Raw genomic sequence first — 71592 nt, 5'->3', positions numbered from 1 at the left:
ACAAAACAAAAACTTCATCTCCAGGCAGAGAAAATATGGGTCATACTTCAGTAATTTATGCCACAGAACTCTGTGATTTGACATTGGTGGCAAGCCACATGGCATTTTTTAATGCCACTTATCCTAAAACTAGATAACCTTCACTGAAAACTTGGCCACTTACTGGCTGTGTGTGCTTGGGCCATGAGGGCTAATGATAGGACACACCCAGGTTGTTGTGACATTAAATAAGCTATTATTTGTCAAGCACTAAGAACAGTGCCTGGCACTTAGCAACTGTTTTGTGTTTATTAAATAAATAAATAAATATATATGTGTATATATATTTTTTATGTGGCATTTCATCTTTTGTCAGCTTTATTGAGGCATAATTGACAAAATATATTTTTAAAAAGTCATTTTCTGTGGGTGCCTTATAAACTCTAAATTTTGAATTTAGAATAAAGGTGAACATATTTGATATGACAAATGGCCAGCTTTTTGCTAGGTTACCACAGAATATATAGTAAATAAGATTATCCATTGGAGAGTTTCATTAATAGCATGAAATAAAATAAAAATGCCTGGAAGGAAGATATAGAGCCCCATTTTTTTAACACCAATTTCTGGAAAGGGGAGTTAGGTTATTGTTGTAGAACCTACAAGAAGAATATGTGGCAGAATTGTGGATAGTGACCTGAACCATACTGAGAACTCCACAGTCCATGCAACACAGAGTGAGGTCTTAGAAAAACGTCTGTTAAAAAAAGCCTTAAAACTGATTTAGACAGATTCCTGGTGGTGATGGGCAGCATATTTTGTATTACTAATGCTAGGTCTTTATTTAATGCTAACATTCAACAATGACATCATGAACAAATTTTAACATGGAAAATATTGTCTTGTGTTCTTAATTCTCAATAGTCTATTCAAATGGACAAAAATAATTATACTTGTTTTTTGAAACTGCCAACAATTTTTAAAAAAATTCTTATTTGGGACGTATCAAATTGCCACCTAATTTTATGCAATTGAGATGATCCCTGAAGAGTTAAAATACAAATCAGTGTTTAATAATTTAATCAGAGTTTAAAGCTATCAGAAAGTCCACCATATATAGCATAGTGGTATTCTCTCTATATAATAAATAACTTCTTATGAATACAAAGAGCTGCTAATTATCTGCTTTAAATCCATTTAGACTCTGCTAGGTTTTTAAGAGCAGAGCATAATTATGAGAAAGGTTTAAATATTTTTCCCAAAATAGATACAGGTTTTAGACAGTACATTCCATTAAAGAGAAAATATATGTTCATTTTAAAATAATGTAATTAAGAAAAATATAAAGAAGAAACTGAATATTATCCCCAATTACTCTTAGATTTTGTTGCATAATGTTTTAGATAATTTTTAGGCATAAACATGCAGAATACATTTTTCCTCACAAAATAGTTGAATATTTTACAGCTTATTTATTTGTAACTTAAATATATGACAAGACAATTGCATCATGTTTCCTAGTAGGTTTATAATCTTCAACTATTTTTAACTACTTATGGCATTTCTTTTATATTTATATTGCTTACATTATGTACTATTTGACTTTTTTTTCTTATTTATACCTCATCTCCCTAAATACATTATAACCTCTTTGAAGCAAGAGCCCTCTTTTTTTTTCTTTAAATTTTTTTTATTGTTAATCACCATACATTACATCATTAGTTTTTGATGTAGTGTTCCATGATTCATTGTTTGTACATAACACCCAGTGCTCCACACGAAACGTGCCCTCTTTAATACCCATCACCAGGCTAACCCATCCCCCCCACCCCCCTCCCCTCTAGAACCCTCAGTTTGTTTTTCAGAGTCCATCATCTCTCATGGTTCGTCTCCCCCTCCGATTTCCCCCCATCATTCTTCCCCTCCTGCTATCGTCTTCTTTTTTTTTTCTTAACATATGTTGCATTATTTGTTTCTGATCTGTGATTCAACAGTCTTGCACAATTCACAGTGCTCACCAGAGCACATACCCTCCCCAATGTCTATCACCCAGCCACCCCATCCCTCCCACCTCACCCCCACTCCAGCAACCCTCAGTTTGTTTCCTGAGATTAAGAATTCCTCATATCAGTGAGGTCATATGATACATGTCTTTCTCTGATTGACTTATTTCACTCAGCATAACACCCTCCAGTTCCATCCACGTCGTTGCAAATGGCAAGATCTCATTCCTTTGGATGGCTGCATAATATTCCATTGTGTATATATACCACTTCTTCTTTATCCATTCATCTCTCGATGGACATCTTGGCTCTTTCCACAGTTTGGCTATTATGGACATTGCTGCTATAAACATCGGGGTGCACGTACCCCTTTGGATTCCTACATTTGTATCTTTGGGGTAAATGCTCAGTAGTGCAATTGCTTGGTCATATGGTAGCTCTAATTTCAACTTTTTGAGGAACCTCCATACTGTTTTCCAGAGTGGTTGCACCAGCTTGCATTCCCACCAACAGAGTAGGAGGGTTCCCCTTTCTCCGCATCCCCGCCAACATCTGTCGTTTCCTGACTTGTTAATTTTAGCCATTCTGACGGGTGTGAGGTGGTATCTCATTGAGGTTTTGATTTGGATTTCCCTGATGCCGAGCGATGTTGAGCACTTTTTCATGTGCCTGTTGGCCATTTGGATGTCTTCTTTGGAAAAATGTCTGTTCACGTCTTCTGCCCATTTCTTGATTGGATCATTTGTTCTCTGGGTGTTGAGTTTGACAAGTTCTTTATAGAGTTTGAATACTAGCCCTTTATCTGATATGTCATTTGCAAATATCTTCTCCCATTCTGTTGGTTGTCTTTTGGTTTTGTGGACTGTTTCTTTTGCTGTGCAAAAGCTTTTTATCTTGATGAAGTCCCAATAGTTCATTTTTCCTTTGCTTCCGTTGCCTTTGGCAATGTTTCTAGGAAGAAGTTGCTGCGGCTGAGGTCGAAGAGGTTGTTGCCTGTGTTCTCCTTTAGGATTTTGATGGACTCCTGTCTCACGTTTAGGTCTTTCAACCATTTGGAGTCTACTTTTGTGTGTGGTGTAAGGAAATGGTCCAGTTTCATTCTTCTGCATGTGCCTGTCCAATTTTCCCAACACCATTTGTTGAAGAGACTGTCTTTGCCAATGGACATTCTTTCCTGCTTTGTCAAAGATTAGTTGACCATAGAGTTGAGGGTCCATTTCTGGGCTCTCAATTCTGTTCCATTGATCTATGTGTCTGTTTTTGTGCCAGTACCATCCTGTCTTGATGATGACAGCTTTGTAATAGAGCTGGAAGTCTGGAATGGTGATGCCGCCAGCTTTGCTTTTCTTTTCAACATTCCTCTTGCTATTCGGGGTCTCTTCTGCTTCCATACAAATTTTAGGATTATTTGTTCCATTTCTTTGAAAAAAGTGGATGGTATTTTGATGGGGATGGCATTGAATGTGTAGATTGCTCTAGGTAGCATTGACATCTTCACAATATTTGTTCTTCCAATCCATGAGCATGGAACGTTTTTCCATTTCTTTCTGTCATCTTCAATTTCTTTCATGAGTATTTTATAGTTTTCCTAGTACAGATCCTTTGCCTCTTTGGTTAGATTTATTCCTAGATATCTTATGGTTTTGGGTGCAGTTGTAAATGGGATCGACTCCTTAGGTTCTCTCTCTTCTGTCTTGTTGGTGGTGTATAGGAATGCCACTGATTTCTGTGCATTGATTTTGTATCCTGCCACTTTACTGAATTCCTGTATGAGTTCTAGCAGTTTTGGGGTGGAGTCTTTGGGTTTTCCACATAAAGTATCATATCATCTGCAAAGAGTGAGAGTTTGACTTCTCTTTGCTGATTTGGATGCCTTTGATTTCTTTTTGTTGTCTGATTCCTGTGGCTAGGACTTCTAGTACTATGTTGAATAGCAGTGGTGATAGTGGACATCCCTGCCACGTTCCTGACCTCAGGGGGAAAGCTCTCAGTTTTTCCCCATTGAGAATGATATTTGCTGTAGGTTTTTTCATAGATGGCTTTTATGATATTGAGGTATGTACCCTCTATCCCTCTACTCTGAAGAGTTTTGATCAAGAAAGAATGCTGTACTTTGTCAAATGCTTTTTCTGCCTCTATTGAGAGGATCATATGATTCTTGTTCTTTCTTTTGTTAATGTATTGTATCACAAGAGCCCTCTTATTTGTTCATATTTCCTCAGGGTGGTCAACTCAGTGTCTTACTCATAGTAATAGTAGATGTTCAACAAACAATGTGTAGACTGACAGTGATTAATTTGCTTAGAAAATGCCATTATTGCCCAATTCCTGAGCACAAGGATTGGCAGCCCTTGAGAACCAGTGTCAATTCAGTACCCACAAGAGTTGACACTGTGAATAACATTCAAAATTACTACCAGATCTATAACACATAGAAAGGAATTAGCCAAAGCCACAGTTATTCTTGGCCACTAAAGACCAAAGAGTTCCTCTGGGCAGAAGAACATGTCTCCTACCATACTGAGAGGAAGTATTTGACTTAAGGGCTTAATGTCAGGGGGCTTACGGTCTCCTGGGTCTTTTCTGAACATCAGTGATTTTAATTATATTAGTAAGAAACTTATTTAATCTTTCATTACTCATTGCTCTTCAGCTTCACAAACGTGTTTGGCCAGATGTTGCCTAAGGTTCTTTCCACCTCTAACATACGGGATTTTCTAAGCTATGCTAACAGGTGTCAGGTCAGTGAATGAACCCTCATCCCAGGGATGTAAGTATCAGCCTAGATGCAGCCTCCTTACTGGCTGTTGTTAAAGGACATTTCTCAGATGTTTGAGACGTCTGGATTGTTAGCACATCTGACTCTGTATGTGTGATGAAGATTTAGCCGTGCCCACCTTTCTCACTTGGTTACTGTGCCTTATAAATTCCCCTTACAAGAATAATAAGGAAACTACCCAGACTTAGGGTATTTTAGAGAACAGTTGGAGAGGATTTTTCTGCATCTTGCTTTGAATGTCTCCCGACAAAACAGACAGAACCTGCTGAAAGAAAGTATCACAAAGACCATGATTTCTATGTTGGAAATACTAAGTTTATTAGAAGACAGAAGACGTGATTGAGGAGTTAGACAGGGGTCCTGAGAGGACAGGGTACTCTTCATCAGTAGTCAGTCTGAAAAGGGGGCTCCAGTGCCTATTCTGAGCTAGACTGAAGAGATGTGAAACGGGCTTCTCAGAAAAGGCATGCCGTTCTGTCATGAAGAGCAGGATGGACGGACGCCACCATTTACTGGGGACCATCAGTGATAATGTACTTCTCAGCAGCAGGGGGAGGTCCTGCAGGTGGTGCGGCAGGGGGCAGGCTGGCAGCAGGGGGGACGGCAGCAGGGCGCCTGCACAGAGATGGGCTGGCAGCAGGTGGAGGCCCAGCAGCAGGGGCGGCAGACCACGGCCGTGCAGGACGTGGGGCAGCAGCTGATGGGGCGGCAGCAGCCCTCCTGCAGGCAGCAGGGGTCACAGCAGACAGGGCGGCGGCAGGGCTCACAGATGGGGCGCGTGCAGCGGCAGGTGCAGGTCACGGGGCGGCACACCGTGGTCTGGCAGGACACGGGGCGGCAGCAGCAGGGGTCACGGCAGCAGCAGGGTTGGCAGCAGCCTCCCCCACAGCCCGGGGAGGAGCAGGTGGAGCCGCAGCAGGAGCCGGTCATGGTGATGTCTGGGGTTGGTTTGGGTTGGACTGGTGAGAGGATTTGGGTGTTGTCAGGTGTGAATGTCTTTGTCAGGCTCTGGGGCCTTTATATACCCTGGGCAGCTGCTGATGACCCCCAGGACACAAGTCATTTCCTTGTTTGTGTTTATTCTTTCTGAAATGGCACTGATACGTTAGCAAGTTCCCTAGACTTCTTTTTTTTTTTTTTTTAGATGCTCAGGTACTCATGAAAGACCATTTGCTTTCCTTATTTAATGAAGACCCATTATATTTTGCTATTTATGGTTCAAATATGAACTTAATGACCTTAACTTCAAAGTTTCCAATTATCTTTATAATTCAGTGATGTTTTTGCCAGTTGATGTTTTGATAGCACAGTGTAGCTGTCATGCTTCCTGGACAAAACAAGTTCAGGAAAATAGTAAGGGACTATTTTAAAAGTCATGGTCTGTCAGTAAAAGAAGTTTTACTGTGTACTTTTTGGAGCTACAGGAATGCATCTTATCATTTTATTATCAGTGGGGTTTTCTCCCCCAATTTTTTTATTTTGGTAAACTATCTTAACCATTTTTAAGTGTACAATTTAGTGGTATGATGTACATTCATATTGTTGTGAACCATCAGCATCATCCATCTCTAGAACTCTTTTTTAAAAAAAATATTTAGAGAGAGGGTGTGGGTGGGCGGGCAGAGGGAAAGAGAGAATCCCAAGCCAACTTCGTGCTGAATGCAGAGCCTGATGTGGGGCTCGATCTCCTGACCCTGAGATCGTGACTGAGCTGAAATCAAGATGCTCAACTGACTGAGACACACAGGTGCCCATAGAACTCTTTTCATCTTGCAAAACTGAAATTCTATACCCATTAAACACTAACTCCACATTGAACCCCTCTCCCCAGCCCCTGGCAACCACTACTGCACCTTTTTTTTTCTTAATTATCTCCTCCCCCCGCGCCCCCATCCCACAAGTATTGGCTCCAACACTTGGGTGTCATGGGTGTATGACTTCAGGCAAGTCACTGATCTGGTTCCTTATGTATAGAATGTAGAATATAAACTCAGCCTCTGGTAACCTCTCTTCTACTCTTTGTTACTGTGAGGTTTTTTTTTTTTTTTTTTTTTGTCTTAGGTATGTGCTCATTATTTTCCATAGTTGTAGTTTTCCAAACCATGGCGAATTTCATTTTTTAATCTTCATGAAGCAAATATCATTTAATTCTAACAACTATATTCTAAATATTGTGCTAAAAGAAATAAATGTATTAATTTATTCTCATAAAATCCCATGAGGAGGTATTGTATTCCTCATTTTACACATAAGGAACCAGAGAAGTGACTTGCCTAAGGTCATACACCTACTAGGTTGGAGCCAGGACTTATTGCAAAAACATCTGTGGGAACTTTATTTGTAAGCCCAAGGAGCTGAAGAATGAAATGGTTACCATATTCCCTGTCATTAAGGAATGTTTGTTTTTTGTAGGAATTTTAACAGTGAATTTATTTTTAAAATAAATATTTTAAAAAAATATTTTTAAAATAAAATGAAATGGCTAATTTTTAGAGTTATTTGAAAGGACACTATGTCTTTCCAAAATCCTCAGGAATTCAAAGAATTATCTCCTACATAGCTTTCTAAAAATTCCAAAACATACCCTAAGGAGATAGGATCAAAGTTGGACATAAATAAGTGGTTATGGGGCACTATGAACAAAGCCACTTTTGAGAAGGAAGAATTTACCCTTTAAAGTCCTTCTAGCTGGACTAAGAAACAAATTGACATGAGAGAGATTAACTGGAGAAAATAAAATTTAATAGCATACTTATGGGGAATCCACAGGGCCATGGAAATTCCAAAGACAGTGAGGCAACATGATACTTATATGAGCTAAGGCGAGGGATAGGGGCCTGAGGATACAAAGGGGAGAAAGACCATTAGCAGGAAGGTGAGAGGAGATGTTTGGAAAACATAGGTTGCCCTATTATGCAGATAAGTGTCTTAGATAAAGAGGAATCTTGTTAATAGGTTTCTTCCTGGTAGATGCAGGTAGTTGAGGGGTAGGTAAAGAGCATTTCCTGAATCTGCTGGGTTTTGATTGCTTTTAACTCAGAAAAATGTTCATGCCAAAGTGGCCCATTTTGGAGCAGCCTGCCCTTAGCCCCTATACCACCATCTACATGAAGGTTGCAGTCTGCCAGCATAACAGAGCCCCCAGGTGGTGATCCCAGCCAAAGGTGGTCTCCAGGCTTGCTTTGTCATACCCTGTGTCTTGTTCCAATGTCTCCCCATGCACTACGCTTGAGCATATTCCTGCTTACAGAGCCAATTGTGATTATCAATTGTTTGGGACTGTAGGAAAATCATTTCACTCAGTCATTTTGTAGACTCTGCCTTTGGATTTTCTTGGTTTTGACCTTTTGCTTTACAGCTAAGTCTGTTCTAGATCTGTGGTTGAAAGCTGTGGTGCAAGCCTCCTTTTTGATCATTCTGCTTGCATAGTCTCTTGCAGGCTTACCGAGATCCACACCAACCACTGTGGTTGGCCATGGCATGGAGTTACTGTGGAAACAAACACAATCCAATAATAATGATAAGCTTGGGAGTACACAAAGAATTCTGCATCTGAGAAAATACTGTAAGACAAGGAATTCTCTAGAAGGCTAACAAGGAAAACCCTGAGAGGGGAAAATCGTGTAGTTAGAGAATTTTTTAAATGGTGTTCAAGAACGTGTAAAAGTAACTGGACTTGTGAGCCTATCTACCAGTAAACCATTAAACCCTTACTAAAGAGAAAACACCATTGTGCATGTAAATGTTTTGACTGTAATGGACTTCTTGTTGAAAAGTTTTTACCATATTTCAAGAAAAATACTTTCCTTCATGAGGTGGCTTATTTATTTTATTGTAGGAATGCACATGTCCAGCATGAGGAGAGAATCTGTGAGGGATGGAGGTGTTTTTCTCTCTTCTAACCCTGTAGAACTTACCCATTCCCTCATTCAACAAATTATTATATCCTATGTGCCAAATATGGTGCAGATCAGTGGGAATCCAGCAATGAACAAAGTCTGTCAAGGTCCAGCCCTTCACAAATCTTACCTGGCCTGCCTCCTCTCTCTGGGCCAGTAGATATGCCCAAGCAGACAAGCAACACATTCAGAAAAACTCTTTTAGATCATATGTTGGAAACTCAGTGCATATTTCTCGGGAAAACAATAGTGGTTGGTTTCCTGACCAGCCTAAAAGTGTTTCACAACAACAAAAGCATATCCAGTGTGGATTAATGTTTTACTATTTCAACTACCTTGACATTGTTTTAATGGTAAAATCCTTTTGAGGTCTAAATCAGAATGGTTCCAGCCGCATATCTCCTTTTCCCAGCAGCAGTCACTCTATTAGAATCAGAATTGGCCATAGAGGTGCTGGAGGGGAGCCACGGGAAAGATGGAATAGTGATTCTTCCAGCCTAGGCCTTCAGTGGTTCAGGATTCCCAGGTACCAATTATATTAATCACTGCACAGTTTTCTAAATCAGGGTATAAATGCAGCTCTAACTTAGGCTTCCTCCCCCTTATCACATGTGTGGGGATGATTCATGGGTCAAGTTCACAATTAGAGAAACCTGCTGTAGTCTCTCCATTTCTTCAGCATCACCACGAAGCCTGTGGCGTGAACTCTGAAGGTGCCTCACATGAGATGTTCTACATTATTTGAGTTGCTATTAAAATTACAGACTTGGCACCTGAATTGTTCCGAACACTTAAAAGGCCCTTGAAAAATCCTTCTTTCTTTGTTTTTTTCTGATTCTGCATACCATACCATAAGCTAAAAATAAGCTTTTGAAGATTAATAAACAATAGAAACACACTTGCTTCCCAGAAATAAAATTTTTATTATTTTACCATGTGAAACCCCATCGTAAATATAATGATATCCTGGAAAAATACCCTGTCTTGTAATAGTAGAGAAGTGATGATGAATCAGTGTGATAGACCTCCATTGAAGAGGAACTTTGATCTTTGTTCACTCATTTTTTCAAGCCAGGAATTCAAATGATGAAAGTTGGGATGTTTCTAAAGATTGTCAAAGAGGGCCGGGATTAACTGGGTAATTATGTGGGCAAATGAATAGACAGCTACTGTTGAGTTAGTTGTTGAAGAGCATGTAGGTTGCAAAGGAGATATCTCTCATCAGATCCCTTGGGGTGGGAAGAGTTTTTGCATGTTTCTGAACACCTGGAATATTTCTCAATGAGCTGTTCAGCAGCAGGGGGAGGTCCTGCAGGTGGTGCGGCAGGGGGCAGGCTGGCAGCAGGGGGGGCGGCAGCAGGGCGCCTGCACAGAGATGGGCTGGCAGCAGGTGGAGGCCCAGCAGCAGGGGCGGCAGACCACGGCCGTGCAGGACGTGGGGCAGCAGCTGATGGGGCGGCAGCAGCCCTCCTGCAGGCAGCAGGGGTCACAGCAGACAGGGCGGCGGCAGGGCTCACAGATGGGGCGCGTGCAGCGGCAGGTGCAGGTCACGGGGCGGCACACCGTGGTCTGGCAGGACACGGGGCGGCAGCAGCAGGGGTCACGGCAGCAGCAGGGCTGGCAGCAGCCTCCCCCACAGCCCGGGGAGGAGCAGGTGGAGCCGCAGCAGGAGCCGGTCATGGTGATGTCTGGAGTTGGTTTGGGTTGGACTGGTGAGAGGATTTGGGTGTTGTCAGGTGTGAATGTCTTTGTCGGGCTCTGGGGCCTTTATATACCCTGGCCAGCTGCTGATGACCCCCAGGTCACAGGTCATTTCCTGGAGTGGTGGCTGCCTATCGACCTCTAGATTGGTGGATTCAGTTACTGAGGCAGTGATTCCAACATCATGGGAAGATGCTTTCCTTTCTGCCTGTTTTCTTCCTCATTGAAATGAATACTTGATGATTTATATTATCCAAAAAATTACTCCTGGAATAACCAATCCTTCCAGACCATGTCACATGACAAGTTGAAAGTTTGAAGAATCCAGTGTTGCCACCATCATACTTTCCTCTTGTTCATCTTATTCACCACCCATGATTAAGTGTGAGACTGTAAGTTTCATGAGGTCACAGGCCTGGTTTCTGATTGACATTGAGATGAAGCAAGAATTTCTGAAAAACCAGAATGACTCATGGAAGGAGACATGGACTGATTCTGCTATGGGAAGAATGGCCCAGTGCTTCTGGAAAACAGAATAGTGCTTTACCTCATTTTTAAGGAAGTAATCACCAGAAGCACTGGAGTGACTCCAGTTGGCCTATAAATCAGAGATGCTTCTGAGACTCTTACTGTGTGAACAGCACCATGCTATTTGGGAGTGGAGAGGGAAAGGAAGAAAAGGAAGTTCTAAGTAGTTTCTTATCACACAATAATTACACATGTTGGGATGGCAAGACAAAGGCAGATAAAGCAATGAAAGGAGAAGACTTTTCATGGGACAACAAGGTCAAACTAAGTGAGGACTTTATTCATATTATGCATTTTGAATGACCCTTCCTGAGTACGGTCTTAGAAATAGAATTGAAATTGGGACTGCTCTTTCTTTCCAGGTGTGACCATAAGCACTTGTATTGAGTTCTTCAAAACATATTGAAAATATTTATAAAGGAACCAATTATCTTTCTGTTGTAGATGCTTTGGTCCATTGGCCAAGGGTTTGGTTCCTTATGAAGTGTGAAATTGGCTTTGGGAAAAACAAGGGGAACCACATGTACTGACGACTGATAAAATAGCTTTGTCTTTTTCAGCCACAGCTAAGGAAAGTGGGAGTATAGAAAATAAATTTATAGTTGGAAGGTAGGTTAAGGATGACATTGTCCAAGGCTTGCTGATGACTCTCAGACCAAATTTGTCTCCATAAAGTGTTTCATTTGATAGATCATGTTTTATACATTTGTTGGTCTGCCATAATCCTGGTCCTTGAAGGCCTTTGAGTTTGTGACCCATCATAGTCCTTCACAGTTTTTGAGTGTCCTGGTTTGTAAAATGATTTCTCTAAAGTCATGCAGATAAAAGGATGGCAAAGTGTTGACAACACTGTGGTCTTTTGTTGGCTCTAAACACCGATGAATGACCCCTAGTCTTCTCCAGACTAGTGGAGCCCCTTACCACCTAGTTAGCAAAACTTCTATCCCATCTAGTGAAGTAAAATGGGAACTTGCTTGATTTATGGTTTAGTGTATTGTTTATTTGTCCTAGAATATATACAGCAATTCAAATAGTAAGAATAGAAAGATGTCTGTAAACTCACTGCATTTGTTAAGTAACAAAAGGGACAGAACACTAAGAAATTCTGTGTCCTTAAATCATAGTCTGTCAGAAACTTTGCTGTTTTAAGACACATTGGTAAGAATGGAAGATCCCACTATTTCTGGGACAGGATCTTAGTCATCTTAACACACAGAAGCAGCCTCAATACCCAACCCAAAGGCAAAGTTTGAGGTTTTTAGGTACAACATTCCTCATTTATCTTAATTCTGTAGTTTTCAAGATAGAGGACCTAAGTCCTGTCACAGCCCAGTCCTGATGTTAATTCTTTTGCACAAACCTGTTTTGCTTTGAGCCCATTAAGACACCATTTCGTGTAATTTTACGTAAACTCTACCATTCTTCAAAATTCTATAAAAAAACCTCCGTTGGGTGGGGTGCCCCTGGTCCTAAGCTGTGTAGTCTCCTTTGCTGTAGCACATAAATAAACCTAAGCTTGTTGGACAAGAGCTTGTCTCCAATCTTTACCACGTGGGCTTTTTTAGTCCTATTATTTGAATTCCAGATGTTCTGCAAGAACATAATTACCGGAGTGGGAACAAGTAAATGTTAACCATGGTGGTGATAAATTGTGGGATTTTTGTGGTTGGACTGAAAAAGTATGCAATGCTGGTGACTTTTTCTGTTGGTGAACCATGCCCTCTCCTTCATAGTTTCATGAGTTGTGTTTTGTTAGGAACTGGCCACTGGATGTTCGGAAGGTTTTTAAATTCTGAAAACAGAATATGCATTCCCTGTTCTCCAAAATGATCTTTGAAATACCCTTCAATCATAAGAGTCAGAGATGGAGAAGGGAAAGAGTGAGGGAGAAAGGGCAGGAACAGGGTAGGGATGACAAAGAGGGATTCAGATTCTTCCTCCGTCACCTAGCAGTTGTGTGGCTTAGAGCTGATACCTGTCCTTCTGCCAGCATGTTTCCTCAGCTGTAGAAGGGGAAGAGTCATCTGTCTCTGCTGTTCTTCATAGGCCAGGTTTATCATGAAATCTGTACAACGTGGAAGACAAAAGAAATGGATATCATTCATTGAAAAGAGAATGTTTTAGATGGGAAAAATTCCAGGTGATCAGGGAGTGGGTGGGATTTTTTTTCTGGAATTTAACAAATATCTTTTCTGCCTAGGGGCACCTGGGTGGCTCAGTTAAGTGACTTGATCTCAGGGTCATGAGTTCAAGCCCCGTGTTGGGCTCCATGCTGGGTGTGGAGCTTACTTAAAAAAAAATTTGTTTTCAGCCTAAGAAATACCATTTGCCTAAAGCCAGGGAAGACTAACCCAAGTAATCTTTCAGAGTTTCTTACAGTCTGAGTTGTTTAATTCCTTTGGGTGGTTCAGGGTAGAAGGAAAAGTCCATCAGATGCATGTATTATCCCCAGCTTTCCTTGCTCCTGATGCTAAACCCTTATTCTTAAAGCTTGTAATCTAGGGCTCTTTCCTATGGATTAGCCGATCAACTTTTAAAGAGCACTTTCATTCTGAGACAGCCTCAATCTGATGATGAATTTTTTTTTTTTTGCCCTGTTTTCTTATACTTAGGAAATCTTAGGAATATGCTTTGTTACTTTAGGAAATCTGTTTCTGCCAGTGGATGTGAACTATCTTGAAAAAAACAAAAATCCTTTTCCTCAATCTTCTCCCACTCTCAGTGACATAATATGTAATAAATAGCACATCTTTTGAGCCCATTTGATACAGTGATGTTCAAATGTGCAACAAGGAATATCAGTGGATGGTACTGTGTGAATACTGGGTGAATACTGTGTGCCAGGCACTTTACATACATAAGGTCATTTAACTTTCCTAGCAACTTACATTTATGAGATTAACTTTCCCATTTGGCCCATGAGGAAACCTGAGGGTCAGAGAAGTTAAGTTATACTGACGCTGAAGATTCTGCTTAAAGTAGAATATCTACCTTTTAGAATTCTTGTCATGAAGACAATTACCTTCTCATTTTGTTTGATTCAACAAATAGAAATCAAGTGCCAACCATATTCTAAACATTGAGCTCAGTACTGAAAGCCAGAATAAATAAATTGTGGCCCCTTCATTGGAGACAGAGAAATAGATCATCTCAATATTATGGCACATGGGGAAGGAAGTAAGCATAGAATACTATTGGCACATGTTAGGGGCACCTAACCTGACCTCTGTGTGTGTGTGTGCATGCAATGTACACACGTCCGTGTGTGTGCACATGTGTGTGGGTGTGTTTATGTGTTGGAGGGGTTAGGCCAGGATTATTACAGAAGGCTGAGCTGAATCTTTGAAATGACTCAGTGTTAGGTAGGTGAAGAAAGTGGAGGGAAGGGGTAGGTGGAAAAAAATATTCCAGACAAATGAAAGAATGTGACAGAAGCAAAGACATATGGAACTGCATGGCATGTGCCATTACTGTGAGTTTAGTGTTACTTGCAGTGAAACTTAGGGGTGTTGAGACATGAACCTGGACATGTGGGCAAAGAACAGACCCTGGAGGACCCCATGTGCACAGATTTCCTACCCACATAAGCAGTCTGAGGACTAGCCTGGCCTTCCTGTACCACCTTCTAAGATTCATATCAGGATTCCTAGCACCTCTCCCTTTCCTCTCCTGTCTTCCTCACCTTCTCTGTCTTGTCTTTCTTCTTCCTATTCCTTGTCTGATCATCTGTGTACACTAATAAACATGCACTACTGAATGAATCAGAGAGCAGGGAAGTTTACAGGAAAAATGAGTTTATTGAAAACAAGTGAGCAGCACATTACAAAAGATGGCAGGGAGGGTTTGAGCAGCCCTCAGAGTTCAGGATGAGTTTGCGAAGTCCATTTTGAGGACCTTTGAAGAGAGATTTACCATCCATGGTGTCTTCTGCTGATGGAGATGTAGGAATTTGGCTGAGGGTGGTGATGGACATCTGCTTGTGTATCCAAATGGTAGGATGTAAAAATGACTATTGTCACCTTATGAAAAATATCTATTTTTCTTTCTACTTTCTTAAAATGCAGAATAGGTGCTTAGGCTCCAGTGTGTTGCTCTGTGGGGGTGGTGGGGTCTCAGCAGCAGGGGGAGGTCCTGCAGGTGGTGCGGCAGGGGGCAGGCTGGCAGCAGGGGGGGCGGCAGCAGGGCGCCTGCACAGAGATGGGCTGGCAGCAGGTGGAGGCCCAGCAGCAGGGGCGGCAGACCACGGCCGTGCAGGACGTGGGGCAGCAGCTGATGGGGCGGCAGCAGCCCTCCTGCAGGCAGCAGGGGTCACAGCAGACAGGGCGGCGGCAGGGCTCACAGATGGGGCGCGTGCAGCGGCAGGTGCAGGTCACGGGGCGGCACACCGTGGTCTGGCAGGACACGGGGCGGCAGCAGCAGGGGTCACGGCAGCAGCAGGGCTGGCAGCAGCCTCCCCCACAGCCCGGGGAGGAGCAGGTGGAGCCGCAGCAGGAGCCGGTCATGGTGATGTCTGGAGTTGGTTTGGGTTGGACTGGTGAGAGGATTTGGGTGTTGTCAGGTGTGAATGTCTTTGTCGGGCTCTGGGGCCTTTATATACCCTGGCCAGCTGCTGATGACCCCCAGGACACATGATCATTTCTTAATCTTCTGGCCAATTAAGTGAGGATTTAGCATTGAGTAAATGATGTTTTTTGAATCTTCACCTTATACACATCCATGCATACAACCACAAACATTCCTTTGTTTTTCATATTGTTTATTCTTACCAAATGTAGACATTGGATTCAATTCTGATGATTTTTCCTGGAAATATTCCTAACTCATACAAGAGAAAAGAGTATGTTTTCTAAACTAGGATAGTTATCTAATCATTCTGCTCTTTAGCCTTAAAGTCAGCATTTTATTGCTGGACTTCAAAGACTCACATAATTACCACCCAAACAGTGGTAATTTGGCAATTTACACCCGTGCCCCTAACAGTAACAAGTTAATAGCAACACTCTTGTGCTGGCCAGTAGACATCTATCTGCTTCCTAGATGTCTCCTTCCATGACTCACTGAGAGGCAGGTCTGTGGTTTTCAGATGAGGAGGGACCACATGGTATCCTGGACCCCTGCCATCCTGGTTTAGTCACTCTTCCCCAGTAGGTCCTAGGCTCTCTGCCCCATTTGCCTGGAATGTCCTCCTCTTCCTGACCAAACTCAACTTCTACCTTGACTGTAAAATTTTCATCAAGGATCTGTTGCAGTTTTTATCTTTGTAATTTATTCAGGATTAATCATTGCATGTGTAGATTCTGGGAAGGGACTGTAGAGAACATATAGGCCTATCCCCTCATCTTACAAGAGAGGTCATGTGGGTTCACCACAGTCACACAGTGGGGTCTGGGTCTCCTCGGTCCTCAGTGAGCAGCCTCTACTATGAGTTTTATGTTTATGTTTATTCGGTAGAACATAGTCTTCAGACAGGAGAGAGAACATTGCAAGTATTCCCCCCATTTTTATCTTAAGTCTTAAAGTAAGCAAGCATCATTAAAAGTGATAATGAAAAAGTTAGGGAAGTGTCTTGTCCCAGTGAGAGATAATCCAAAAGGGCCCCAGGACTTGTTTGCTGGGTCAGATCTGTGCACCAGTGCAGAGGTTTCTCTGTGAGAAGCAATCAACAGATCTTGGCTTATTGGTGGGTGGGTGTGTGGGGATTGCTTGTTCCGGGATGTTCAAAGTGCAGTCTGATTCCCTCTGGTAACACATGGTGGCACTGAGATAATGCGCATATCTAATTCCTTTTACTGTTTTTTAATTATGCTTCACCCCATACCTTACCCTTTGTGATGAGTTCCATAAATTTACTTCTTTTTTTTCATTTTCTTTAAATTTCCTTATTGTTGTGTTAATCACCATACATTACATCATTAGTTTATTTTAATAATTTTTTATTGTTATGTTAATACCCATACATTACATCATTAGTTTTTGATGTAGTGTTCCATGATTCATTGTTTGTGCATAACACCCAGTGCTCCATGCAGAACGTGCCCTCTTTAATACCCATCACCAGGCTAACCCATCCCCCCACCCCCCTCCCCTCTAGAACCCTCAGTTTGTTTTTCAGAGTCCATTGTCTCTCATGGTTCATCTCCCCCTCCGATTTCCCCCTTCATTCTTCCCCTCCTGCTATCTACTTTTTTTTTTCTTATATTGCATTATTTGATTCAGAGGTACAGGTCTGTGATTCAACAGTCTTGCACAATTCACAGCGCTCACCTTAGCACATACCCTCTGCAATGTCTATCACCCAGCCACCCCATCCCTCCCACCCCACCTCCACTCCAGCAACCCTCAGTTTGTTTCCTGAGATTAACAATTCCTCATATCAGTGAGGTCATATGATACATGTCTTTCTCTGATTGACTTATTTCACTCAGCATAACACCCTCCAGTTCCATCCACGTCGTTGCAAATGGCAAGACTCATTCCTTTAGATGGCTGCATTATATTCCATCGTGTGTGTGTGTGTGTGTGTGTGTGTGTGTGTGTGTATACACACCACATCTTTTTTTTTTTAATATTGTATTTATTCGACAGAGAGAGAGACATCGAGAGAGGGAACAAAGCAGGGGGAGAGGGAGAGGGAGAAGCAGGCTTCCCGCCGAGCAGGGAGCCCAATGTGGGGCTCGATCCCAGGACCCTGGGATCATGACCTGAGCCAAGGCAGATGCTTAACCCACTGAGCCACCTGGGGGCCCCTATACCACATCTTCTTTATCCATTCATCTGTCGATGGACATCTTGGCTCTTTCCACACTTTGGCTATTGTGGGCATTGCTGCTATAAACATCGGGGTGCACATACCCCTTCGGATCCCTACATTTGTATCCTTGGGGTAAATACCAGTAGTGCAATTGCTGGGTCGTATGGTAGCTCTAGTTTCAACTTTTTGAGGAAACGCCATACTGTTTTCCAGAGTGGATGCACCAGCTTGCATTCCCACCAACAGTGTAGGAGGGTTCCCCTTTCTCCGCATCCCTGCCAACATCTGTCGTTTCCTGACTTGTTAATTTTAGCCATTCTGACTGGTGTGAGGTGGTATCTCATTGAGGTTTTGATATGGATTTCCCAATGCCGAGCGATATTGAGCACTTTTTCATGTGTCTGTGGGCCATTTGGATGTCTTCTTTGGAAAAATGTCTATTCACGTCGTTTGCCCATTTCTTGATTGGATCATTTGTTCTTTGGGTGTTGAGTTTGAGAAGTTCTTTATAGAGTTTGGATACTAGCCCTTTATCTGATATGTCATTTGCAAATATCTTCTCCCATTCTGTCGGTTGTCTTTTGGTTTTGTGGACTGTTTCTTTTGCTGTGCAAAAGCTTTTAATCTTGATGAAGTCCCAATAGTTCATTTTTGTCCTTGCTTCCCTTGCCTTTGGCGATGTTTCTAGGAAGAAGTTGCTGCGGCTGAGGTTGAAGAGTTTGCTGCCTGTGTTCTCCTTTCGGATTTTGATGGACTCCTGTCTCACGTTTAGGTCTTTCAACCATTTGGAGTCTATTTCTAGGAAGAAGTTGCTGCGGCTGAGGTCGAAGAGTTTGCTGCCTGTGTTCTCCTTTCGGATTTTGATGGACTCCTGTCTCACGTTCAGGTCTTTCAACCATTTGGAGTCTATTTTTGTGTGTGGTGTAAGGAAATGGTCCATTTTCATTCTTCTGCATGTGGCTGTCCAATTTTCCCAGCACCATTTGTTGAAGAGACTGTCTTTTTTCCATTGGACATTCTTTCCTTCTTTGTCAAAGATGAGTTGACCATAGAGTTGAGGGTCCATTTCTGGGCTCTCAATTCTGTTCCATTGATCTATGTGTTTGTTTTTGTGCCAGTACCATCCTGTCTTGATGATGACAGCTTTGTAATAGAGCTGGAAGTCTGGAATGGTGATGCCGCCAGCTTTGTTTTTCTTTTTCAACATTCCTCTGGCTATTTGGGGTCTCTTCTGGATCCATACAAATTTTAGGATTATTTGTTCCATTTCTTTGAAAAAAGTGGATAGTATTTTGATGGGGATTGCATTGAATGTGTAGATTGCTCTAGGTAACATTGACATCTTCACAGTATTTGTTCTTCCAATCCATGAGCATGGAACATTTTTCCATTTCTTTGTGTCTTCCTCAATTTCTTTCATGAGTATTTTATAGTTTTCTGAGTACAGATCCTTTGCCTCTTTGGTTAGATTTATTCCTAGGTATCTTATGGTTTTGGGTGCAATTGTAAATGGGATCGACTCCTTATGTTCTCTCTCTTCTGTCTTGTTGTTGGTGTATAGGAATGCCACTGATTTCTGTGCATTGATTTTATATCCTGCCACCTTACTGAATTCCTGTATGAGTTCTAGCAGTTTTGGGGGGGAGTCCTTTGGCTTTCCACATAAGGTATCATATCATCTGCAAAGAGTGAGAGTTTGACTTCTTCTTTGCCGATTTGGATGCCTTTGATTTCTTTTCGTTGTCTGATTGCTGTGGCTAGGACTTCTAATACTATGTTGAATAGTAGTGGTGAGAGTGGACATCCCTGCCACATTCCTGACCTCAGGGGAAAGCTCTCAGTTTTTCCCCATTGAGAATGATATTCACTGTAGGTTTTTCATAGATGAGTTTTATGATATTGAGGTATGTACCCTCTATCCCTATACTCTGAAGAGTTTTGATCAAGAAAGGATGCTGTACTTCGTCAAATGCTTTTTCTGCATCTATTCAGAGGATCATATGATTCTTGATCTTTCTTTTGTTAATATATTATATCACATTGATTGATTTGCGGATGTTGAACCAACCTTGCAGCCCAGGGATCAATCCCACTTAGTCATGGTGAATAATCCTTTTAATGTACTGTTGGATCCTATTGGCCAGTATTTTGAAGAGAATTTTTGCATCCACATTCATCAAGGATATTGGTCTGTAATTCTCCTTTTTGATGGGGTCTTTGTCTGGTTTGGGGATCAAGGTAATGCTGGCCTCATAAAATGAGTTTGGAAGTTTTCTATTTTTTGTAACAGTTTCAGCAGAATAAGTATTAATTCTTCCTTAAATGTTTGGTAGAATTCCCTTGGGAAGCCATCTGGCCTTGGGCTTTTCTTTTTTGGGAGATTTTTGATGACTGCTTCAATTTCCTTAGTGGTTATAGGTCTGTTTAGGTTTTCTATTTCTTCCTGGTTCAATTTTGGTAGTTGGTACATCTCTAGGAATGCATCCATTTCTTCCAGGTTATCTAATTTGCTGGCATAGAGTTGCTCCTAATATGTTCTTATAATTGTTTCTATTTCTTTGGTGTTGGTTGTGATCTCTCCTCTTTCATTCATGATTTTGTTGATTTGGGTCATTTCTCTTTTCTTTTTGATAAGTCTGGCCAGGGGTTTATCAATCTTGTTCATTCTTTCAAAGAACCAGCTGCTAGTTTCATTGATTCGTTCTACTGTTCTTTTGGTTTCTATTTCATTGATTTCTGCTCAGATCTTTTATTTCTCTTCTCCTGCTGGGTTTAGGCTTTATTTGCTGTTTTTTTCTCTAGCTCCTTTAGGTGTAGGTTTAGGATCTGTACTCAGTTGTGTATTTGAGATCGTTCTTGTTTCTTGATAAAGGCTTGTATTGCTATATACATTCCTCTTAGGACTGCCTTTGCTGTATCCCAAAGATTTTGAACAATTGTGTTTTCATTTTCACTGGTTTCCATGAATTTTTTAATTCTTTAATTTCCTGGTTGACCCATTTATTCTTTAGTAGGATACTCTTTAGCCTCCATGTATTTGAGTTCTTTCCAACTTTCCTCTTGTGATTGAGTTCTAGTTTCAAAGCATTGTGGTCTGAAAATATGCAGGGAATAATCCCAATCTTTGGTACCAGTTGAGACCTGATTTATACCTAGGATGTGATCAATTCTGGAGAATGTTCCATGGGCACTAGAGAAGAATGTGTATTCCGTTGCTTTGGGATGGAATGTTCTGAATATGTCTGTGAAGTCCATTTGGTCCAGTGTGTCATTTAAAGTCTTTATTTCCTTGTTGATCTTTTGCTTAGATTATCTGTCCTTTTTAGTCAGGGGGGTGTTAATGTCCCCCACTCTTATTGTATTGTTGTCGATGTGTTTCTTTGCTTTTGTTATTAATTGCCTTATATAATTGGCTGCCCCCATGTTAGGGGCATAGATATTTACAATTGTTAGATCTTCTTGTTGGATAGACCCTTTAACTAGGACTTAGCATCCTTACTCATCTTTTATTACAGTCTTTGGTTTAAAATCTAATTTGTCTGATATAAGGATCGCCACCCCAGCTTTCTTTTGGTGTCCATTGGCATGGCAAACGGTTTTCCACCCCCTCACTTTCAATCTGGGGGTGTCTTTGGATCTAAAATGAGTCTCTTGCAGACAGCATATTGATGGGTCTTGGTTTTTAATCCAATCTGATAGCCTGTGTCTTTTGACTGGGGCATTGAGCCCATTTACATTCAGGGTAACTATTGAAAGGTATGAATTTAGTGCCATTGTATTGCCTGTAAGGTGACTGTTGCTGTATATTGTCTGTGTTCCTTTCTGGTCTATGCTGCTTTTAGGCTCTCTATTTGCTTAGAGGACCCCTTTCAGTATTTCTTGTAGGGCTGGTTTCGTGTTTGCAAATTCCTTTAGTTTTTGTTTGTCCTGGAAGCTTTTTATCTCTCCTTCTATTTTCAATGTCATTGAAAAATATACTGGATATAGTATTCTTGGCTGCATATTTTTCTCGTTTAGTGCTCTGAATATATCATGCTAGTCCTTTCTGGCCTGCCAGGTCTCTGTGGATAGGTCTGTTGCCAATCTAATGTTTCTACCATTATAGGTTACATATCTCTTCTCCCGAGCTGCTCTCAAGATTTTTTGTTTGTCTCTGAGACTCGTAAGTTTTACTATTAGATTTCGGGGTGCTGACCTATTATTATTGATTTTGAGAGGGGTTCTCTGTGCCTCCTGGATTTTGATGCCTGTTTCCTTCCCCACATTAGGGAAGTTCTCTGCTATTATTTGCTCCAGTATACTTTCTGACCCTCTCTCTCTTTCTTCTTCTTCTGGGATCCCAATTTTTCTAATGTTGTTTCTTCTTATGGTATTGCTTATCTCCCTAATTCTGCCCTCGTGATCCAGTAGTTGTTTATCTCTCTTTTCTCAGCTTCTTTATTTTCCATCATTTGGTCTTCTGTATCACCGATTCTCTCTTCTGCCTCATTTATCCTAGTGGTTAGTGCCCCCATTTTTGATAGCACCTCATTAATAGCCTTTTTGATTTCGACTTGGTTAGATTTTATTCTTTTATTTCTCCAGAAAGCGTTTCTCTAATAACTTCCATGCTTTTTTCAAGCCCAGCTAGTATCTTTAAAGTCATGATTCTGAACTCTAGGTCCGACATTGTACTAACGTCTGTACTGAGTAGGTCCCTGGCTGACGGTATTACCTCTTGTTCTTTTTGTTGAGGTAATTTTTTGTCTTGTCATTTTGTCCAGAGGAGAATAGATGAATGAGAGAACAAAATGCTAACAGGGTAACAAAGTCCTCAGAAAATATACTCTAAACAAATCAGAAAAGACCTGAAACCAGGGGAAAAGAAAGGGAAAGAAAGAAAAAAGAAAGAGGAAAAAAAAAAAAAGAAAAAGAAAAAGATAAAAACAAACAAAAACAGATCAAAACAAAAAAAACAGAATATGATCAAATAAGATCAGGCTAGTGCATAATCAGTGCCACACACTAGATTTTGGGTGTATTTTGGTCTGTTAGAAGAAAGTGCCTCGCAACTCTCACTCTTTGCAGATGATATGATACTGTATGTGGAAAACCCAAAAGACTCCACCCGAAAACTGCTAGAACTCATGCAGGAATTCAGTAAAGTAGTAGGATATAAAATCAATGCACAGAAATCAGTGGCATTCCTATACACCAACAACAAGACAGAAGAGAGACAAATCAAGAAGTCGATCCCATTCACAATTGCACCCAAAACCATATGATACCTAGGAATAAACTAAACGAAAGAGGTAAAGGATCTGTACTCAGAAAACTATAAAATACTCATGAAAGAAATTGAAGAAGACACAAAGAAATGGAAAAACGTTCCACGCTCATGGATTGGAAGAACCAACATTGTGAAGATGTCAATGCTACCTAGAGCAATCTACACATTCAATGCAATCCCTATCAAAACACCATCCACTTTTTTCAAAGAAATGGAACAAATAATCCTAAAATTTGTATGGAACCAGAAGAGACCCAGAATAGCCAGAGGAATATAGAAAAAGAAAAGCAAAGCTGGCGGCATCACCATTCCGGACTTCCAGCTCTATTACAATGCTGTCATCATCAAGACAGGATGGTACTGGCACAAAAACAGACACATAGATCAATGGAACAGAATTGAGAGCCCAGAAATGGACCCTCATCTCTATGGTCAACTCATCTTTGACAAAGCAGGAAAGAATGTCCAATGGAAAAAAGACATTCTCTTCAACAAATGGTGTTGGGAAAATTGGACAGCCACATGCAGAAGAATGAAACTGGACCATTTCCTTACACCACACACAAATATAGACTCCAAATGGTTGAAAGACCTAAACGTGAGACAGGAGTCCATCAAAATCCTAAAGCAGAACACAGGCAGCAACCTCTTCGACCTCAGCCACAGCAACTTCTTCCTAGAAACACGCCAAAGTCAAGGGAAGCCAGGGCAAAAATGAACTATTGAGATTTCATCAAGATAAAAAGCTTTTTCTCAGCAAAAGAAACAGTCCGCAAAACCAAAAGACAACCGACAGAATGGGAGAAGATATTTGCAAATGACATATCAGATAAAGGGCTAGTATCCAAAATCTATAAAGAACTTATCAAACTCAACACCCAAAGAACAAATAATCCAATCAAGAAATGGGCAGAAGACATGAACAGACATTTTTCCAAGGAAGACATCCAAATGGCCAACAGACACCTGAAAAAGTGCTCAACATCGCTCGGCATCAGGGAAATCCAAATCAAAACCTCAATGAGATAACACCTCACACCAGTCAGAATGGCTAAAATTAATAAGTCAGGAAACGACAGATGTTGGTGGGGATGCGGAGAAAGGGGAACCCTCCTACACTGTTGGTGGGAATGCAAGCTGGTGCAACCGCTCTGGAAAACAGTATGGAGGTTCCTCAAACAGTTGAAAATAGAGCTACCATCCGATCCAGCAATTGCACTACTGGGTTTTTACCCCAAAGATACAAATGTAGGGATCCGAAGGGGTACGTGCACCCCAATGTTTATAGCAGCAATGTCCACAATAGCCAAACTGTGGAAACAGCCAAGATGTCCATCGACAGATGAATGGATAAAGAAGAGGTGGTATATATACAGAACGGAATATTATGCAGCCATTCAAAGGAATGAGATCTTGCCATTTTCAACGACGTGGTTGGAACTGGAGGGTGTTTTGTTGAGTGAAATAAGTCAATCAGAGAGAGACATGTATCATATGACCTCAGTGATAAGAGGAATTCTTAATCTCAGGAAACAAACTGAGGGTTGCTGGCGTGGTGGGGGGTGGGAGGGATTGGGTGGCTGGGTGATAGACATTGGTGAGGGTATGTGCTATGGTGAGCACTGTGAATTGTACAAGACTGATGAGTCACGGTGCTGTACTTCTGAAAGAAATAATGCAATATATGTTAAGAAAAGAAAAAGATGATGATAGCAGGAGGGGTAGAATGAGGTGGAGTAAGTTGGAGGGGGAGATGAACCATTAGAGACAATGGACTCTGAAAAACAAACTGAGGGTTCTAGAGGGGAGGGGGGTGGGGGAATGGATTAGCCTGGTGATGGGTATTAAAGAGGGCACATTCTGGGTGGAGCACTGGGTGTTATGCACAAACAATGAATCGTGGAACACATTAAACACTAATGATGTAATGTATGGTGATTAACATAACATAAATTATTAAAAAAGAATAAAATATATTTTAAGCAGAAAAAAAAAGAAAAAGAAGAAGATAGCAGGAGGCCAAGAATGAAGGGGAGTAAGTTGGAGGGGGAAACGAACCATGAGAGACGATGGACTCTGAAAAACAAACAGGGTTCTAGAGGGGAGGAGGGTGGGGGGATGGGTTAGCCTAGTGATGGGTATTAAAGAGGGCACATTCTGCGTGGAGCACTGGTTTTTATGCACAAACAATGCATCATGGAACACTACATCAAAACTAATGATGTAATGTATGGTGATTAACGTAATTAAAAAAACAAGAAGAAAGTGCCTCCCAAAATTTGAAAGAAAGACTTATATATGTACAAAAGAAGGGTTGATACGATGAAGGGATGTAATATGACTGTAAAGATGAAAATTATAAAAATTTTATAACAGGAATTGATAAGAAGTTTGAAAAAAAGAAGAGGATTTAAAAAAAAAAAGAAAATAAAATGTGATGAAGCAGGAGACTAGAACAAAGCCATACCCTGGAGATTTAGGGTATATTTTGATATGTTAGAAGAAACTGTATCTCAAAATTTTAAATAGAGATCATATATATATGCCAAAAATAAGGGCAACTACTATGAAGGGATAGAATATGACTCTAAAAATGAAAAATAAAAATGTTTTTTAAAAGGATTGATAAGATGGTTGAAAAAGGGAAAAAGAAAAATTAGAAAAAAAAGTTAAAAAAATTTAACTTTGTAAGACTAAAGAATCATGGTAAAAAAGCCATGGATTCTATGTGCAGTATTCCCCTCGCTCTGGAGTTCTCCCGTTCTCATCGATCGGTAAACTTGGTCTTGGCTTGCTGGCTGTTCGTGCTGATCTTCTGGGGGAGGGGCCTGTTCCCGTGGTTCCCAAATGTCTTTGCTGGAGGCGGAATTGCCCCGCCCTTGTCGGTCCGGGCTAAGTAATCTGCTTGGGTTTGCTCTCGGGAGCTTTTGTTCCCTGCAAGCTATGGGTACGGCTTTGGAGGAGGAGAGTGAAAATGGCGGCCTCCCAATCTCCGCCCGGAGGAGCCGAGAACTCAGGGCCCCACTCCTCAGTGCGCCCCCAGAGAAAAGCAGTGAATCACTCATGTCTCCCCAGTCTCTGGCCGCACTCCGTGCTCACCCGGCCTGTGACTGAGTGTTTCTATCGCTGGCACCTGAGTCATTGTGTAGTCTCCAAACCCAGCAGTTCCCTGCGGTGCGCTCCCCTGCTGCTCATCCCCGGGGAGGAAGGGGAGTCTCCCCGGCTCTGCCGCTTGTTGGGTCCCTTCCATTAAGTGGTCGCTTTTCTGTTCAGAGAGTTGTTGCTATTCTTTTCCTTGATCTCCTGTTGAGTTTGTAGGTGTTCAGAATGGTTTGATCCCTATTCAGCTGAATTCCTGAGACCAGACGAAATCCAGGTGTCCTAGTCCTGTGCCATCTTGCTCCACCCAAAAAAACCCATAAAATTACTTCTTATTTATGAAGTAGTGATGTACTTTTCCTTTGGATTTGAGGGGGGGAGAAACAAAGAATCCTGTTCCATCAACCCCACTTACTTTCTGTGAGCACTAAATGAAAGAAAGGACCAGGAGCTTGCAAACCACCAATCAAATGTCCTAAAATTACTACCTTGAGCTTAAGGGGAGAGGCTTTTTATTGTTTTCAAAAGGGGATTAGTTTATTTTTGCTTCAGTGATATCATGGAAGATATCATAGATGTGAATTATATTAAATTCATTCTCTAAATCTCTTCACCCCAAGCTTCTCTCTTGGCTCCTAACAATATTAGTTGATTTTTAGTGTGCAGGTGCAGACTAAGTAATTCTCTGAGATGATGTGGCTAGAATTATATGCAAGCTAGTTTCTTGTTGCCACCGTGGTTGATTTAGTCAGCTGTAATGCATAACAAGCAACCACAAACTCTCAGAATATAGAATAACAAGTATTTATTTCTTGGTCACATGTCTGCAGGTTAGTTGGTTTTGGCTGATTAAGGCTGGTCTTGGCTTCTGGCAGTAGGTTGGTTTGGGACTTCCTTCTGAATTAGACTTGCCAGATTTAGCAAGTAAATATACAGGTGCCAAGTTAAAATTTGATTTCAGATAAACAAATAAATCCTTAGTATAAGTTTGTCTGAGTATGCATGGGGCATACTTACATTAAAAATTTGTTATTTATCTGAAATTAAAATTAATGAGGTGTCCTGTATTTTAATTGGCAACCCTGGTTCTGATGGTATAAGCACACGGGAGCAATGCAGTCATGCGGACATATTTCAAGTCTTTGGGTGGATCATGTCTTCTAACATCCCACTGGCTAAAGCAAGTCACATGGTGAAGTCCAAGTCACAGGGTGGGAGACTGGGAGAGGATACTTCTACTAAAGGGAGTAATGTTAGGTAGAAAACATTAAGAAGAATAATCTAATCTACCAGAGCTATGAGTCAATTATTTTAGGAATCTTTGTTGTGAAGCTTAGTCAAAGACTTTTAGAAAGTCATATTGATGTTCACTGCATTTTCATTTATTTGGGTAACTTTTATTCTCTTCCTCCTTCTCAGTGGTCAACCAGGAAATGTCATTGATTTAAAAAGGGACTTCCTGATCTACACATTTAGAGCAATCTTTATCAAAATACCAACAGCATTTTTTACAGAACTATAACAAACAATCCTAAAATTTGTATGGAACCACAAAAGACCCCAAATAGCCAAAGCAATCTTGAAAAAGAAAAGCAAAGCTGGAGGCGTCACAATTCCAGACTTCAAATTATAGTGCAAAGCTATAGTCATCAAAACACTATGGTACTGGCACAAAATAGACACATAGGTCAGTGGAACAGACCAGAAAATACAGAAATGAACCCACAACTGTATGGTTGATTAATATTCAATTAATATTCAACAGAGGAGGAAAGAATATCCAATGGGAGAAGGACAGGCTCTACAACAAATGGTGTTGGGAAAATTGGACAGTCACATGCAGAAGAATGAAACTAGGTCACTTTCTTACACCATACACAAAAATAAATTCAAAATGGATGAGAGACCTAAAACCATAAAAATCCTAGAAGACAGCACAGGCAGTAATGTCTGATATTTGCCAGAGCAAATTTTTTCTAGATATGTCTCCTGAGGCAAGGGCAATAAAGCAAAAATAATCTATCAGGACTACATCAAAATAAAAAAGTGTCTGCACAGCCAAGAAAACGGTGGACAAAACTAAAAGGCAGCTTACAGGATTGGAGAAGATATATGTCTGATAGGGAAAAGTCCCTTCTACTTACCTTTTCAGCATTTCTTTGGCTAATCTTGGACCTTTTCTTTTCTATATGCATTTAAAAGCAGTTAATCATACTCTATTAAAAATCTCCTTAGAATTTTGATCAGAATAGCATTAAATTTATTGATTCAACTAGGAAGAAATGACATTTGTGATATTAAATCTTCCCAGTAATAAACCTGACATTAACTGTTCATTTACATACAGATTTCCAAAGAATATTTTGAAATTTTCTTCATAAACATTGCAGTTTTTTTTGCACAGTTTTGTTTTAGACTTATTTTGAAGCAGTTTATAATATTTGTAGCTATTGTGAATGAAATCTTATTAAATTAGAATTACTAATTGACTTCTGCAAGTTATAAGAATGTTATTGTTTTGTTTTGTTTTTGTCAGTATTCTATATAGTGATTTCTCTAAACTCTCTTTTTAGCACAAGTTTGTGGGTTTTCTTGGATTTCCTATGTTGACAACAGTATTGTCTACAAATATCAGCTTTTTTTTTGATAACTTTTTTCTTATCAGATTGCATTGGTGAGGATCTCAAATACAACAATGAATGATGAGTGATATGCGTTATCCTTGCCTTATTCTAAACTTTAGTAGGAATACTTCTTATTTGTTAACTATTATGTTTGCTATGAAGTCTTGATAAATAGCATTCATTAGGATAAAAATGTCCTCTTTTAGCCCTATTTTAGAGTGTTTAAATAGTAAATGGCTGTTGTGATGGCCAATTTTATGTGTCAACTTGACTGGGACATAGGATGCCCAGACATTTGGACAAACATTATTCTGGGTATGTCCATGAAAGTGTTTCTGAGTAAGATTAACATTCAGATCAGTAGACTGAATGAAGCAGATTGCCCTCCTCTCCAATGTGGGTAGACCTCATCCAAACAACTGAAGGTCTGAATAGAACAAAATGGCTAATGTCCCCTCACTTTGACTAAAAAAGGAGCTCATGTCTGACTCCCTTGTTATCAGTCTTTTCCTGAAACATTGACTCTTCTTGGGTCTTGAGCCTGCTGGCTTTTGATTTGGAATTTACACCATCAGATCTTCTGGGTCTCCAGATTATTGAATGCAGACCTTAGGATTTCTCAAATTCTGTAATCACATAAACCAATTCCTTAAAATAAATCTATCTCTCTCTATATATATATGATTCTGTATATGTGTGTGTGTGTGTGTGTGTGTGTGTGTTTATGTATATGAATGTGCATCTGTATCTGTCACCTATTGGTTCTGTTTCTCTGGAGAACCCTAATACATTTATATATTATTGAATTATTTTCCCACAGCTATTGATATAATCCTGAAGTTTTTCCCCTTTAATATAGTAGTATCAACAAGCCTATTTAAATATTTTCTAATTTTGAAGCATTCCTGAATGTCTAGGGTAAACTCTATTTGGTTATGAGTGTTATTCCTTTTATATATTGCTAAATTTCACGTGTATTTATGGGAATTTTGCATCTATAATCTTCAATAATATAGGCCTATAATTTTCCTTTATCACATTGTTCTTGTATATTTTTAATATTGTTTTACTAAAAATGAATTGGGAAGATTTTACTTTCTTCTGTTCTTTTTCTTAGTTGGAGTGGGAGAGAACTTTAAGGTTTAGTAAACTTACTTATAAATCAACATGGGTCTGGCTTTTTAGTATCAATATATGTAGAGGATGGAGTTTGGATCATAGGTATAGTTTCTTTAATGGTTATTGGCTTATTTATGTTTTGTATATCTTCTAGAATTTTACTAATTTATATTTTTCTAGACATAATCAATTCAATCGTAATTTTCAAACATATTGGTATAAACCTATATGTAATGGTCTGATATGTTTTTTAAAAGTTTCTACTCTTTTGGGAGCTGATTATTCCCCTTTTCAAACATAATGTTATTTGTCATTCTTTTAGTCATCTTCTTTCTCCCTTTCTCTCTCTTTGATCAGTTTTACCAGACTTTTTCTATTTCATTAGTTTTTTTATCTTTGTTTATATCATTAATTTTATTAAACTTTTCATTTGTTATTGTATTTATGTAATTTTACTAAGCTTTTCATTTAAAAATATGTTATTAATGCTTAAATTTGTCATTATAACTTTCTTTCTACATTGGGTTTACTGATTGAAGGGGATGTAATAGAAGGGGGGATATCCCAACATGTGATTGCAAAGCATGGCTTCAAGAAGGAGAACCCTGTGCATTGTTGATGGGGATATAAATTGGTGCAGCCACTCTGGAAAACAATATGGAGGTTCCTTAAAAAATTAAAAATAGTACTGCCATATGATCCAGCAATTCCACTCCTGGGTATTCATCCAAAGAAAATGAAAATATTAATTCAAAAAGATATATGCATCCCTATGTTCATTGTAGCATTATTTACAATAGCCAAGCTAGAGAAACAACCTAGTGTGCATCAATGGATGAATGGATAAAGAAGATGTGGTGTAGATGTACAATGAAATTTTACTCACCCATAAAGAAGAAGGAAATCTTGCCATTTGCAACAACATGGATGGATCTTTAAGATATTATGCTAAGTTAAGTAAATCAAAGACTAATACTATATGATTTCAATAAGTAAATGGACAAACGAACAAACAAAAGAAAACTCACAGATACAGAGAACAGATTGGTGGTTGCCAGAGAGGAGTGGGGTTGGGGGTGGGCAAACTGGGTGAAGGTGGTCAAGAGGTGTACACTTCCAGTTGTAAAATAAATAAGTCATGGGGATGTAATGTTAGCATGGTGACTATAGTCAATATTGTATCACATACCTGAAAGTTGCTAAAAGAATATATCTTAAAAGTTCTCATTACAAGGAAAAGAATTTTTGTAACTTTGTATGGTGACAAATAGTAACTGGATTTATTGTGGTAATCATTTCTAGGAGTATACAAATATCAAATTATTATGGTATATACCTGAAATATATGTTATATGTCAATTATATCTCAATAAAAACTTAAAATTTAAAAATAAGAGCTAAAGACATGAATTAAATCTGTCCCAATTTAGGGTATTAAGACATATATATGTGCACATACACATGTGCTGCTTTTGTTCCAAAATCTTAAATTATCTATATTTGATATAGCACTTATTCTCGAAGTGGTTTCAGCATGAGTGTCCTTCCTGTATCATCATGTAAAATATAGTTGCCTAGTTACTGAGTAAAATGATCATGAAAACAGAGAACAATGCTAATGAATTTTTATGTGTAGAAAAGTTTATTAGAAAGCAGAGAAGCAACAAAACATAAGATATTCACTCTTTTAGAAACTACATAACTGGACCCCCAGGTCTAAGGGTATGACTGAATCCCAGGTCAAAGGGTATCAAATCAGTACTGCACAGGGGTTACAGATAATATTCACTTTGTTAGGAAGGATAATCTAGAGCCCCTAAGTGATAAGGAGGAAAGAGAAATTTAGAGGAGTGGGATAATTGTTTAGCTGATGGATTAAAAATTAATATCCATATTTGGCACCAATATTGAAAGAAAAAGATGATAATGGAAGGAGCTTAACATGAACTAGAATGTGCTCACAGACTCAGTGGGATGGGTTCATTGGAATCATGAGGCTCAACCTGTTGAATGAGGTCAACCAGCCTTCATATGTCCTAATGCTGAGCACGAAAGGAGGGTCTACATCTGTAGGGCAGAGGTAAACAGAGATGGTAGTCACATGGCAGGGGGCTCAGCAGCAAGAGGAGTCACAGCACATGGGACGAGGGCAGGTGGAGATGACACAGGTGGGGCGATAACAAGTGGTGTGGCAGGAGACCTGACCACAGACTGGGCGCAGGCAGCAGGAGGGGCAGCAGCAGGAGGGGCAGCAGCAGCTGGGGCCACAGCAGGAGGGGCAGCAGCAGCTAGAAATGCAGCAGGAGGGGCAGCAGCAGCTGGAGCCACAGCAGGAGGGGCGGCAGCAGCTGGACCCGCAGCAGCTAGGGCGGCAGCAGGTGGTCCGGCAGCAGGTGGTCTGGCAGCAGCTGGGGCGGCAGCAGTTGGATCCACAGCAGGAGGGGCAGCAGCAGGTCTCCTGGCAGAGGCCGTGGCCGCAGCCCTGGTCAGAGCAGACAGAGCCACAAGAGGAACTAACCATTGTGTCAGAGGGTGGAAGTTGTGGGTGTGTTTCCAAGAGAGTGAGGGTCTTGAGTTGGGAAGTCTCCTTGCCACATGGCCCCTTTTATACCCTGCTGAGGGACTTCTGTGATTATGAAAAGACTATTTCCTTCTTTTTGTTTATATTGACTACAAATGTGATTAGTAAATTAGGTCATTATATTTTTCTAGTAAAAACTCCCAATGTATAGGAAATAGTTATTTCCCTTTTCTCAAGTTCCCCAGGGTTCTCATGTGAATCACTTCTTATTTCTTTGTTTGCAGTGTCACAAGACTTTAATCTCTGGGTATCATGTGACACAGGTGGGTCCCTGTCTCTTCTCTGTGTCTCACCTTGACATGATTTTGGGAGAGCTTCTGATGGAGAAGGATCTCTAGTGGAAAATTTATATTTCAATAGATGGAATGCTGGTAGGAGAAAAGGAAGTAAGCTCCTTTTTGAGTGTAAGAAGTGAGGAGACTTATGATTAATGGTGTATACTGTGGTGGTCTTTGGGTTAATGAAATTCCTACAGCATTCCACGCTGTGTTATTTCTCATCACTCTGATGTACTTTGAAACAGCAGCAACTCAGGGTTTTTAAATAGCAGAGTCATCTGGGATTGATCGGTGTTGATCTTCAGAAATGTCTTCTGGGCTGGGCTAGAGTAATTGGGCTGATAATTTTTGATCTGTCTTTTGAACTGTCAATATATGCCATGATTATACTTTATGGCCATTTTTATTAAAATTTTTTCCAATATTTTAACCTAAAATGTCTGTCAGTTTTTGTGGTATCATATATCTTTAAGATTTTCTTGGGAACATTAAGGGAAATATAAATGGTATTTATGATCTTACATATACTTTCATAGTAATGACACCCATAAAAGGTTTATAATCAAGGCCAGATCTGGTTATGTGCCTAAGTAAGAGGTATTCTTCAATGCCACCGGTATTCAGGGAAAAAAATATTCAAGGAAAGAGCAAGTTACATTCACGATAGTCCCTCTTCCTGCAAAGTCTTTTGTGAGCTCAGCGTTCTCCTAGTTACCTTTTCCCATTGAGTTCAAACGCCACCTTCCTTCTATATCTTCCTTGGCATGGCACAAAAGTAAAGTCTTTCCTCGATTGCACTTCCGTTGTGCTTTATACATGCATGGGTTCCGTCATATCATTTTCTACCAGAAATGCATTTGTGTATCTGGCTCCCTCTAGAATATAAAGTCCATTAGGGCAAGGAATATGCTTTACCCATCTTTGTATCCCCAGGGCTGAAATAGAGTGATTTTTGATAAAGGAGTTCTCTGTTTAATGACTGTAGATGTTGTCTCAGCCATCAGAGAAGACACACTGACCTTTTGTTGTTCAAGAGAAAGGACAACAGTTGAGATTGGGCATAACTCTGGCCTGTGATGATGAAAGGGAAATGTATGGAGGGTTAATTTAAGAAGTAGTGAGAGAGAAATTGAGATTGCTAGAATGAGGGAGAGATTGTGTGTAGCCTTAAATTTCAGGAGAAATGGTGGGATCTCTTAAAAGCCATTAGGCAGGAATGTAATATATACATGCCATATATAATTGACTTTGGTTTTTTGATTTGCCTTTAGAAATGCCAAAATACACTTGGCTTTCTGGGGGAGAGACACTGTTTAAAGGTTGAAGTGGAGCAAGGTGAGATGTGTGCTCATAGCCTCAGGTGATGGTAATGAGCATAACAGAGTTACTTCAAAGAAAGAATCAGCCAAGGCTTGAGCCAAATTGAACGTAGAGGTATAAGGACGGTTTTTTATAAAATTTATGAAACATACCCCATCTGTTTTTTATGTATTTTATAACTCACCATGCATATAATGTATGCCCTTTCCTCCTAAAAGCCAGTAATTTAAAGTTTTATGGGATAAACAAATCAGAAAGCATTTATGTGCTAAAAAACGAACTGAAGCCATTTAGAGATAAGGAAGAGATATTCGACATGATTATGCACTAAATATGCCTGTTCTTTTCAGGAGCCTACGCAAAATGAAAACGCAATGGATTATGGAATTCCTGTCCTTCTCTCCTTCCTTCTGAAGGCTCTGAGTGCTGCCTGCTCAGCACTTTGCTGGACGCTGCAGTAACACAACCACCAGCACATTATGCAGTTGTTCCGGTGCTTTCCACAGATTAGCACATTTGCCAGTCCCAACAACCCAATGCAGCGAGTTTCACTAAATCTCCCCTTTACAGATGAGGAAACTGAGGCAAAGGGAGAATTAAAACCAATAAATGGGAAGCAGTGATTTGTTTCCAGCCAACTGAGCACTGGAGTCGACATTTTTAAGCACTATATACCCTGCCTCTCTGCAAAGTCAGATGAGAAAGAAATTGTCTTTACCCTCATGTTGCTCTGCATTATTAACATATAAGTAAGCATGAAACTTACATAGAGTCTTTAGAAACCCCACTGTCAGCAAATGTCTATGGACGTGTATTCTGGGGGATTTCAAATTCATTTTCATGGGCTCAAGGGCCCCCTGATGTTCACTATTCATAAAGTATTTTTCTATTTCTTTTTTTTTTTTTTAAGACTTTATTCATTTGACAGAGGGAGACAGAGTGAGAGGGAATACAAGCAGGGGCAGTGGGAGAGGGAGAAGCAGGCTTCCTGTGGAGCGGGGAGTCCGATGCAGGGCTCAAACCCAGGACCCTGGGATCCTGACCTGAGCCGAAGGCAGATGCTTAACGACAGAGCCACCCAGGTGCCCCTCTATTTCTTTTTGGAATTAGCTGTGACCATTGTGTATTTTTCTTAAATAATTCAAACTAAAATCTGTAGTCCCTTCCAGATGATGTTATTTATATTGTAATAAAGGAGAACATGTAATACTTAAACAATTCCCTTGGAATTTACCTCTATACCCCAAACATGCTTGCTGATTATGTAATTCTTCTCTTAGAAAGTAGAGAAAGTGCATACCCACTAAAGCTGCCTCAAATGAGGTAACTGAATTATGATGTGATGCCACTGTGGTGCCTACCATTTTCCCCATCCCCAAGTTTTCCCACTGTTTGAATCAGTCCTCTGGCCATAACCACTGAGCTGGGCTGTGGGTTGCAGCTCTGCGTCCACCCCTCTATCCATGTGAGCTTTGGCAAGACCAGCATTGCTAAGACGTGAAAAGAAAACAATCTCCTTTAGAAGGAGTGTAGGAATAGATTAAATATTGCTTAGCATTGTCTCGGATAGGGAAGAAGTGGAGGGTAAAAACAAAACAAAAAACTAGTCTCTGGTGAAATGTTTTTGTATTTTGCATCTTTTATATTTTAAAATTTAATTTAAACATTTTGAATATCATTTTTTCACATGTATTCCTCCCACCTTTCTTAACAGTCACCTAGGCTCCCCCCTCGAAGGCAGCCGGAGCTTCCAGGTTTTTGTTACTCATTCCGAAGATATTTAACACATAAGAAACGAATAAGAATATTTATTCATTTCTTTCATTTAAACAAATGGTAGTACATCAGTCATGGTCCTCCTGCTTTGCTTTTTCACATGAAGCACTCAGATAGTATGTATATATAGACCACTTTGCCATTCTTTTTCTTTTATAGTAGCATTGTATTCCATTTATGAAGATACCATAATTTATCGAACCAGTCTTCGGCTGTTGGATATTTTAGTTTGCTTTTAGTCTTTTGAGATTACATACAATGCTGCAATGAATAAGCCTGTTCATACATAACTTCACATGTGTATTTTCTGTAGAATAAATTCCTATGGAAATAGAATAGCTGGATCAAGGAGTATACATTTGTTTGTAATATTTATTAGATAATGCCAGCTTCACCTTCCACAGAGATTGTACCAATTTACACATCTATCAGCAATGTGTGAATGTTTTGTCTTTCCCCATTTGTATTAATGCAATGATACACAGGATGCACAAATACATAGATACTTATATAGACATATGTATTTATGTATGTAGACACCTGTCTGTCATTAATCTTGGTCAATATGATAGGTGAAAAAGTTTAGGTGACTTTTTTTCTTTTTGAAATTTTTATTTAAATTCTAGTTAGTTAATATATAGTGTAATATTTGTTTCAGGAGTAGAATTTAGTGATTCATCACTTAATATAACACCCAGTGCTCATCAAAAGTGCCCTCCTAGGGCACCTGGGTGGTTCAGGTGGTTGGGCGTCTGCCTTTGGCTCAGGTCATGATCCCAGGATCCTGGGATCGAGCCCCACATCGGGCTCCCTGCTGGGCAGGGAGCCTGCATCTCCCTCTCCCTCAGCCTCTCTCTCTCTCTCTGACTCTCATGAATAAATAAATAAAATATTTTTAAAAAGTGCCCTCCTAAATACCCATCACCTATTTAGACCATCCCCCACCACCTCCCCTCTCTGTGTGATTTTAATTTGCATTTTCCTTATTTTAAGTGAGATTGAACAGCTCTTCAGGTGTTTCAGGCTATGAGTATATCCTTTGTTATAAGAAAAAATTATAGAAATCATTTGGAAGAAATTATAGAAAATTTTCTATATTGCCTGTAATTTATGTTTTTATGTTTTCTACTGTGTTCAGACTTTATACATTGCTTTTTGCAGGAACTGTTTATATTAAGCATAAAAGGCTAAAATTAGCCTTTTTATAGAATATGAATTTCAAATATCTTTCCTAGTTTGTCTTTCTTCTTTGACTTTTTAAAAAAATTTTTTATGTTAATCAACATACATTACATCATTAGTTTTTAATGTAGTGTTCCATGATTCACTGTTTGTGCATAACACCCAGTGCTCCATGCAGCACGTGCCCTCTTTAATACCCATCACCAGGCCAACCCATCCCCCCACCCCCCTCCCCTCTAGAACCCTCAGTTTGTTTTTGAGAGTCCATCATCTCTCATGGTTCGTCTCCCCCTCCGATTTACCCCCTTCATTCTTCCCCTCCTGCTATCTCATTTTTTTTTAACATATATTGCATTATTTGTTTCAGAGGTACAGATCTGTGATTCAACACTCTTGCACAATACACAGCGCTCACCATAGCACATACCCTCCCCAATATCTATCACCCAGCCACCTCCTCCCTCCCAACCCCCACCACGCCAGCAACACTCAGTTTGTTTCCTGAGATTAAGAAGTCCTCATATCAGTGAGGTCATATGATACATGTCTTTCTCTGATTGACTCATTTCACTCAGCATAACACCATCCAGTTCCATCCACATCGTTGCAAATGGTAAGATCTCATTCCTTTTGATGGCTGCATAATATTCTATTGTGTATATATACCACTTCTTCTTTATCCATTCATCTGTCGATGGACATCTTGGCTGTTTCCACAGTTTGGCTAATGTGGACATTGCTGCTATAAACATTGGGGTGCACGTACCCCTTCGGATCCCTACATTTGTATCTTTGGGGTAAATACCCAGTACTCCAATTGCTGGGCCGTATGGTAACTCTATTTTCAACTTTTTGAGGAACCTCCATACTGTTTTCCAGAGGGGTTGCACCAGCTTGCATTCCCACCAACAGTGTAGGAGGTTTACCCCTTCTCCGCATCCCCGCCAACATCTGTCGTTTCCTGAGTTGTTAATTTTAGCCATTCTGACTGGTGTGAGGTGGTATCTCACTGAGGTTTTGACTTGGATTTCCCTGATGCCGAGCAATGTTGAGCAGTTTTTCATGTGTCTGTTGGCCATTTGGATGTCTTCTTTGGAAAATGTCTGTTCATGTCTTCTGCCCATTTCTTGATTGGTTTTTTTGATCTTTGGCTGTTGAGTTTGATAAGTTCTTTATAGATTTTGGATACTAGCCCTTTATGTGATATGTCATTTGCAAATATCTTCTCCCATTCTGTCGGTTGTCTTTTGGTTTTGTGGACTGTTTCTTTTGCTGTGCAAAAGCTTTTTATCTTGATGAAATCCGAAGAGTTCATTTTTGCCCTTGCTTCCCTTGCCTTTGGCGATGTTTCTAGGAAGAAGTTGCTGCGGCTGATGTCGAAGAGGTTGTTGCTTGTGTTCTCCTTTAGGATTTTGATGGACTCTTGTCTCACATCTAGGTCTTTCAACCATTTGGAGTCTATTTTTGTGTGTGGTGTAAGGAAATGGTCCAGTTTCATTCTTTTGCATGTGGCTGTCCAATTTTCCCAGCACCATTTGTTGAAGAGACTGTCTTTTTGCCATTGGACATTCCTTCCCGCTTTGTCAAGAATTAGTTGACCATAGAGTTGAGGGTCCATTTCTGGGCTCTCTATTCTGTTCCATTGATCTATGTGTCTGTTTTTGTGCCAGTACTATCCTGTCTTGATGATGACAGCTTTGTAATAGAGCTAGACGTCTGGAATTGTGATGCCACCATCCTTGCTTTTCCTTTCAACATTCCTCTGGCTATTCGGGGTCTTTTCTGGATCCATACAAATTTTAGGATTATTTGTTTCATTTCTTTGAAAAAAGTGGTTGGTATTTTGATGGGGATTGCATGAATGTGTAGATTGCTCTAGGTAGCATTGACATCTTCACAATGTTGGTTCTTCCAACCATGAGCATGGAACATTTTTCCATTTTTTTGTGTCTTCCTCAATTACTTTCATGAGTATTTTAAGTTTTCTGGGTACAGATCCTTTGCCTCTTTGGTTAGATTTATTCCTAGGTATCTTATGGTTTTGGGTGCAATTGTAAATGGGATCGACTCCTTGAATTGTCTCTCTTCTGTCTTGTTGTTGGTGTATAGGAATGCCACTGATTTCTGTGCATTGATTTTACATCCTGCCACTTTACTGAATTCCTGTATGAGTTCTAGCAGTTTTGGGGTGGAGTCTTTTGGATTTTCCAAATAAAGTATCATATCATCTGCAAAGAGTGAGAGTTTGACTTCCTCCTTGCTGATTTGGATGCCTTTGATTTCTTTTTGTTGTCTGATTGCTGTGGCTAGGACTTCTAATACTATGTTGAATAGCAGTGGTGACAGTGGACATCCCTGCCACGTTCCTGTCCTTAGGGGGGAAAGCTTTGTTTTTCCCATTGAGAATGATATTCGCTGTAGGTTTTTCATAGATGGCTTTTATGATATTGAGGTATGTACCCTCTATCCCTATACTCTGAAGAGTTTTGATCAAGAAAGGATGTTGTACATTGTCAAATGCTTTCTCTGCATTTATTGAGAGGATCATATGATTCTTGTTCTTTCTTTTGTTAATATATTGTATCACGTTGATTGATTTGTGGATGTTGAACCAAACTTCCAGTCCAGGGATAAATCCCACTTGGTCGTGGTGAATAATCCTTTTAATGCACTGTTGGATCCTATTGGCTATTATTTTGGTGAGAAGTTTTGCATCCGTATTCATCAAGGATATTGGTCTGTAATTCTCCTTTTTGATGGGGGTCTTTTTCTGGCTTTGGGATCAAGGTAATGGTGGCCTCATAAAATGAGTTTGGAAGTTTTCCTTCCATTTCTGTTTTTTGGAACAGCTTCAGGAGAATAGGTATTAATTCTTCTTGAAATGTTTGGTAGAATTCTCCTGGGAAGCCACCTGGCCCTGGGCTTTTGTTTGTTAGGAGATTTTTGATGACTGCTTCAATTTCCTTAGTGGTTATAGGTCTGTTCAGGTTTTGTGTTTCTCCCTGGTTTTGGTAGTTGGTACATCTCTAGGAATGCATCCATTTCTGCCAGGTTATCTAATTTGCTGGCATAGAGTTGCTCAAAATATGTTCTTATACTTGTTTGTATTTCTTTGGTGTTGGTTGTGATCTCTCCTCTTTCATTCATGATTTTGTTGATTTGGGTCATTTCTCTTTTCCTTTTGATAAGTCTGGCCAGGGGTTTATCAATCTCGTTCATTCTTTCAAAGAACCAGCTCCTAGTTTCGTTGATCTGTTCTACTGTTCTTTTGGTTTCTAGTTCATTGATTTCTGCTCTGATCTCTATTATTTCTCTTATCCTGCTGGGTTCAGGCTTTATTTGCTGTTTTTTCTCTAGCTCCTTTAGGTGTAGGGTTAGGTTGTGTATTTGAGACCTTTCTTCTTTCTTGAGAAAGGCTTGTATTGCTGTGTACTTTCCTCTCAGGACTGCCTTTGCTGTATCCCAAAGATTTTGAACAGTTGTGTTTTCATTTTCATTGGTTTCCATGAATTTTTTTTAATTCTTCTTTAATTTCCTGGTTGACCCATTCATTCTTTAGTAGGATGCTCTTTAGCCTCCATGTATTGGAGTTCTTTCTGACTTCCCCTGTGATTGAGTTCTAGTTTCAAAGCACTGTGGTCTGAAAATATGCAGGGAATAATCCCCGTCTTTTGGTATCCGTTGAGACCTGATTTTTGACCTAGGATGTGATCAATTCTGGAGAATGTTCCATGGGCACTAGAGAAGAATGTGTATTCTGTTGCTTTGGGATGGAATGTTCTGAATATGTCTGTGAAGTCCATTTGGTCCAGTATGTCATTTAAAGTCTTTATTTCCTTGTTGATCTTTTGCTTAGATGATCTGTCCATTTCAGTCAGGGAGGTGTTAAAGTCCCCCAGTATTATTGTATTGTTGTCAATGTGTTTCTTTGCTTTTGTTATTAATTGCCTTGTATAATTGGCTGCTCCCATGTTAGGGGCATAGATATTTACAATTGTTAGATCATCTTGTTCTTTCTTCTTTGACTTTGCTTATGTTGTTTTTGCCATGCAGATGTTTACTTTTGATATAGTCAAATTTATCAATCTTTTATGACTTCTGGGTTGGTGTCATACTTTGAAAGACCTTTCTAGTTGTAATTTTGCATACACATTGTTTCATAATTTCTTCTCTTCCAAAGTTTCATGTTTTATATTTTCAAATATTTAATCCATCAGGATTAAAAGATGTGAGGTTTAAACGTTTTTAAGTTTGATATGACCATAAGCTAACACCTTTTACTAAGCAATACATCTTTTCCCCCTACTGATTTAAGATGCCACCTTTTCATATACTAAATTTTCTTATATATTTGAGTCTATTTCTGGACTTGCTTTTCCAAATTCACTGATGATTTTTCACTCATGAATGCCCCAATTATCTTAATGGTTATCAAGTCCAAGTCAACCTCACTAGATTATGACAATACGCTAGTGAACTCAAACATCCATGTAGCCAAACAGTAAATCTATACTTGGTTCCCTGCCATGAGGATGCAAATTACACCTGGCAGAACCTGAAGCTGGCATGGAAAAGAATGCAGTAGGCAAGTCTGGGATGGCATAACAGTCTGGCTAGGCTTGTTGTGCCTCCTATAAAGTTTTAATATATTAGTTACAACTGAAGCAACTGTAGGAAAGAGCTGTTTAATCACCAAGAGTCTGCTGTTAACCTCCAGGAACTGTCTTCCCATACACTGGCCAGATAGGACTGTTAAAAGGGTTTGTGGGGATTACAAAGCTCCTTTCAGCTATCTCCTTCAGCAGACAGTCATTTCTTGTTGCTCTTCTGGAATTCAATTTTACTTAGAGTTTACTACCTAGGGGGGTTTGAGCAATTCTAGTGGTACATATTTAACATGGCCAAATAAAACTGGATGCAGGGCAGACTTAGTCCATGCTCTATTCACTTAAAATCGTCCCAACTCTGTGTTCGGGTAAAGTCAATGGGACCGAAGCCACACTTTCCCATTCATAACTGTTTCTACCTTGGTTTTCTCTGCCACACTATCTCTGGTATCACTTTTGGATCTTTTAGAGCACTGTAACTCTCTCTGATGGAAATTAATGTGCACTGAGTGCCTGTATGTAGTAATTCTAAGAAGTCTGGCATGCTGCCGTTTGACTACTTCACTCAAAACCTTGCACAGGTCTTCAGGCATAGGGTAACTGCTCCTTGCTATTATGAGCCCTGGGTATTGAGCTATTCCTTATTGCTTTTCCTAAGCTCTGTCTACACCTGTGTAAATAGTCCTTTTATTACACAGATTCAGAGTGTTATCTTGTTCCTGCTGTGACCCAGTTCTCATTATAAAAACAGGAAATTATAAGCCTCAGATACTTCAATATTGAAAAAAGCAGTATAAAACCTACATTCTTTGATTCAGCTCTAGCTAATAAAGCATAATATTAAAACGAGAGCCTGCATCCTATAATTAGTAGTTATCAAAGAGGAACATATGGGAGGATAAAAGATTTGTTAATTCTAGTGTGTGAATAGACAGGGCTGTATTTTGTAGAATAAGTTGAAAAGGTGAAGCTGAAAATGTCTACCGGACATTTCTAGGATATGCTAAGAATATGATATCCAACTTGTGTTGGGGGGAACCCCATTTTATATCAACTCCTATCTGGTTTGTCTCTTATGACTTATAACATTTTTTTAAATTTTAGAAATAATAACCCTTAATTACACTTGTTAATGTTTTGGGAACTATAACACAGCTAATAGATAAAACTGATGTATGCACAATTTGAATTTAAAATGTTTTCACTGTACCTCAGATTATGAACCAAAATGTATAGACCCTTATATTTATATAAACATGATATTATCATATATATTGTGGCACATTTTCTCAGCTAAGGAGGATCATTATTACCTGAGTCTGGATGCTGAGAAAACTGTCTCAAAGAAATACCCTGTACATAGTCTCTTAAGTAAAACCAGGCAAGGTGATAAAAGCCCAAAGTGGAAAAAAAAATCAAGAAGATGAGAAACTTCAGTAACTTGAGAGTTTTCAAGAGACTGAAAAAATACAGACTTTCAGTCTAGAAATACTAAAATTTTGAACATTCTATTAATGAAAAGTTTTAAAATTTTTATGGAAATGTTGCCATGGACTTCGTAGATTTCCAGAAATCTGGATTTAGAAGGTATACTTAGTATTCTAAAAGAGAATTTTTATGCTTAGAAAAGGAGAAAGGAAGGTGGAGGAGGGAAGGAGGGAGGAGAGAGTACTTGAACTAAGTATAACACCCAATATTTGCACAACCAATAATGGAACATACTGGAAGTAGAAATATAATCAAGTGAAATTTAGATGACTTTATGATGTTCAGCTCACTAGTGTTTTTAAAAGGGCCATTTGAGACATATACTAAAACTTAATTTTGAGTTATAGAGGACAGTGAAACAATTTTGTAAACTTTCTTTGTTGTTTTATCAAAGACAACATTATGCTAAGATAGTATTGTAGTCCAGGGTAGTGTTTCAAGAAAAATAACAACAACAAAAAAAGAGATTTATAGAGAGCTTACATTACATGCCCCACCCTGTGCCAACTATATTACATGGATTATGTCTTTGGACCTTTGAGGAGCATGGTGTATTGTCCCCATTTCTCAGAGAAACCAAACTGAGGCTTGGAGAGGTTAAGCAATTTTGACCATGTCATACAACGAATGCCTAGTGGAGTCTTGTAAGTAACTGCTCTTGAACATGTTCTCCTGCATTTAAAGCAAGATGTCCTTTGGTGTGAGGTGATACATAAAGATACACGCATATACACACATGCACATGGCAAATCATTAACAAACTGGGAGATTTTAATATGAGTAGAAATGGCTATTTAGAACATATGAAAATAATGTCATGTAAGATCATGAGAGTCATGTATGCATAGGATGAAGATATTGCAGGCCTGAAAATAGATGCATTTGGGCCTGGGTTAAAAATCATTTGACAGATGTTTTAATCTGTCCCTTGCTAGAACTGATGCCAATGCTGAATGCCCAATCGGAAGATGAGTTGGCAGGTAAGACTACATTCTACAGTCACTGGCTGGCCCTAAGGCATTTTGTGTGACTTGTGAAGACGTTACTGTGTCACAAAGATTATAGGTAGAGAGACTCAGCAGCAGGAAGAAGCACAGCACATGGGATGGGGGGAGGTGGAGATGACACAGGTGGGGCGATAGCAAGTGGTGTGGCAGGAGACCCGGCCACAGACTGGGCGCAGGCAGCAGCAGGGGCAGCAGTAGCTGGGCCCGCAGCAGCTGGAGCTACAGCAGCTGGAACCACAGCAGGAGGGGCGGCAGCAGCTGGAGCCACAGCAGGAGGGGCGGCAGCAGCTAGAGCCACAGCAGGAGGGGTGGCAGCAGCTGGACACACAACAGCTGGGACAGCAGCAGGTGGTCCTGCAGCAGGTGGTCTGGCAGCAGCTGGGGCGGCAGCAGGTCTCCTGGCCACAGCCCTGGTCAGAGCAGACGGAGCCACAGCAGGAGTCGACCATGGTGTCAGAGGGTCGAGGTTCTGGGTGGGTTTCCAGAAGAATGAGGTTCTCAAGTGTGATCTCTCCTTGCCCTTTGTCACTTTTATACCCTGCTGAGAGCTACTATGACCATGTGCAGGACACTTCTTGTTGTTTATCCTAATAGAAAATCAGTTAGTTTTAGTAAATTAGATAATTATTTTTATCTGGTAAATATACCTATATATAGAAAAGACTCCATTTCCTTCTCCTGTTGTACTGTGAGCTCTCTGGTTAAAACCAAGTGAATCAGCTCCCTTTATTTTTTCCCTTGTCTGATGTGTCTTCCAGAGTAGTCCCATCCCATGTCATTGTTTCATTGGATTTCACAAGTATTAAATCTTCATTTATGTATTTAACTCCAGGATAGTATGTTGAGAATGAATTTTATGATGACTAAATCTGCTGTCAAAGAGGTTAACAACAAGTCATATGAGAATGCTGGTAGGAAAATAGGATGAAAGAGCCATCTTGCGGGGGGGGGGGTCCCTTGTGTGCAGTGGAGAATACTGTGATTCCTTTGGATTTTATGGATGGCCAGTGAGGTATGAAGGATCCTAACAAAGTTCCTATCTGTTTTGTCTTATTGAATCTATTCAATTTGAACATTGTAATGCAATGATTCATTACTATTAAATAGTAAAAAACCCAGTGGCATGGATAGGTCTTTTTAAAAATAATTAAATTATTATGGACATGTTCTTCAGAGATAGGGTATCATAAAGGAGTATTTTTTAACCTATTTTAGTGGATGAACATACCCAATAGAATATGTATATTGAATATTTTCTTATATTCTGAGCTTTTGTCTCTCAAAAACTTACGTTTGAGGTATTTTGCTTGATATAAATCATATCTAAGGGGTTAAGCTTTAATCTGTGTCCTATAGGCACTTGAATAAGACAAACAAGACACATATGTAGGGGTTTGGCAAGCATGTAGAACATTGTTGATAAATAAAAATTATGTACTTAAATCTGTACACTTACAAAATATGAGATAATACTAATAGTTACTATTTCTGAGTGCCTATTGTGTGACAGGAATTTTGAGTCTTCTTTGTTACCTTGTTTATACTTCACAAGGGCTCTAAGAAGTGGTCACAACTTTTCTTAATTCTTCAGACATGAGGTAATTGAGGCTCAGATATATTGAAGTTGTATAGTCAATAGAGAAAATGGTTCTTTCTTAGAAGTTTCAAACAGGTGTGAGGAGTAACCCATGTCCTTTCTCATACTGTTTCATTTGTGTAAGTGTGCTTTCTCTCTTGTCAATTCAACAAAGTCTTGCTCATACGTAAATGTCTAGTCTGGATACCAACTCATCTCTAATGTCTTTCTTGACATCTACCACATTCAAAACGAATCCTTCTTTCCCTTTTTCTCCAAGATATCTGTACTATAGGGTATCACACTCTATCATAATTGGTTCATATTCCCCCCAATCCTTCTATATACCCCATGAGGTCAGAGATTGGCTTATTCATATATATAAACATGGTGCCTAGTAATTGATCTGAATGAATGTTAGTTGAGTGAATGTGGAATTTATGGAAAACATAGGGCATTTACTCACCCTTTATCATACTATAGATAATCTAGATGGATGGAGAAAAGAAAAACATTCAGACAGTGGGGATATGATTGAATGGGGGTTTATTTTTGGCTTCTGTTGGAGTAAATGACTTCTCTGGTTGGTATTTGTAGGATGGTAAAGAAAAATAATAATCCACTGCTAAAATGAGAATGTAAAGATATTTGAATTTATGCAAAGAAAGTGGATATTGTATCATCACACAGTTGGGAGAAAGGTGTGAGAGAACATCTAGGCTTTTAAAATATTTGGCTGGGGGTGGGTGGAGTGACAGGAAGCAGGAAGAAAGTTTAGGTGGTGGTTGCAGGCTAAGGATGAGAGATGAATGCCTGTCTAGGTTGGTGGCAATGGGAGCAGTAAGGAGGATAGTGATGCAATTGCACTTCAAAGAGAGTCAACCAGGATCACTTACAAAATGGGCAGTAGAGTTGACAGGAGAACTCACTGTTAAAGAGAACTCATAATTTAATATATTTTTAAATTGTATACACATACATTTTGCAATTAAATTCTGATAGTGAAAAGATAATCATTTGTAATAAAGAAAATATATTTTAAAATCTCACCAGAAACAAAGTAAAAAGACAAATGACTGAGTGAAAAAAAAATACTTGCAATTTATACTAAAGACAAAGAGCCAATGACCTTAATATATAAAGCATTTCTAAAATTAGACTGGAGAAGAGGAAAAACCTGATGGAAAAATAAAATGAAGATCTTTCTTCATCATATAAAGATGCCCAGTCTCACACATAGGAATAGAAATGAAATTATACAGGATACAACTTCTCACCTGTGGGACTGTCAAAAACTCAAAATTTGACAATATTGTCTAATAGATTATGTGGAAATAGGCATGCTTATACCTTTCTTACAAAGATTTGACAATAATTAGTGGCATTATTCTTTGACTCAGCTATCCCAATTCTATAAATTATCCAAGGTTACTCAGGTAAAACTATAAAAAGATGTTATGCAAGATTATTCATGGCACTGCTATTTGTAAAAACAAAACAAGAGCTAGACACAACCTGGATGTCCTTCAGTAGTGTAGGAGTGAATAAGCTCTGGTGCATCCCCATGATAGAGTACTATTCAGCTGTAAAAAGGAATAAGGAGTATCTTTATATGCTACTATGAAGTAATCTCCAGGATATATTGTTAAGAGATGATAAAGCAGATGGAGCAAAGTGTCTATAGTATTCTACAATGTGTCTAAACAAATAAGGGAGGGATGTGGGTAGGGGATGGGCTAGATGGCTGAAGGGATTAAGGAAGGCACTTGGGATGAGCACTGGGTGTTATATGTAAGTGATGAATCACTGAATTCTACTCCTGAAACCAATGTTATACTTATATGTTAACTAACTAGAATTTAAATGAAAATTTGGAAAAAAAAAAACAAATGCTGATGGGTAGAAAAAAATAAGGGAACACATATAGAAAATCTATTTGCTTATATTACATGAATTTTTTTAAATAATTGAACAGAGGAAAAAAAACAAAGGACTTATATTTCCTGCTGAGGAGTTTAGGGATTGGATTTACCTTTCTGCCTGAAGCAACTAAAAAACTAGACAAAATAAATGAAACAGTGTTTTTTAGACATTGGCTGTCAGATCAGAACACTGGTACCTTAGGGGAAACAAATGAGGTGATCCCTAGAATTGCCTCAGTTTATTTCTTGAAGAGAGTTTCTGGGGAGTGCAGCTCTGGGAGAGAGAACCAGGTAGAACCTGGTAATCCTCCTGACTTGAGGAGACAGAGTTGGGATGAAGGAGGCCAAGTCGGCAGCAATTCACAGGATAGAGTACCAGAGAAGAGAGAGTTGCATAGAGAACCTCAGAGATCTGCAGAAGGTCCACCTGCATCTAGAGCTGAGTACTTATGAGTCAATGTACATGAAGAAACTACCCAAGGGCAGAAAAAGAGCTGCCCTGCCCCACCCTACCTCCATAAAAGACTAAGGGAACAATTCTTGGAGCTGACAAAAGGCCAGAAACAGCACATGCTCCCATGAGCCAGAGTGAAAAACCTTTTAATTCAGGGGTCATTGGTTAGAGTATTTAGAATAGTATTGCCTCAGGAGTGGGGCAAATTTTTCCCTAAAGGGTGCTCTGATCCCATCTCACACAGTTTATAAGTAAGTCTTGAAAGGATCAAACTATTAAATCAACTTAATTGCATCCCAGAACAATCAATTAATTGGATTCCATCAAAAAAATTTTACTTTTCAAAAGATACTGTTTAGACAGTAACCGCTTTGATATCAGCTGTAGCAACTTTTTTTCTAGATTTGTCTCCTGAGGCAAAGGAAACAAAAGCAAAAATGAACTATTGATATTACATCAAAATAAAAAGCTTGTGCACAGTGAAGGAAATGATCAACAAAACTAAAAACAACCAACTGAATGGGAGACGATATTTGCAAATGACGTGTCTAATAAAGAAAGTATTCAGAATATATGAGGAACTTATAAAACTCAACACCCAGAAAGCGAATAAGCCACTTATAAAATGGGCAGAAGACATGAACAGACATTTCTCCAAAGATGACATATAGATGCTCATCATTATTTGCCATCAGGGAAATGCAAATCAAAATTATAATGAGATAGGACCTCAAACCTGTCAGCATGGCTACAATCAACAACAGAAGACACAACAGGTGTTGGTGAGGCGGTGGAGAAAGGGGAAGCCTCCCATGCTATTGGTAGGAATGCAAACATTGGGGGGGGTGCATCCACTGTGGAAAATGGTATGGAGTTTCCTCAAAAAGCTAAGTAGGGGCGTCTGCGTGGCTCAGTCATTAAGCGTCTTCCTCCAGCTCAGGTCATGATCCCAGGGTCCTGGGATCTAGCCCCATTTCAGGCTCCCTGCTCAGCAGGAAGCCTGCTTCTCCCTCTCCCATTCCCCCTGCTTGTGTTCCCTCTCTCACTGTGTCTCTATCAGATAAATAAAAATTCTAAAAAAAAAAACTAAACTAAAAGTAGAACTACCATATGATCAAGTAATCGCACTGCTGGGTCTTCCCTACCCTCCCCCAAATACCAAAACACAAATTCGAAGGATACATGCATCCCTGTGTTTATAGCTACATGATTTACAACAGCCCATGTACGGAAGCCCAAGTGTCTGAGTGTCCACCGACAGATGAATGGATAAAGAAAATGGGGTCTCGGGGGGCGGAGCAAGATGGCGGAGGAGTAGGAGACCTAGATTTCGTCTGGTCTCAGGAATTCAGCTGAATAGGGATCAAACCATTCTGAACACCTACGAACTCAACAGGAGATCAAACAGGAGAGTAGCAACAACTCTCTGAACAGAGAAGCGACCACTTACTGGAAGGTAGGACGTGCGGAGAAGTGAATCCGAGGCGATATTCGGGAGGATAGACGGCGGGGGAGGGGCCTCCGCCGGCCGCTTCTGGCAAGTGATAGAGCCGCTGAGCACAAAATCGGACCTTTTAGAAGTTGGCTCGGCGGAGGGACGTCGCTGCAGTGGCTAAGCGGGGGGTGGAATCCTCCCGGGATAGTGTGGTCTCAGGACCCTTGGGGTCACAGAGAGACCAGGGGTGCCTGAGTGCAGCAGAGCTCCCAGGTATCAGAGCGGGGAAGCCGGCTGCAGAGACGGAGCAGAGTCACGGGCTCTCAGCTCGGGGTGGCCATAAACTGTGATCTGCGGCCCAGTTGGGGCACGGCTCCTCCAGCAGGGACCCAACAAGCAGCAGATCCGGGGAGACTCCCCTTCCTTCCCGGGGAGGAGCGGTGCGGGAACGCACTGCAGGGATCTGCTGGGTTTGGAGACTCCACACGGGGTTGGGTGCCAGAGATAGCAATGCTCGATCACAGGCCGGGTGAGCACGGAGTGCGGCCGGAGACCGGGGACACGGAAGTGACTGCTTTTCTCTGGGGGCACACTGAGGAGCGGGGCCCCGAGTTCTCAGCTCCTCCGGGTGGAGATTGGGAGGCCACCATTTCTGCCCTGGTCCTCCAAAGCTGTACCGAGAGCTTGCAGGGAACAAAAGCTCCTGAGAGCAAACCGGAGCAGCTTCCTTAGCCCGGACCGACCAGGGCGGGGCAATTCCGCCTCCGGCAAAGACATTTGGAAACCAAAGCAACAGGCCCCTCCCCCAGAAGATCAGCACGAACAGCCAGCAAGCCAAGACCAAGTTTACCAATCAAGGAGAACGGGAGAACTCCAGCGCTAGGGGAATACTGCACATAGAATTCATGGCTTTCTTTTTACCATGATTCATTCATTTTTCAGTTAATTTTTTAACTTTTTAAAAAAAAATTTCTTTTTCCTTTTACCAATCAAGGAGAACGGGAGAACTCCAGCGCTAGGGGAATACTGCACATAGATTCATGGCTTTTTTTTTTTTTTTACCATGATTCATTATTTCATCAAAGTTAATTTTTGTTGACTGTTTTTTTTTTTATTTTTCTTTTTCCCTTTTTCAACCAACATCTTATCAATCCCTTTTTAAAAAAAAAACAATTTTTATTTTTCATTTTTAGTCATATTTTATCCCTTCATAGTAGTTACCCTTATTTTTGGCATATATATATATAAGTTGTTCTCTCTTTAAAATTTTGAGATACAGTTTCTTCTAACAGATCAAAATATACCCTAAATCACTAGTGTATGGCTTTGTTCTAGTCTCCTGCCTGATTACATTCTCTCCCTTTTTCCTTTTTTTTTTCCTTAAATCTTCTTTCTTTTTTCAAACAACTTATCAAGTCCTTTTATAAAATCTTTTATAATTTTCATCTTTACAGTCATCTTCCATCCCTTCATTGTATCAACCCTTATTTTGTACATATATGTCTTTCTTCCCTTAAAATTTTAGGAGGCACTTTTTTCTAACAGACCAAAATACGCCCAAAATCTAGTGTGTGGCACTGATCTATGCACTAGCCTGATCATATTTGATCATATTCTGCTTTTTTTGTTTTGTTTTTATCTTTTTTTTTTTTCTCTTTTTTCTTTCTTTCCCTTTCTTTTCCCCTGGTCTCAGGTCTTTTCTGATTTGTATACAGTATATTTGCTGGGGACGTTGTAAACCTGTTAGCATTTTGTTCTCTCATTCATCTATTCTCCTCTGGACAAAATGACAAGACGAAAAAAATCACCTCAGCAAAAAGAACAAGAGGTAGTACCGTCAGCCAGGGACCTACTCAATACGGACATTAGTACGATGTCGGACCTAGAGTTCAGAATCATGACTTTAAAGATACTAGCTGGGCTTGAAAAAAGCGTGGAAGTTATTAGAGAAACCCTTTCTGGAGAAATAAAAGAACTAAAATCTAACCAAATCGAAATCAAAAAGGCTATTGATGAGGTGCAATCAAAAATGGGGGCACTAACTGCTAGGATAAATGAGGCAGAAGAGAGAATCAGCGATATAGAAGACCAAATGATGGAAAATAAAGACGCTGAGAAGAGAAGAGAGAAATAAAGAGAGAGAAACAACTACAGGATCACGAGGGCAGAATTCGAGAGATAAGTGATACAATAAGACGAAACAACATTAGAATAATTGGGATCCCAGAAGAAGAAGAGAGAGAGAGAGGGGCAGAAGGTATATTGGAGCAAATTATAGCAGAGAACTTCCCTAATGTGAGGAAGGAAACAGGCATTAAAATCCAGGAGGCACAGAGAACCCCCCTCAAAATCAATAATAATAGGTCAACACCCCGACATCTAATAGTAAAACTTATGAGTCTCAGAGACAAAGAGAAAATCCTGAAAGCAGCTCGGGAGAAGAGATATGTAACCTACCATGGTAGAAACATTAGATTGGCAACAGACCTATCCACAGAGACCTGGCAGGCCAGAAAGGACTGGCAAGATATCTTCAGAGCACTAAACGAGAAAAATATGCAGCCAAGAATACTATATCCAGCTAGGCTATCATTGAAAATAGAAGGAGAGATAAAAAGCTTCCAGGACAAACAAAAACTAAAGGAATTTGCAAACACGAAACCAGCCCTCCAAAAAATATTGAGAGGGGTCCTCTAAGCAAAGAGAGAACCTAAAAGCAGCAAAGATCAGAACGAAAACAGACAACAGACAGTTAACAGTCACCTTACAAGTAATACAACGGCACTAAATTCATACCTTTCAATAGTTACCCTGAATGTAAATGGGCTCAATGCCCCAATCAAAAGACACAGGCTATCAGATTGGATTAAAAAACAAGACCCATCAATATGCTGTCTGCAAGAGACTCATTTTAGACCCAAAGACACCCCCAGATTGAAAGTGAGGGGGTGGAAAACCATTTACCATGCTAATGGACACCAAAAGAAAGCTGGGGTGGCAATCCTTATATCAGACAAACTGGATTTTAAAACAAAGACTGTAATAAGAGATGAGGAAGGACACTATATCCTACTTAAAGGCTCTATCCAACAAGAAGATCTAACAATTGTAAATATCTATGCCCCTAACGTGGGAGCAGCCAATTATATAAGGCAATTAATAACAAAAGCAAAGAAACACATTGACAACAATACAATAATAGTGGGGGACTTTAACACCCCCCTGACTGAAATGGACAGATCATCTAAGCAAAAGATCAACAAGGAAATAAAGACTTTAAATGACACACTGGACCAAATGGACTTCACAGACATATTCAGAACATTCCATCCCAAAGCAACGGAATACACATTCTTCTCTAGTGCCCATGGAACATTCTCCAGAATTGATCACATCCTAGGTCACAAATCAGGTCTCAATCGGTACCAAAACATTGGGATCATTCCCTGCATATTTTCAGACCACAATGCTTTGAAACTAGAACTCAACCACAAGAGGAAAGTCGGAAAGAACTCAAATACATGGAGGCTAGAGAGCATCCTGCTAAAGAATGAATGAGTCAACCAGGAAATTAAAGAAGAATCAAAAAAATTCATGGAAACCAATGAAAATGAAAACACAACTGTTCAAAATCTTTGGGATACAGCAAAGGCAGTCCTGAGAGGAAAGTATATAGCAATACAAGCCTTTCTCAAGAAAGAAGAAAGGTCTCAAATACACAACCTAACCCTACACCTAAAGGAGCTGGAGAAAGAACAGCAAATAAAGCCTAAACCCAGCAGGAGAAGAGAAATCATAAAGATCAGAGCAGAAATCAATGAACTAGAAACCAAAAGAACAGTAGAACAGATCAACGAAACTAGGAGCTGGTTCTTTGAAAGAATTAACAAGATTGATAAACCCCTGGCCAGACTGATCAAAAAGAAAAGAGAAATGACCCAAATCAACAAAATCATGAATGAAAGAGGAGAGATCACAAGCAACACCAAAGAAATACAAACAATTATAAGAACATATTATGAGCAACTCTATGCCAGCAAATTAGATAACCTGGAAGAAATGGGTGCATTCCTAGAGATGTATCAACTACCAAAATTGAACGAGGAAGGAATAGAAAACCTGAACAGACCTATAACCACTAAGGAAATTGAAACAGTCATCAAAAATCTCCCAAGAAACAAAAGCCCAGGGCCAGATGGCTTCCCAGGGGAATTCTATCAGACATTTCAAGAAGAATTAATACCTATTCTCCTGAAACTGTTCCAAAAAACAGAAATGGAAGGGAAACTTCCAAACTCATTTTATGAGGCCAGCATTACCTTGAACCCAAAACCAGACAAAGACCCCATCAAAAAAGAGAATTACAGACCAATATCCTTGATGAACATGGATGCAAAAATTCTCACCAAAATACTAGCCAATAGGATCCAACAGTACATTAAAAGGATTATTCACCATGACCAAGTGGGATTTATTCCTGGGCTGAAAGGTTGGTTCAACATCCGCAAATCAATCAACGTGATACAATACATTAACAAAAGAAAGAACAAGAATCATATGATCCTCTCAATAGATGCAGAAAAAGCATTTGACAAAGTACAACATCCTTTCTTGATCAAAACTCTTCAGAGTATAGGGATAGAGGGTACATACCTCAATATCATAAAAGCCATCTATGAAAAACCTACAGTGAATATCATTCTCAATGGGGAAAGGCTGAGAGCTTTTCCCCTAAGGTCAGGAATGCGGCAGGGATGTCCACTGTCACCACTGCTATTCAACATAGTATTAGAAGTCCTAGCCACAGCAATCAGACAACAAAAAGAAATCAAAGGCATCCAAATCGGCAAAGAAGAAGTCAAACTCTCACTCTTTGCAGATGATATGATACTGTATGTGGAAAACCCAAAAGACTGCACCCCAAAACTGCTAGAACTCATACAGGAATTCAGTAAAGTAGCAGGATATAAAATCAATGCACAGAAATCAGTGGCATTCCTATACACCAACAACAAGACAGAAGAGAGACAAATCAAGGAGTCTATCCCATTTACAATTGCACCCAAAACCATTAGATACCTAGGAAGAAATCTAACCTAAGAGGCAAAGGATCTGTACTCAGAAAACTATAAAATACTCATGAAAGAAATTGAAGAAGACACAAAGAAATGGAAAAACGTTCCATGCTCATGGATTGGGAGAATCAACATTGTGAAGATGTCAATGCTACCTAGAGCAATCTACACATTCAATGCAATCCCCATCAAAATACCATCCACTTTTTTCAAAAAAATGGAACAAATAATCCTAAAATTTGTATGGAACCAGAAGAGACCCAGAATAGCCAGAGGAATACTGAAAAAGAAAAGAAAAGCTGGCGGCTTCACAATTCCGGACTTCCAGCTCTATTACAATGCTGTCATCATCAAGACAGTATGGTACTGGCACAAAAACAGACACATAGATCAATGGAACAGAATCGAGAGCCCAGAAATGGACCCTCAACTCTTGGTCAACTTATTTTTGACAAAGCAGGAAAGAATGTCCAATGGCAAAAAGACAGTCTCTTCAACAAATGGTGTTGGGAAAATTGGACAGCCACATGCAGAAGAATGAAACTGGACCATTTCCTTACACCACACACAAAAATAGACTCCAAATGGTTGAAAGACCTAAACGTGAGACAGGAGTCCATCCAAATCCTAAAGGAGAACACAGGTAGTAACCTTTTCGACCTTAGCCGCAGGAACTTCTTCCTAGAAACATCGCCAAAGGCACGGGAAGCCAGGGCAAAAATGAACTATTGGGATTTCATCAAGATCAAAAGCTTTTGCACAGGAAAAGAAACAGTCCACAAAACCAAAAGACAACCGACAGAATGGGAGAAAATATTTGCAAATGACACATCAGATAAAGGGCTAGTATCCAAAATCTATAAAGAACTTATCAAACTCAACACCCAAAGAACAAATAATCCAATCAAGAAATAGGCAGAAGACATGAACAGACATTTCTCCAAAGAAGACATCCAAATGGCCAACAGGCACATGAAAAAGTGCTCAACATCACTCGGCATCAGGGAAATCCAAATCAAAACCTCAGTGAGATACCACCTCACACCCGTCAGAATGGCTAAAATTAACAAGTCAGGGAACGACAGATGTTGGCGGGGATGTGGAGAAAGGGGAACCCTCCTACACTGTTGGTGGGAATGCAAGCTGGTGCAACCACTCTGGAAAACAGTATGGAGGTTCCTCAAACATTTGAAATTAGAGCTACCGTTCGATCCAGCAATTGCACTACTGGGTATTTACCACAAAGATACAAATGTAGGGACCCGTAGGGGTACGTGCACCCCAGTGTTTATAGCAGCAATGTCCACAATAGCCAAACTGTGGAAAGAGCCAAGATGCCCATCGACAGATGAATGGATAAAGAAGAAGTGGTATATATACACAATGGAATATTATGCAGCCATCAAAAGGAATGAGATCTTGCCATTTGCAACGATGTGGATGGAACTGGAGGGTGTTATGCTGAGTGAAATAAGTCAATCAGAGAAAGACATGTATCACATGACCTCACTGATATGAGGAATTCTTAATCTCAGGAAACAAACTGAGGGTTGCTGGAGTGGTTGGGGGTGGGAGGGATGGGGTGGCTGGGTGATAGACATTGGGGAGGGTATGTGCTACGGTGAGCGCTGTGAATTGTGCAAGACTGTTGAATCACAGATCTGTACTTCTGAAGCAAATAACGCAACATATTTTAAGAAAAAAGAAAAAGAAGAAGATAAGAGGAGAGGAAGAAAAGGGGAGTATGTCAGAGGGGGAGACGAACCATGAGAGATGATGGACTCTGAAAAACAAACTGAGGGTTCTAGAGGGGAGGGGGGCGGGGGGATGGGTTAGCCTGGTGATGGGTATTAAAGAGTGCACGTTCTGCATGGAGCACTGGGTGTTATGAACAAACAATGAATCATGGAACACTGCATCAAAAACTAATGATGTAATATATGGTGATTAACATAACAATAAAAAAATTAAAAAAAAAAAGAAAATGGGGTCTGTATTGCCAATGGAAAAGTATTCAGCCACAGAAGACAATGAAATCTTGCCATTGGCAATGACATGAATGGAGCTAGAGAGTATACTGCTAAGTGAATAAATCAGTCAGAGAAAGACAAATACCACATGATTTCACTCATGTGGAATTTAAGAAGCAAAACAAATGAGCAAAGGGAAAAAAAGAAACCAATCAAGAAACAGACTCTTAGAGAACAAACTGATGGTTACCAGAGGGTGGGCAATGGGTGAAATAGGTGAAGGGGATTAGGGAATTCACTTGTTGTGATCAGCGCAGTGTGATATATGGAATTGTTGAATCACTATTGTACACCTGAAATTAATATAACACTATTTTAACCACCTGAAATTAAAATCAAAAGTTTTAAAAAGATACTGTTTAGGAAATTAAAAGGCAAGTCACACACTGGAGAAAATATTTAACATATATCTCAAAAAGGATTTGTATATGGAACATATAAGGAATTCTTACTAGTCAATAATAAGCAACCTAACAAAAATGGGCAAAAGATTTGAATAGACCTTCATCAAAGCAAATATACAGATGGAAAGTCAACCCATGAAAAGATGTTTAACTTCATTAATCATTAGAAAAATTCACATTAAAACCCCAATGAGATAATACCATACACACCCTAGAATGGTTGACATTAACAAGATTGACCTTACGAAGTGTTGGTGATAACATGAAGCCATTGGAACTTTCATACAAGGAAGGAACATAAAATTGCACAATCACTTTGTAAAACAGTTTTTATTTTAAAGAGTTAAAGACACTATATGACTTAGCCATTCCACCCCAAAGTATTTCCCCAAGAGAAATAAAATCATATGAACAAAGAGGGGAAAAAGAGAGAAACCAAAAAACAGACTCTTAACTATAGAGAATAGGTAGTTACCAGAGAGGAGGTGGGTAGGTGGATGGGCGAAATAAGTGAAGGGGATTAAGAGTACACTTACGTTGGGCGCCTGGGTGGCTCTGTCTTTGAGTGTCTGCCTTCAGCTCACGTCATGATCCCAGCGTCCTGGGCTCCCTGCTCTGTGGGAAGCCTGCTTCTCCCTCTCCCACTCCCCCTGCTTGTGTTCCCTCTCTTGCTGTGTCTCTCTCTGTCAAATAAAATCTTAAAAAAAAAAAAGAGTACACTTACCTTGATGAGCACTAATATATGGAATTGCTGAATCACTATATTATATACCTGAAACTACTATAACACTGTTAACTACACTGGAATTAAAATTTAAAAAATAAAGCTAAAATGATATGTCCATATAAAGACTTGTTCACAAATGTTCATGGAGATTTTATTTGTAATATAAAGAAATCTGGGAAACAACCCAAGTGTCTACCAACAGGTGAATAAACAAATGCCATGTCTCCATACTGTGAAAGACTACTCAGTCATAAAAAGAAGTGCACTAGTGTTCACTTAAGCACCACATATACTAAAGTTGGAACAATACAGAGAAGATTAGCATGGCCCTTGCACAACGATGACACACAAATTTGTGAAGCATTCCATATTCCTCAGAGGGCACGCACACACAGGTGCACAGGAGCAAGCTGGAGACAGAATGGTTAAAGTAAAACATAAACTTGGAAAATACAGAAAAATAAACAGAAAACAACTAGTGATGCACATGACAACATGAATTTCAATATAATTATACTGAGTGAAAAGCCAGGCAAGACAGAGTACACAATGGTAGGATTCCATTACATTCTAGAAAGTGGACACAAATTTATAGTGATAGTGGATTGGTAGTTCCCTGGGGGAGGGGATGGGAAGGAATTACAAAGGGGGTGATAGATGTTCATTACCTTGATGGTGGTGTTGATTTCATCAGTATGTATCACAACAAATTATGTACGTTAAGTGCGATTTTTATATGTCAATTGTACGATTGTCAATTGTGCGATTTTATATGTCAATTCTCAGCTTAATAAAGCTGAAAAGAAAAAATGATGGAAGTATAGTCATAATTTTTTTTAAAGTTGACTCAGAAAAGGTAGAGGAGATAGAGTGGAGAAGAGAGGATAACAGCTAAATTCTTGGAATATGACTCGTTCTGTAGGTTTGACTTTGGACTCATGTCAATATTTTCCATGGTTATAAAACAAAAAATTTTTAAATCTCGAGGAGAGGGAGCAAGATGGCGGAGGAGTAGGAGACCTGGATTTCGTCTGGTCTCAGGAATTCAGCTGAATAGGGATCAAACCATTCTGAACACCTACGAACTCAACAGGAGATCGAAGAAGAGAGTAGCAACAACTCTCTGAACAGAGAAGCGACCACTTACTGGAAGGTAGGACGTGCAGAGAAGTGAATCGGAGGCGATATGCGGGAGGATAGACGGCGGGGGAGGGGGCCTCCATCGGCTGCTTCTGGCAAGTGATAGAACCGCAGAGCACAAAATCGGAACTTTTAGAAGTCGGCTCCGCTGAGGGTCGTTGTTCCAGTGGCTAAGCGGGGGGTGGAACCCTCGCGGGACAGTGTGGTCTCAGGACCCTCAGGGTCACAGGAAAAACAGGGGTGCCTGAGTGCAGCAGAGCTCCCAGGTATTGGAGCGGGGAAGCCGGCTGCAGAGACGGAGCCGAGGCACGGGCTCTCAGCTCAGGGTTGCCATAAACCGTGATCCGCGGCCCAGTCAGGCCACTGCTCCTCCAGTAGGGACCCACCAAGCGGCAGAGCTGGGGAGACTCCCCTTCCTCCCCTGAGAGGAGCAGCGCGGGAGCGCACCGCAGGGATCTGCTGGATTTGGAGACTCCACAGGGGGTCAGGTGCCAGAGATAGAAACACTCGGTCACAGGCCGGGTGAACATGGAGTGTGGCCGGAGACCAGGGAGACGGGAGTGACTGCTTTTCTCTGGGGGCGCACTGAGGAGCAGGGCCCTGAGTTCTCAGCTCCTCCAGGTGGAGATTGGGAGGCCACCATTTTCATCCTGGTCCTCCAAAGCTGTACCGAGAGCTTGCAGGGAACAAAAGCTCCTGAGAGCAAACCCGAGCAGCTTGCTTAGCCTGGACCGACAAGGGCAGGGCAATTCTGCCTCCGGGAAAGACATTTGGGAACCACGGCAACAGGCCCCTCCCCCAGAAGATCAGCACGAACAGCCAGCAAGCCAAGACCAAGTTTACCGATCAAGGAGAACGGGAGAACTCCAGCGCTAGGGGAATACTGCACATAGAATTCATGGCTTTCTTTTTACCATGATTCATTCATTTTTCAGTTAATTTTTTAACTTTTTAAAAAAAATTTTCTTTTTCCTTTTTCAACTAACATCTTATCAATCCCTTTTTTAAAAAAACATTTTTTATTATTCATTTTTAGAGTCATATTTTATCCCTTCATAGTAGTTACCCTTATTTTTGGCATATATATATAAGTTGTTCTCTCTTTAAAATTTTGAGATACAGTTTCTTCTAACATATCAAAATATACCCTAAATCACTAGTGTATGGCTTTCTTCTAGTCTCCTGCCTGATCACATTCTCTCCCCCTTTTTTTTCTTTTTTTTCTTAAATCTTCTTTCTTTTTTCAAACAACTTATCAATTCCTTTTATAAAATCTTTTATAATTTTCATCTTTACAGTCATCTTCCATCCCTTCATTGTATCAACCCTTATTTTGTACATATATAAGTCTTTCTTCCTTTAAAATTTTAGGAGGCACTTTTTTCTAACAGACCAAAATACGTGCAAAATCTAGTGTGTGGCACTGATCTATGCACTAGCCTGATCATATTTCATCATATTCTGTTTTTTTTTATATTGTTCTGTTTTTGTTTTTATCTTTTTCTTTTTTTTTTTTTCCTCTCTTTTTCCTTTCTTTCCCTTTCTTTTCCCCTGGTTTCAGGTCTTATCTGATTTGTTTAGAGTATATTTGCTGGGGAAGTTGTTAACCTGTTAGCATTTTGTTCTCTCATTCATCTATTCTCCTCTGGACAAAATGACAAGACGAAAAAAATCACCTCAGCAAAAAGAACAAGAGGTAGTACCGTCAGCCAGGGACCTACTCAATACGGACATTAGTACAATGTCAGACCTAGAATTCAGAATCATGACTTTAGAGATACTAGCTGGGCTTGAAAAAAGCGTGGAAGTTATTAGAAAAACCCTTTCTGGAGAAATAAAGGAACTAAAATCTAACCAAGTCGAAATCAAAAAGGCTATTAATGAGCTGCAATCAAAAATGGGGGCACTAACTGCTAGGATAAATGAGGCAGAAGAGAGAATCGGTGACATAGAAGACCAAATGATGGAAATAAAGAGGCTGAGAAAAAGAGCAACAACTACAGGATCACGAGGGTAGAATTCGAGAGATAAGCGATACGATTAGACGAAACAATATTAGAATAATTGGATCCCAGAAAAAGAAGAAAGAAAGGGGCAGAAGGTATATTGGAGCAAATAATAGCAGAGAACTTCCCTAATGTGAGGAAGGAAACAGGCATCAAACTCTAGGAGGCACAGAGAACCCCTCTCAAAATCAATAATAATAGGTCAACACCCCGACATCTAATAGTAAAACTTAGGAGTCTCAGAGACAAAGAGAAAATCCTGAAAGCAGCTCAGGAGAAGAGATATCTAACCTACAATGGTAGAAACATTAGACTGGGAACAGACCTATCCACAGAGACCTGGCAGGCCAGAAAGGACTGGCAAGATATCTTCAGAGCACTAAACGAGAAAAATATGCAGCCAAGAATACTATATCCAGCTAGGCTGTCATTGAAAATTGAAGGAGAGATAAAAAGCTTCCAGGACAAACAAAAATTAAAGGAATTTGCAAACATGAAAATAGCCCTCCAAGAAGTATTGAAAGGGATCCTCTAAGCAAAGAGAGAGCCTAAAAGCAGCATAGATCAGAAAGGACAGAGACAATATACAGTAACAGTCACCTTACAGGCAATACAATGGCACTAAATTCATACCTTTCAATAGTTCCCTGAGTGGAAATGGGCTAAATGCCCCAATCAAAAGACACAGGCTATCAGATTGGATTAAAAAACAAGACCCATCAATATGCTGTCTGCAAGAGACTCATTTTAGACCCAAAGACACCCCCAGATTGAAAGTGAGGGGGTGGAAAACCATTTACCATGCTAATGGACACCAAAGAAAGCTGGGTGGCCATCCTTATATCAGACAAATTAGATTTTAAAACAAAGACTGTAATAAGAGATGAAGAAGGACACTATATCCTACATAAAGTTTCTATCCAACAAGAAGATCTAACAATTGTAAATATCTATGCCCCTAACATGGGAGCAGCCAATTATATAAGGCAATTAATAACAAAAGCAAACACATCAACAACAATACAATAATAGTGGGGGACTTTAACACTCCCCTGACTGAAATGGACAGATCATCTAAGTAAAAGATCAACAGGGAAATAAAGACTTTAAACGACACACTAGACCAAATGGACTTCACAGACATATTCAGAACATTCCATCCCAAAGCAACAGAATACACATTCTTCTCTAGTGCCCATGGAACATTCTCCAGAATTGATCACATCCTAGGTCACAAATCAGGTCTCAACGGGTACCAAAAGATTGGGATTATTCCCTGCATATTTTCAGACCACAATGCTTTGAAATTGGAACTCAATGACAAGAGGAAAGTTGGAAAGAACTCCAATACATGGAGGCTAAAGAGCATCCTACTAAAGAATGAATGGGTCAACCAGGAAATTAAAGAAGAATTAAAAAAATTCATGGAAACCAATGAAAATGAAAACACAACTGTTCAAAATCTTTGGGATACAGCAAAGGCAGTCCTGAGAGGAAAGTGTATAGCAATACAAGCCTTTCTCAAGAAAGAAAAAAGGTCTCAAATACACAACCTAACCCTACACCTAAAGGAGCTGGAGAAAGAACAGCAAATAAAGCCTAAACCCAGCAGGAGAAGAGAAATAATAAAGATCAGAGCAGAAATCAATGAAATAGAAACTAAAAGACCTGTAGAACAGATCAACGGAAGTAGGAGCTGGTTCTTTGAAAGAATGAACAAGATTGATAAACCCCTGGCCAGACTTATCAAAAAGAAAAGAGAAATGACCCAAATCAACAAAATCATGAATGAAAGAGGACAGATCACAACCAACACCAAAGAAATACAAACAATTATAAGAACATATTATGAGCCACTCTATGCCAGCAAATTAGATAACCTGGAAGAAATGGGTGCATTCCTAGAGATGTATCAACTACCAAAATTGAACCAGGAAGAAATACAAAACCTGAACAGACTCATAATCACTAGGAAATTGAAGCAGTCATCAAAAATCTCCCAAGAAACAAAAGCCCAGGGCCAGGTGGCTTCCCAGGGGAATTCGACCAAACATTTAAAGAAGAATTAATACTTATTCTCCTGAAACTGTTCCAAAAACTAGAAATGGAAGGAAAACTCCCAAACTCATTTTATGAGGCCAGCATTACTTTGATCCCAAAACCAGACAAAGACCCCATCAAAAAGAATTACAGACCTATATCCTTGATAAACATGGATGCATAAATTCTCACCAAAATACTAGCCAATAGGATCCAACAGTACATTAAAAGGATTATTCACCATGACCAAGTGGGATTTATCCCTGGGCTGAAAGGTTGGTTCAACATCCACAAATCAATCAACGTGATACAATACATTAACAAAAGAAAGAACAAGAATCATATGATCCTCTGAATAGATGCAGAAAAAGCATTTGACAAAGTACAGCATCCTTTCTTGATCAAAACTCTTCAGAGTATAGGGATAGAGGGTACATACCTCAATATCATAAAAGCCATCTATGAAAAACCTAGAGCGAATAGCATTCTCAATGGAGAAAAGCGGAGAGCTTTCCCCTTAAGGTCAAGAATGCGGCAGGGATGTCCACTCTCACCACTGCTATTGAAGATAGTATTAGAAGTCCTAGCCACAGCAATCAGACAACAAAAAGAAATCAAAGGCATCCAAATCAGGAAGGAGGAAGTCAAACTCTCACTCTTTGCAGATGATATGATACTGTATGTGGAAAACCCAAAAGAATCCACCCCAAAACTTCTAGAACTTATACAGGAATTCAGTAAAGTAGCAGGATATAAAATCAATGCACAGAAATCAGTGGCATTCCTATACACCAACAACAAGACAGAAGAGAGACAAATCAAGGAGTTGATCCCATTTACAATTGCACGCAAAACCTTAAGATACCTAGGAATAAATTTAACCAAAGAGGCACAAGATCTGTACTCAGAAAACTATAAAATACTCATGAAAGAAATTGGGGAAGACACAAAGAAATGGAAAAACGTTTCATGCTCATGGACTGGAAGAACCAACATTGTGAAGATGTCAATGCTACCTAGAGCAATCTACACATTCAATGCAATCCCCATCAAAATACCATCCACTTTTTTCAAAGAAATGGAACAAATAATCCTAAAATTTGTATGGAACCAGAAGAGACCCCGAATAGCCAGAGGAATATTGAAAAAGAAAAGCAAAGCCTGTGGCATCACCATTCCGGACTTCCAGCTCTATTACAAAGCTGTCATCCTCAAGACAGTATGGTACTGGCACAAAAACAGACACATAGATCAATGGAACAGAATCGAGAGCCCAGAAATGGACCCTCAGCTCTATGGTCAACTCATCTTTGACAAAGCAGGAAAGAATGTCCAATGGCAAAAAGACAGTCTCTTCAACAAATGGTGTTGGGAAAATTGGACAGCCACATGCAGAAGAATGAAACTGGACCATTTCCTTACACCATACACAAAAATAGACTCCAAATGGTTGAAAGACCTAAATGTTAGACAGGAGTCCATCAAAATCTTAAAGGAGAACACAGGCAACAACCTCTTTGACCTCAGCCGCAGCAACTTCTTCCTAGAAACATCGCCAAAGGCAAGGGAAGCCAGGGCAAAAATGAACTTTGGGATTTCATCAAGATAAAAAGCTTTTGCACAACAAAAGAAACAGTCCACAAAACCAAAAGACAACCAACAGAAATGGAGAAAATATTTGCAAATGACATATCAGATAAAGGGCTAGAATCCAAAATCTGTTAAGAACTTATCAAACTCAACAGCCAAAGAACAAATAATCCAATCAAGAAATGGGCAGAAGACATGAACAGACATTTTTCTGAAGAAGACATCCAAATGGCCAACAGATACATGAAAAAGTGCTCAACATCGCTTGGCATCAGGAAAATCCAAATCAAAACCTCAATGAGATACCACCTCACACCCGTCAGAATGGCTAAAATTAACAAGTCAAGAAACGACAGATGTTGGCGGGGAAGTTGAGAAAGGGGAACCCTCCTACACTGTTGGTGGGAATGCAAGCTGGTGCAACCACTCTGGAAAACAGTATGGGGATCCTCAAACATTTGAAAATAGAGCTACCATACAATCCAGCAATTGCACTACTGGGTATTTACCCCAATGATACAAATGTAGGGATCCGAAGGGGTACGTGCACCCCAATGTTTATAGCAGCAATGTCCACAATAGGCAAACTGCGGAAAGAGCCAAGATGTCCATCGACAGATGAATGGATAAAGAAGAGGTAGTATATATACACAATGGAATATTATGCAGCCATCAAAAGGAATGAGATCTTGCCTTTTGCAACAATGTGGATGGAACTAGAGGGTGTTATGCTGAGTGAAAAAAGTCAATCAGAGAAAGACATGTATCATATGACCTCACTGACATGAGGAATTCTTAATCTCAGGAAACAAACTGAGGGTTGCTGGAGTGGTGGGGGGTGGGAGGCACGGGGTGGCTGGGTGATAGACATTGGGTAGGTTATGTGCTAAGGTGAGCGCTGTGAATTGTGCAAGACTGTTGAATCACAGATCTGTACTTCTGAAACAAATAATGCAACATATGTTAAGAAAAAAGAAAAAGAAGATAGCAGGGGGAGAAGAATGAAGGGGAATAAGTCGGAGGGGGAGAGGAAGTATGAGAGACGATGGTCTCTGCAAACAAACTGAGGGTTCTAGAGGGGAGGGGGCTGTGGGGATGGGTTAGCCTGGTGATGGGTGTTAAAGAGGGCATGTTCTGTGTGGAGCACTGGGTGTTATGCACAAATAATGGATCATGGAACATTGCATCAAAAATTAATGATGTAATGTATGGTGATTAACATAATAAAAAATTAAAAAATTTTTAATCTCAAAATCATTAAAACAATAATAACAAAGGAACCTAACTGTATATTTATGCATAAAAAGCAACTATTCTAAGATCAAAAATATGTAAAACAACTGAAAAACAGTCTTAAGTTTGTTTTCAGTAACTGTATTGTTGTTAGTATTGGTAATGTTATCCTGAGACTGTTGGACCAACATTATAGAATAAAGAAAATGAGCAAATACATTGTTGTCACTGAGACATTTTTGGTAGAGGAGAAATGAGTTTTATAAGATATATGAGGTTAAATAGAAGCTCTGTAGTTCTCAGTAGAAACTCATGACATGGTTTAGCATTTAAATACCTATTTTCTAGTTGTGAATGCTGAAAAAGCTAGAAGAAAGTGATTTAGTAGTAATGAACATCCGCATATTTCAAATTGTGGTCTCAAATACTGTTTCCTCCTGAAAGGAACTTGGGCTCCTCAGAGACATGGCTGATTAGAAGTCTAGGGAAGGAAGTGTCTAAACGAGTCTGCAATATCCTGTTATATGAAAAAGTGAGGAATTTTCAGAGTGCTAGATTCATGTCAAAAGGTCTTGGAGGCCAACTTGAAGTTGCTTATTTGAACATCAGTAGAGGGATATGAACTGGAATGGATTGATTCACCATCAAGTATATTGAAATCCATGAGTTCATATTAATGCAAAATTTAAAAAAACAACAAACTCTTTCATCATCCTTGGGGGATGCAAACTGGTAAATAAAGGGAAAGAATCAATTATTTTGCCTTTCCTGTACGTACTACTCCTCTGGATAACTAAATGTTGACAAGGTGAAGTTTCTCTTTATGGAATTATCCCAGCTAATAAATAGGGAGGGGAATAATAGAATCACAATATCATGATTTTGCTATGCCTAAATGAAATAATGGTTCTAGGCAATGATCATCAACAGCTGATAACATCAAAAAAAAGGGAGACAACTGGACAATATGGGCCTCCTGATGGCAAAGCACACCACTATCTCTGAAGCAGTCTTTCGGTCCTACAGATCTTTTGGGATATAGTCTCCCATTAACAGGTTCAGCCATTCTCTGGGTTAGTTGTGTATCTTAACCGTAGTTATTGGTCTGTGACAAAGGGAGGTGGGAGAAGGTAGTGAGAGGAGCTTGTGTTGTCTGTTTTTCAAGAGTGAAGCTTCTGCATCATCTTCACGAATGGAGGTGGCACTGAATGTCAGCAAAGAAATCGGATCACTTCTGCAAGCCCAGAGGGTTCAGGGAAATTTGGGGACTCAAGATCTTCAAGTGCATCAATCCAGATTTCTCCATCTCATATCTCAGGGTCCCCTTCTCTACCTTGGCATGGCCGAACTACCTAGGCTGAATGAACAACCACCTCTGGAGCTCTGCTCCTCCTCTAATGAAGTCCTAGCCTTGGTCCTCAGCTTTATTTACCCTTTATGAGAGTCAATTTCTATGCTGCCAGTGAAACCTCTGACTTTTACATCTGTCCTTTAATCTCTGATTTATCACCCTCAGCCTTTCGTTATGTTTTCACAAGTCATCAATTGCTCCCAGGTACTTTCAATTTCATTTTCCTTTTAATTATTAACTGCTTTCACAGATATATAATATGGAAAAGATGTCCCAGGGAGCATTAATTGCTTACAGGTTTTCCAAAAAAGTTTTTCACAGATTTTTATCCATGAATTCCCAAGAATATGTTTTATCTAAGAACTTAAAACTGCCAGTGAAACCAAAACTGTGACTAATGTGGGCTCTCCCTCTTGTAAAATTGACAAAGCCATATTGTCTGTGCTACACATGTAGGTAAAATATAGTTGTCCAGACTGTACAGAAAATCTTTTTTTAATTTATTTTTTATTTTATTTTTTAATTTAAATTCAATTAGTTAACATATAATGTATTGGTTTCAGAGGTAGAGGTCAGTGACTCATCAGTCTTATATATTACCCAGTGACTGCATTGAAAATCTTATAGAAGAGTACCATCACACTGAATTTTCATACAAGAAAGTGGTGGTTTATTTTGGCATAGAGTTTATAACATAGGAAAATTTGGGGGATAAGAATTATAAAAGAGAATCCATTGGACAATTAAGAGAGAGACTATAAAAATCTGTAATGTAGAAATACTGAAATCAAACTTCAGCTCCTTGAGCTTGATGAGCTGGTGCCTCAAAATTAAGGAGAATTTGGGAGAATTGGTCAATACAACATTGTAGTTGCTTTGTTGTAAGAAAATTCACACTTGGATGAAAGGGAGAGGTCCAGAAGTAGAATTTGGACTGAGGCCAGAATGTGCTCACAGAGTCAGTGGGACTGTGATGGGCTCATTGGAATCATGAGATGCAACTCAGTTGAGCAACATTAACCCCACTTCCTGTGTCCTAATGGTTGGCACAAAAAGAGTCTATATTTGAGGGGCAGAGGTAAATGGAGATGGTGGTCTCAGGGCAGGGGGCTCAGCAGCAAGAGGAGGCACAGCACATGGGACGGGGGCAGGTGGAGATGACACAGTTGGGGCGATAGCAAGTGGTGTGGCAGGAGACCCGGCCACAGACTGGGCGCAGGCAGCAGGAGGGGCAGCAGCAGGAGGGGCGGCAGCAGCTGGAGCCACAGCAGGGGGGGCAGCAGCAGCTGGACCCACAGCAGCTGGGGCGGCAGCAGGTGGTCCTGCAGCAGGTGGTCTGGCAGCAGGTGGGGTGGCAGCAGCTAGAGATGCAGCAGCTGGGCCTGCAGCAGATGGAGCCACAGCAGGAGGGGCGGCAGCAGCTAGAGATGCAGCAGCTGGGCCTGCAGCAGCTGGGGCCACAGCAGCTGGAACCACAGCAGGAGGGGCGGCAGCAGCTGGACACACAGCAGCTGGGGCGGCAGCAGGTGGTCCTGCAGCAGGTGGTCTGGCAGCAGCTGGGGCGGCAGCAGGTCTCCTGGCCACAGCCCTGGTCAGAGCAGATGGAGCCACAACAGGAGTCGACCATGGTGTCAGTGGAAGGAATGGGGTTCCACAAGTGGGTACAAATGGGTTTCCACGAGGGTGGTTTCTTGAATTTGAATGTCTCCTTACCTCTGTCCCCTTTTATACTCTGCTGAGTAGCTGATGTTACTGTGAGGAACACTTTTGTTATTATTCCTGCCAGGAAACAATTAGTGTTACTAAGTCAATAATTATGTTTATCAGGTTAAATATGCCAGTATCTAAGAAAAGCATCATTTCCCTTTTTCTGCAGCGTTGATTCATTGAACCACATTCCCATTTTTTTTCTGTCTAATGTATCTTGTAAGTTGGAGCTGTCATATGATATTCTATTACCGACTTTTTCTGTGTGTCCCATTTTTGTGTATGACTCCAATGATCATATTTTGTTTTATTTTAATTCCAGTATAGTTAACATACAATGTTATATTAGTTTCTGGTGTACGATATAGTGATTCAACAATTCTATACATCACCCAGTGCTCATCACAACAAGTGCACTCCTTAATCCCCATCACCTGTTTCACCCAGTGATGAGTCTTTCCTATTTCCTTATCAGCACTCCACCTGACAGTAGCATGCATTTTTCCACTTTGACCAGAGAGAGAGAGAGAGGATTGTCATTGTGATAACCATCCTCAAAATATGATCATGGATTTCATTCTTTATTTTCCATGATCATATTTTGAGGATGGCTATTACAGTGCCAAGTCTCTCTCCCTCACCCTTTCTTTCCTTTTCTTTCTCTCTTTCTCTTTCTCTCTTTCTTTCTCAATGTGGGAAAATGCATGCTACTGTCAGGTGGAGTGCTAATAAGGAAATAGGAAAGATTCATCACTGGGATTACTTGTGTACAATGGATGGGGAGGACTGGACTGTGTTTCTTGGATGATTGGAGAGTCAGGGTCACAAACAGCGTTCTAAACTCATTGTAATGACTCTACCTCAAGATGTAGCTTTGACTCATTCCTTTTTGTTGAAAGAACCATTTTCAGAAATGAACTTTTTCCTTCAGGAGTCTCTTCCACATATAGTATGCCAAAGGTAGGCAGGTTTGATCTTTCTTTTGAGTGGCCAACTTATGTAATAGATTCTGCATTATATAGAAGATTTTATTTAAAGCATCTTTTTCTTGTGCTCTTTCCATAATTCAAATTCAAGTCTTTCTGCTTAAAGAAGATGTAGACAGATAAGCCTTGCTGTTTGTATAGGCACTTAACTCTGGTATATTGAAAGGCAAGATTTTGGCAAATATTCAAAGCATCAAAGAATTAGTGTCCAAAACAAGCATTATGTATTTAAGGCTCATGTACTTACTGTGAAAAATGAGATACCACAGAAACTGTTTGTGCTTGCCGTGCACCAGATAGTCTGCTGAATGCTTTGTAATTTCTGTGTTGAATTTTCTTCTTAAAGAACCCTTGAAGTACTCATTATTCTCTGAGTTCACATAGAGGAGTGTTAGGTTGCTAATCCTATGAAGTGTATACCTTTGATTGTGCTGTTACATCTCCTTAGATCCTTAGAAAGTTCATTCTCCCACATCAACTCAGCAATTCCTTATTCTCTCTTTAAGTTCCAGCCCAGAGGGCTCCCTCCTCCCTTTTGTTTTCCTTGACATTTCTTCTTCTTCTTTTTTTGTTTTTAAACCTCATCTGCTCCTCCTTTATGTTTGATATCACATTGTGGAACACTCAGACTTCTCACATCTACTGTAACCTGAATGTGATTATCTGTCTCCAGCTGGATAGAGACACCTGAGGTGAATGCTTGAACCTTATAGTATTTTCATCATGCATGGAACAGAGCATGTCATCAGTGACTTTTTAAAAAAATACTTTCTAGGAATCACTCTTTAAATTTAAATGTTGTTTTGCAATTACGTACTTATGCTCCCAAAATAAATTCTACAAAGTGAGGCATGTTTAAGGAAGTCTTGCTATTTCTATTCGTTCCCTCCCCCACAGAGAATCATTTTTATAATGTAAGGTTTTCCCTCCCACTGCTATGTTAAATATAAGTGTGTTTGCATTTGCATAGTTGTATCTCCTTTGTTTTCTTAGGTAAATGGTTGTACACTAGATACACTTTACTCCAATTTGCTTTGCTTCACTTAACAATTTATCCCAGAGTTATGTTATTTCACAGTAGTATAGTTCAGATATTCATTTCATTTTTAGCCACAAAATGTCCTATTCTGTTGCCGTAATGTGATTTATTTAGCCAGTCCCCTATTGATGGACATTTGGGTTGTGTTCAGGCTTTCCCTATTAAAATAATACTGTGCACTTGAAGTATCTTTTTTACCTTGGGGGTTGTGAATTTGATCCATATCTGCAAGATCCACCTTATTAATTATGTGTAGTTATTTTGTATTCTTATTAATTTTTCTTCATATGTTCTTTCTTTAAGTACACAGTATGTTAGTCTTTGATTTTGGCTTGTGTCTTTTTATTCTTGCATCACCATTTGTTTCTGAAGTTTAACTTTGTAGTTATATTTTCACTGTAGCCTTTACTATAATAAAGTATCCCACTTTGTGTCCTGTAATGCTTTTTGGTAAAAATCTAACTTGTTTGGTATAAAAATTGTGACTTCTGCTTTATTTTATTTGCATTTTCTATGGTATGTCTTTATTCTTTTACTTTTAACCTTCTGAAACCTGTTGTTTTAGTTGTATCTCTTGTACACAGCAGTGTTGGGTTTTTATTTTTTAGCCAATCTGAAAATCTTTTTCTTTTTACAGGTGAGTTCAGCCTATTACATGTATCAGTATGGTCAATTGATCAATATGTTTGACTTTAGTTATGTAATATTTATTATATATGTAGTTTGTTATATGTGTATCATAATGAATAGTGACATATAATATATAATGAATAGTGTCATACAACACATAGTGAGTTATGCATATGTAATATATATGTTAAATACCTACATCTCTACCTCTTTCTGTTTCTCTTTACCTCTAATCCTTTATTGCTTTATTCTCTCTT

General features: G+C 39.8%; 4 protein-coding genes and 1 non-coding gene across 17 annotated transcripts; 1 reads left to right on the top strand and 4 right to left on the bottom strand.

Annotated features, from left to right (window-relative positions):
* Nucleotides 1-5301: 5301 nt before the first annotated feature.
* LOC114198383 (keratin-associated protein 2-3) lies at nucleotides 5302-5691 on the bottom strand. Of its 2 annotated transcripts, XM_088020778.1 has the most exons (2): nucleotides 5679-5691; nucleotides 5302-5639 (listed from the first exon to the last, which is right to left on the bottom strand). In XM_088020778.1, the coding sequence occupies exons 1-2, from the start codon at nucleotides 5689-5691 to the stop codon at nucleotides 5302-5304; spliced, it is 351 nt and encodes a 116-aa protein (XP_087876904.1). The 2 variants fall into 2 exon arrangements, with proteins under 2 accessions (XP_087876904.1, XP_027945572.1); XM_028089771.1 differs by having other exon boundaries at nucleotides 5302-5691.
* A 4259-nt stretch (nucleotides 5692-9950) lies between these two features.
* LOC114198384 (keratin-associated protein 2-3) lies at nucleotides 9951-10340 on the bottom strand. 2 transcript variants are annotated; one of them, XM_088020777.1, is made up of 2 exons: nucleotides 10328-10340; nucleotides 9951-10288 (listed from the first exon to the last, which is right to left on the bottom strand). In XM_088020777.1, the coding sequence occupies exons 1-2, from the start codon at nucleotides 10338-10340 to the stop codon at nucleotides 9951-9953; spliced, it is 351 nt and encodes a 116-aa protein (XP_087876903.1). The 2 variants fall into 2 exon arrangements, with proteins under 2 accessions (XP_087876903.1, XP_027945573.1); XM_028089772.1 differs by having other exon boundaries at nucleotides 9951-10340.
* A 4661-nt stretch (nucleotides 10341-15001) lies between these two features.
* On the bottom strand, nucleotides 15002-15391 carry LOC114198440 (keratin-associated protein 2-3). Of its 2 annotated transcripts, XM_088020771.1 has the most exons (2): nucleotides 15379-15391; nucleotides 15002-15339 (listed from the first exon to the last, which is right to left on the bottom strand). In XM_088020771.1, the coding sequence occupies exons 1-2, from the start codon at nucleotides 15389-15391 to the stop codon at nucleotides 15002-15004; spliced, it is 351 nt and encodes a 116-aa protein (XP_087876897.1). The 2 variants fall into 2 exon arrangements, with proteins under 2 accessions (XP_087876897.1, XP_027945654.1); XM_028089853.1 differs by having other exon boundaries at nucleotides 15002-15391.
* A 16473-nt stretch (nucleotides 15392-31864) lies between these two features.
* Nucleotides 31865-68600, bottom strand: LOC114203607 (uncharacterized). 10 transcript variants are annotated; one of them, XM_088020761.1, is made up of 3 exons: nucleotides 68184-68600; nucleotides 44271-44385; nucleotides 44059-44180 (listed from the first exon to the last, which is right to left on the bottom strand). In XM_088020761.1, exons 1-3 carry the CDS (start codon nucleotides 68598-68600, stop codon nucleotides 44059-44061), a joined length of 654 nt encoding a protein of 217 aa, XP_087876887.1. The 10 variants fall into 10 exon arrangements, with proteins under 10 accessions (XP_087876891.1, XP_087876892.1, XP_087876893.1 ...); XM_088020765.1 differs by lacking the exon at nucleotides 68184-68600 and adding an exon at nucleotides 31865-32209 and having other exon boundaries at nucleotides 44146-44439; XM_088020766.1 differs by lacking the exon at nucleotides 68184-68600 and adding an exon at nucleotides 31865-32206 and having other exon boundaries at nucleotides 44146-44439.
* LOC114198515 (U6 spliceosomal RNA) lies at nucleotides 57882-57988 on the top strand. The gene has a single exon (XR_003607130.1). It is a non-coding gene; the product is annotated as a U6 spliceosomal RNA (small nuclear RNA).
* Nucleotides 68601-71592: the final 2992 nt, after the last annotated feature.

The sequence above is a fragment of the Eumetopias jubatus genome, unplaced genomic scaffold (genome assembly GCF_037043125.1).
Source record: "Eumetopias jubatus isolate StellerSeaLion01/CBP00866 unplaced genomic scaffold, mEumJub1_p1.0 scaffold_160, whole genome shotgun sequence".
Taxonomy (NCBI): Eukaryota; Metazoa; Chordata; class Mammalia; order Carnivora; family Otariidae; genus Eumetopias; species Eumetopias jubatus.
The sequence above is the reverse complement of the archived record's forward strand: the minus strand, read 5'-3'. Positions and strand labels throughout refer to the sequence as shown.

Bases quoted from the DNA above. Each gene is read 5' to 3' on its own strand.
- LOC114198383 (XM_028089771.1), bottom strand. From the start codon at position 5,691: ATGACCGGCTCCTGCTGCGGCTCCACCTGCTCCTCCCCGGGCTGTGGG.
- LOC114198384 (XM_028089772.1), bottom strand. From the start codon at position 10,340: ATGACCGGCTCCTGCTGCGGCTCCACCTGCTCCTCCCCGGGCTGTGGG.
- LOC114198440 (XM_028089853.1), bottom strand. From the start codon at position 15,391: ATGACCGGCTCCTGCTGCGGCTCCACCTGCTCCTCCCCGGGCTGTGGG.
- LOC114203607 (XM_088020761.1), bottom strand. From the start codon at position 68,600: ATGGTCGACTCCTGTTGTGGCTCCATCTGCTCTGACCAGGGCTGTGGC. The intron at 44,386-68,183 runs GTCTGTGGCCGG...TGTGGCCAGGAG, and splicing joins CCTCCTGCTGCCTGCGCCCA to ACCTGCTGCCGCCCCAGCTG. The intron at 44,181-44,270 runs GCCCCTCCTGCT...CCAGCTACTGCT, and splicing joins CTGTGGCTCTAGCTGCTGCC to GCCCCTGCTGCTGCCTGCGC.